The following is a 60,948-nucleotide window of genomic DNA, read 5'->3' as shown; positions in this document are numbered from 1 at the left end:
AGAGAAGAAAGGAGAATCTGAAAGGAAGGAAATAAAGTCAGAACAAATAAAAGTAGCAAAAAATGTTCACACCAATAAAAAAAAAAAAAACAGACCTTATTTACATTTCAGTAGTTTTATTGGCATGTAAAACACTAATCCTGATCAGTATCATTCCAGGTAATTTCTGAGTATTAAAGAACAAGTTCCATTTTGACGAAACATAAATCAGTGTTAAAATGTTGCTAACATATGAAATAGTTCTTCAATCCGTTTATGAATTACTGACAAATTCATATTAGCATCTCATTCTTATAGACATGTTTTCACCATGCTTCTTTACTATAATAATGTCTGCTACATTAAAACAAGCAAATATCTGCAAAAGATTTCAAATAACCTACACACAAAAAGCTACACTTAAATACAATGGCAGAAATAATATATTGCTCAAAATGTAGACATTTTAAATTCCAACATTGTTCAATATCTTATTACATCTTCTAGTTAAAGTGCCTTTGCAGCCTCCCTGTGCTTTATTTTAAAAATTGATAAAGTCTTATATCAACCCCTTAAGAACTAAAAAAAAAACTGTAGAGGGTCATTGCACTCAGAATGCAATATCAGAAATGTATCTTCTTTTTTTCCATTCCAAAAATTGTCTCGTCTTCTCCTGGAAAGCACCTTACTTGAATATGGTTCCATGGGGAATAGGCATCTTCCACTTCTTGTCCAAGTGGTCATATTCAGATATAATCGTTGCCCACGACTATTATTAATTCTGATGTTGTTCTCATTTTTGAGTCAAGTTAGAGAATAGTTAGACCAATAGTCAGACAAATGCATTTCACTCAGAGGCCACTTGATAACTGAATATTTATCTCATGGCTATTGGTATAATGTCTTATGCAAAGGTACATGAAGATTAAAATTACCACAAAATAATTAAAATCAATAGTTTTTCTTCAATAAGAGAATAGCTAAAATGTTGCATATAATTTCAATATGATTTCAAATTGGCACATTTTATATTTTTACAATTAGCTTAGACATATTACATCCACCATAAATTGTATCAGAGCTTGACTTTAATAAATTGACAGATTCCAAACCAAATTAGATCATCCTACAATCAAATCATCCAACAACTCAGATCAAAACTGGAATCTATACCAATTTGTCCCTTCAGCTAAAGTGTCAATGGGGCTTTCATTATAATATGGAGACAAACTAAACAATAAACATACAAGGTAAAGGACAATGTATGTCTAATTTTGTGAACTAGAACATGTCAAGAAATGTTAAATATCAGATATTATATACTTTACATCTTTAGTTTTACATAGTTCAAATTGCAATCTCAAAATAAAAAGTGAGATGAATTTAAGTTGCAGTTTTGACTTTTGCTGTTATTGTTCAGGTTACCTACATTTAAACTATAACTGTGTGTTAGCACACATATGGTAGAAATCCAAGCAATTATTTTAATGTTCTGAATGAAATCAATAGACTTAAAAAAGTAATGGTAGCTGGATCTTCCAACTTTGTAGAAAACCAAATTCAGTTTTGAATCTGAACCATCAAAGCAGACAACTGACTTTTGCCTCCACAATGTCACTTTTTTGTAAAAATTTTGGAGTAAAAATTGAAACATGCTACACTATTACACTTGGAGTATTTGCTAAATTGGCACGAATAAAAAGACATGAAAATGTGAAGGTAGAGTGCATTCTAGTTTTTATACTCATCTCTGTTAGTGTTGAAAATAGCACAGCTGCCAGAATAAAAATATAATATGTGATACGACAAGAAATGTTAGGCTGGCTTACATTTTCATTGGTGCGAGAGTGACATAGAACCCGCTTAGAGTCTTGATGTATCACTAAATCAATTGCATGTATATTGAAATCAGGGGCAAATGTTTTGGTTGCACATTCCTGTACCAAAATGTGCCCGGCATATAACATTCACACTTGCAGTGCTGTCATCTTCAAAGTTTCATGTGAATCACAAGGAGTGCTGCAGGATGTAGCAAATATCATCCAGCTAATCAGAAAGAAATGGTGTCCAATTTCCTCACCTTACAAATCATCATGTTGGGAGGAAAATTCAGGGTAACTAGAATTTGAGGCAGGAATTTGGAAGGCAAGAATTGTAATTATTGTAATCTTGGGTATATAGAGAATAGATCAATAGGAATTGGCTAAAAGTAATTTCTGTAGTTCAGTTCTATACTGTAGTCACTTATATGTCAAAATATATTCATCTAATTTTGGGCAGTTTAGATACATGCCAAAATTTGCGACACGGGATCAGTAATTGCTTCTAGTCCATTTCTTTCTCTGTCCAATCATTTTTGCCTGTGCCTTCATCTGCTGGAATCCTGCTCTATGTTACTTGGAGGTCTGAGACTTGTGGAAAATCCATGCTTTTTACGAACAAACACATTCAATGTGAGCTTGCATGTTGTTTTCAGAATGCACATTATCATTTAGTACAGCAACCAATTCCTCAAAGAAAATGCTTGAAAATATGAAGCAATTTGTTGTGCTTAAGCACCTGCTCTGTTGGTGGCGGCCATTGAATAAACTCTGAAGGTTTGAGACGATCAGAGCGAAAAGTAAAGAATGTAGTACGAGCAAAAAAAGAAAAAAAAAACAAAAAAAAACCTGTGTTCCATTATTGGGGAAAAGTTAGACGTTTCCTTTTGCAGTTTTCTCCTTTTAGATTCAGATTCTACATTTTCATTCAAGAATAGACCCATTTAAAAAAAATTATTAGCAAGTAAATTTGTGGTATAATTTCTAGTTCTTGAGGGAATGGAAAAGAATAAAAAATATTGGGCCAAGCATAAAATCAATTGCCAGTGAATTATTTCCCGAATCAGATTACTGCCCAAGACAAATATCAATACTGTCGGGACTGAGTAACATGGATTTCCAGATGAACAATATAATGGCAATACACTGAATTTCACATGGACAGGTGTTGGATTCATTTGCTGAAAAAATGACAGACATTTTAATCTAATTTTATTCTAGCTGCACCAAAGCTTTTTAACAATGCAGTATACATTTTCAGTCTGATTATCTAAAATTCTATAAATGACCCAACTCGATTTAGTTAAGTTAAATCCGTTACCATCAATGGTTTCGTATTACATTCTACAACAACAGCTAAAGACACCAATTATTTTTAATTCCTCAACTTTGTCCAAGTTTAATTTTGTAAATTGTTTGAGATCTTTCAGTAATGTCAGGGATATCTTCACACTTCAAGTCAAATCAGTTTTACATATTATGTACTGATATCTAAGCGGCAGTACAGTACAAATCATGCTCTGTTATTTATTTAGCAGCAGTAATTTTGCAGTGTGATTTTTTGTGTCATATTTCTGAATTAAACATTTTCATAAAGTTCTTGTCCTATCTCCAGGTTAATTTCTTCTATATCATCAGTAATGTCTAATTGAATAATAAGTAAATTTAGGATGCCATTGGTTAGAAGGTTTATCAGGTAGCACAATGTTTTTTATTGCTATGCAGTGGTTTTCTTCCAGATAGGTTTAACCCTGCAAGCATTTAGTGTAAATTGGTAGATTTTACTGGGACCCCATGCATTTATACATAGTAGCTAGTGGACGTGCATTAGTGATATCACCAAGCATGCAATGGATGACTGATGTTGCCCCAACCATATTCTGACAAATACAGATTTAGGAAATGGACTGGACCACAATCCCAGCAGCAACGCTTGACCAGAGGGTATATCCCTACCTGAGCTGCAGTTACACAGGCTTCCAGTAGTCCCAATGACTCCATCTTAAAGGCAGGTCATCATTCTTTGTGGGGGCCAAACTCTCAAGTACCCGTCCCCAAAAGTTCGATGTTCCTTTAGATGTCGGGTCAAAGGGTGCCTGTTTCCAGCATCCATCCACAACTTTGGGCAAGACTGCTTCAAAGTGGCCCTATTACTTGAAGCAACATTTCCCATTAGGCAGAGATACAAGAAAGACCAATAAATCACAATTCTAATGTACACACTGCACTGTATGCAATACACATTAGATAATCGCTTCCCCAGTGACCTCACATGAATCTGACCCAGGATGTCCAAAGCAATGTAATGCTAGTTTTAAAATTAAAAAAAAAAATCTCAACCGGTTTATTTTTCATGAATATTAACATAAGCATAATGGTAATTTGGTGTCATTGCAAATCCCAAGCATTTTTGGTATTATATGGAATTTTCGTTTTAGTTGCATTGTTATATAATTTCAGGCATTTCCAATCCATTATCTGTTTAGATCAACACTTAATGAAATTAAACCAGATCATAATCAGTCTACCGCTCTGCTTAAACTAAGGCCAATGATAAAGTTATTGAACAGTATTCCATTGGTTGATATATCTCACCGATAATTCTAAGTATTAAGAAAACCGTCCTTTAATTGTGAATTTCAAACAGTTTATGGATTTTCCTTGGAGATACAAGAAACTTCAGATACTGAAATCTTACTTCCTTTCCCAGAGTTGTATTTAGAGTCAAAGCACTACAAAATTTAAATAAGGAAAATAATTTCTTGTTTTCTGTTTTGTCCTGCAGAAGTTTAAAGATTACATGTTCGGAAACATTCCATGGAAACTTGTAATGGAAAGTTCATAGAATTTACTAAACACTGATGTGGGCTGGCTAAATGTTTGAAGCATTCTGATACGTGGCTGATGACTGCATGAAGATTATAGCTTGGTTAGTACGCTATCATAGGAACATTAATACATTCCATGCAAAATTTTTTAATTACTGATGAAGCCGTCTTGAGAATTGAACTCGCACTGATATATCTACAATATAAATATTTCTACCATTGTGTGCTGGTACAATCTTTCTCCCTAACTAAAATAGTAGATGATTTATAACTACTTTTCTCTGTGTTCCGGGAAAAGGTGCATTTGAAAAATCACAATTAGTGTTTAATCACAGCTTTTACATTGTTGACCAAATAACTAGCATTGTTGATATAGGGAAATATGTGTTAGATCCTGAACTAGTATAATAATTAAATATTTCAGTAAGCTTTAGAATCATGCAATTTTACTATTAATTTTACTCTGTTTCCCAAAAAAGCTTTTAAATTACTACTGGAAAATGATAACGCTTTCTGAATCTCTTTTAGGGATGTTGGAGCAACATTATCTCCCTGCGCAATCCTCAAGGAAAAGCAATATATCTTCTCCAGACTCCCAGGGAACGACTTGGGCTTGAATTGCAGATGGTTCTGTCATTTTGAACTCGGAGATCAACCTATCCAATGGATAGTTCTTCCTTGGGAAGATGACATCAGTTGTCGTCAAATCTACAGAAGGGCAGAAGTCATTGGTGCCGTCTCCAACGTAGAAGATTTTATCAAATTCAACTTCCTCTTCAGCACGTCGTACGAGGTGATCATGCAGGATCTGTCTCTTGCACATGTTAATGGGACACTGCTCACACACATGGGAATGGTAAGGACTGATTGTGAAGGTATTTTTGTTATCAAAGCACGAAGGATTTGTGTATATTTTCTGGAAAGCGGTGGATAGGTCATTTGCTTGAAGAATGCTATTGATAAAGAAGGTGTTGGCATCTGAGATAATAACACATTCAAATAAATCTGGGGACTTCCTAAGGAACTGAAATAGGGTTAGCATCTCTTTTGTAAGTGGGGTTTCTGCTAAAACCTTTCTCATGGTTTCTTCTTTGACCCCCGTCTCTCCTAGATACTGGAATACCTTGCCCATATATTCACTCCAACATTCTTCATCCCGAGGCCGCAGTAATTCTTCTGGAAGACTTTGGTCTGGGTTACATTTGAGGATGACATAGTCACTGTTGTGTTGAATGATGGTTTCATCAAAATCAAATACAATCAGAAACTTATTCATTATTATCAAGCAGAGCTACCAGGGCACAAGTAAAATGCTTCTGGAAAACAAAACAAAACAAAAAATATGTATATGTTAAGAGAATATTGAAATGTTATTATCACAAGCTGTCCCAGTGGTGCTGGGTTAAAGTCTCCACTTTTTAGTCCGTAAATTACAACTTTGAGGCTTTGTAATGAAAGAAACCAAGAACTTAGCATCGTTCACCTATGTAGGATGTCCCAAAGTTATTTTGCAGAGAATCATTTACTTTTGGTGCAGTCTATTTTTTTTAATATACATAAGCAAACTTTAAAGCCAGTTTGTACAGTGTCCAGGCAATCTGTTTTAATGTTGTTGGCGGATGGATACATATTGTCCTGAACACCAGGGAAACATCCATGGTCTTCAAATTGTGCCAAGGGCTCTTTTGTGTCCACCTGATCAAGGCGACAAGACCGTACTCCAATGCCTCATCCAAAAGGCCGGTGATTCCAGAGATTTCAAACATATATCTGATGGCTTTTGACAATTTTCAACTGGAACGGCAATTGGGCCTCTCTCCAGACATGCCAACAACCTGTCGAATTATAACATGTCCATAGCAAAGAGATGAGCAGAAGGTATTAGAAAACATGAAAAAAACATTTTGTGACATATCCTATCATATTCTCAAATCCATCTCAGGTTAAAAACAGCTTTACCACAAAATCGATTTTCATTGGATATTTGCTTCAGCTTCAGAGCATTGTTAATATGTATCGTCTGCTAATCAATCTATTAGTAGAACCAACTCAATACAAAGTGAGCTTTCACTTCTTTCAGTAGCCCCGAGGCTGATAATCCAGAAGGTTTTACGTAACCTAAACTTAACATCCTGCTTTTATGAGAATAATTTGTTGTAACCTTTTGTTTTAGCCTTTTCCCATCAATGCTCCTTGCTGCATCTCTAAATAATACCAGATTAAATTGCAAAATGCTCCTTGTCACATAGTTTTCAGAGCTCCCTGCTCAGTTCCAACAGAATTGAGTATCAATCCTTGAAGGGTTTCGGCCCGAAACGTTGCCTATTTCCTTCGCTCCATAGATGCTGCTGCACCCGCTGAGTTTCTCCAGCTTTTTTGTGTAACCTTCCATTCTCCAGCATCTGCACTTCCCTCTTAAACAGAATTGAGTATCAAATTGGAAGAAATCTAACAGTTGAAATTCATCCTTGTTTGCAAGCAAATTGGAATTCAAGTTCAGAAGTAGTTTTCCACTACTGTATTGTATGTTTAACACTTGAATTTAGTATGTATAAGTGCAAGTGTAGCTATATGAACTAAGTGTACAACATGGCAGGGCCTTCACGCAGTGTTATACCAGACATATTTCAGTAAAACATGGCTGCTTTCAATGAAGGTTGTTCTTCTGTTAACCCTTGCAGCAAGATACACCACATTGGTGTTAAGTTTGGAAATGTTGCTGCTGGTGAGAATAGGAGCGTATGTGGTGGGGATGGCAGAAATGGCCATGGAGGAAACATTGTGGAGCTTGGGAGTACAAGAGGACTTTGCCATTCACACTGTATATGTGTTGAGTACAAGTACTCTTCAAGGTCTCACAGAACAGAACAACACATCAACATTAGTTTGGAGACATTGTTGAATCTATTGGCACTGCAAGCAAGCTTTTGAATTGTAATATGGAAGACAGAGTGCAGAGTTTAAAGGGACATTCCAATCCATCAACAACTTCTGAGAGAATTCGAGCAAAGCATGTTAAAATATTGGATCTGATGTTTGAGGTAGTGCTCTGGATTGGTACTTGCAGGGCGAAGAAAAGTGAGAATGTAAGTAATGTTTGTTCAGGATGTGCTTCTAAGCTAATGGGAGGAATCCAGAGTTTGGCAGGAATCCAGAGTTCATCTGAATGCTTAGTGCTCGAGTCACTGGGTGGGATAGATGGGAGATATTGCCATGGGTGCCAAGGGAGACATCTGGCCTCCAAATTCATGTATGAGACAGCCCGGGATTACAGTCTTAAGAGCAGAGAGAACATTCCATTAGGTTTCAAATCCTTCAACAAATCATCAGATATTAGGAAATAATCCCCATATGCTTCAAAAACATGGAGGTTAGGATGTGGAACAGATACACTGTACTGTATGCATGATACAGTCAGTGGATGAAGAGTCAGTAAAAGGAACATTCAATAAAATTGATTATATTTCCGAAAAGAACGATAACGATGAACACATGCAAGATCGTTGAGGGAGTGACTATAAATATGCATTTCAATCATGCTGATTCTTACAATGATGGAACTAGGGGAAGTGTATGGAACTCACCAGTCACCGTCATGGTTGAGATGGGCTGCAAGGGTGTCTGACAAGGACAATTTGTCCATTTGTCTTGCTTAGCTATGGGCTATGCCCATGCTTCCATGATCATGGGAGTGAAATGAACCTACTTGCTTAGACTGTGTTTTTAAAAGGATCATGATCCTGGATAGCGAGGAGATCCCAGAGTCAATTGAACTCGAGCCCCACGTGACCAGCCCAGTGGTTTTGGGAGCCTCTAGCTTCTTGAATCTTGTGGATCGTAATTTCAGGGAATGGTCAAGGCTGCAAATAAACTATATGAGGAAGGAGAGTTTGAGAACTTGGGAACTTTGCGAACTCTCAAGGAATGGGAAGTGTGTTTTAGTAACTGAAGGAGTTTCAGTTTCAAAGTTTAGTTTATTTACACGTGTACCGAGGTATAGTGAAAAGGCTTTTGTTGCGTGCTAACCAGTCAGTGGAAAGACTATACATGATTACCATCGGGCCATTTACAGCGTATAGATACTTGATAAGGGAATGCCGTTTAGTGCAAGGTAAAGCCATATATAGTCAACAACTCAAAGTCTATGGAAGAAGGCAAGATTCACTCTGTGACAAACACAAGCAAATTAAAATGAGTCAGCAGATGAAGCTGGAAGGTTTCACCGAACCAGGAAGTTGAGTATTTTGGGAAACACTAGAGCAGTCACCAGCTGAACAGGTGCTGGATACCTGACGAGGTGATGTTTTGGGAGAAGCAGAGTAGAAAAACGAACTGCTCAAGACGGAGTTTCAAGCCACATTTTAAAGATTTTAAAGTTCGTGGTCGCAAGTTGGCCGAGAATCTTACGTTTATTGAATTTGAGAATGAAACTAATGCAACATCGGCACCAATGTAAACAAGTGCAGGGATGATCCACAGTTGACCACATTGTGGGCTGGTTATTCAAAATTAGTAAGAATGAACTGCAGATGCTGGTTTCAACCGAAGATAGACACAATAAGCTGGAGTAACTCAATGGGACAGGCAGCATCTCTGGAGAGAAGCAATGGGTGACGTTTTGGGTTGAGTCTCGACCCGAAACGTCACCCATTCCTTCTCTCCAGGGATGCTGCATGCCTGTCTTGCAGATTGACTCCAGCTTTGTGTCAATCTTCTATTCAAAATTAGTGATACAAACACGATGCAACATTGATAGAAAAAGAATAGCAGAGCACATATGTAAGAGGAGCACTGTGTGGTTTATTGGAGTCACTGACACTTCAAAATGATTAATATACAGCTTCTGAAGATGAGATCAGGGAGATTGAATGAATTTATAACTGATCAAATTAACTGAGTATCCATCTCCACAAATAATCAGTTCCCTGCATGAGTATACAAGTGTACATAGTTATTTGGTTGTACGATGTTTAGAGGGGTGAGAATGCATTGTACATGGGCATCAGTGTATCTTTATGTTCTGAGTGTACCATATGGATCAGCCTGATATCTTGCTGCACTAGACTCTGCTGTTTTCTCCAATAAAGGATGTTCTGAAGTTAGTTCTGTCTAGTCTGTGATAACACAGCAATACCAACCAAACTCCCATTTTCATAACCGCAGCAAAGGATGAATTTCTGTTTAAGAAGGAACAGCGAAGGAAATAGGCAACGTTTCTGTTGTCTAGTTACTGAAAATTATTTTCCAAGCTCTTTTCCTTTGCTAGTTAGACTAACCCGAGAGGGACTAGACGGACCAACTATCTGAGAAATAATTAAATCTTGGGACAGTTTCAACTGGGTTGCACCAATTTGGTCAAACCAAGTAAATAATTGAGGGATTTTAAGTGCAGGTTTTGTGCAAAGGCAGACTCTTTCCCCTCTATTATTTGCTAATCCTAAAGAGCATTGCACCCAATTTTGCTGGAAGCAGGTTTTGTGCTTGTTAGCCTCCCACAGATGCCTGCAGACATTTCTCTTTTGTGGCATTACGGCACTTTATGTCCTGATTCCCCTGATGCTGTGACTATTTCACAAGGCGAAACATGGGTACCAAGTCCCTGCCCACACACTGCATGACGACCTTCTGAGAGTTCACGCTACGAGATAGTCTTCTCCCCACTTTCTAAACATCCCCGATGATCAATATTAACAACATTCAATTTCTTTTAAAGCTAATTTAAAAAATGAAACATTATAAGATAACAAATGCATTAAACGACCACATTCAACTTATTTTGATTAATTATTAAACTATTTTATTTACAATCATGTAAAATACAAAATTAAGTACTTACCTTCACTTACCTTTTTATTGAGGGTCAGCAATCCCATTGAAATGAGCAGTTTTGGGTGCACTATTGGGTAAAGCTGAGAGGCCAGATGCAAACTGCATCCATTCTCTCAGCTCAGGTCAATCAAGTCCTGCCCCTGGATTCAGTGGATAATCCAGGGGTGGAGCAAGGCGTAGATACTGTTTGAGTTTCATCTCCCCTCACCCCTTCATTACGTTTGCAATGTCATACCCAGGGCGGAAATCTGGGACAAGCTGATATGTGCACTGTAGCGAACCTACACTTCTGCAAGGAACTACTGAATATTCATCAGCATGACCTGAACCAATGTTCTGGAGAAGGTGGTGTTCCAAACAAAGTCAACTGTGCCCCTGCCTTCTGATCAAAGTAATACGTATTACCTATTTTAACCATATTAACCTATTTTAGTATAGTTTAGAGATATGGCGTGTAAACAGGCCCTTCGGCCCAACGAGTCCGCACCGACCAGCGATCCCCGCACACTAATACAAGCCTACACACACACACACGGGACAATTTACACTTATACCAAGTATACAAACACAAGCCAATTAACCTACAAACCTGTACGTCTTTGGAGTGTGGGAGGAAACTGATCTTGGAGAAAACCCACGCAGTCATGGGGAGAACATGCAAACTCCATACAGACAGCACCCGTAGTCAGGATGGAACCCGGGTCTCTGGCGCTGCAAGTGCTGTAAAGCAGCAATTCTACCAGCGCCACCGAGCCCTAGACTCTTTAGGCGGCTTTTCAAGTTAAATTCGTTTTTTAGTTGTCTGGATAATAGTGAACAACTTTGGCACGTTTATAACCTTCAAAAATAGGGTTTATTATTATCCGGATATACCGAGGTACAGTAAAAAGCATTGTTTTATCAAAACAGATCAGATATACTATACAATATACAATCAAGTCAAACTCAAGTACAATAGATAGAGCAAAGGAGAAGATATGAATTGTGGACCCAACCCAGACCATCACACAAACCAACCTCCCTTCCATTTACTCCATTTATACCTCACGCTGCCTTGGCAAGGCCAGCAGTATAATCAGGGACTCTCTCTCTCTCCCCCCTCTCTCACCCCCCCCCCCTCCTCTCTCTCCCCCCCCCCCCCTCTCTCTCCCTCCCCCTCTCTCTCTCTCTCCCCCCCGTCTCCCTTCTCTCTCTCCCCTCCCCTCTCTCCCCCCCCCCCATCCCCCCCCTCCCCCCCCCCACCTCCCCCCCCCCCCCCCCCCCCTCCCCCCCTCTCCCCCCCCTCCCCTCCTCCTCTCTCTCTCTCTCTCTTTTCTCCCCTCCACCACCATCCCTCCCCTAAACCCCCCCTCCTCTCCACCCTCCCTCCCCGCTCCCCACCTCTCCGCACACCTCACCCCCCTCTCAGCACACCATCTCTCTCCCCCTCCCCCCTCCCTCCATCCCCTCCACACCAACCATACCCCACCCCCCCCCCCTCCCCGCTCCCCACCTCACCCCCCTCTCAGCCACCCTCTCAGCACACCCTCACTCTCCCCTCTCACTCTCACCCTCTCTCTCTCCTCCCCTCCTCACCAACCCTCCCTCTTCTCCTCCTCCCCACCCTCCTATCCCTCTTGCCCCTCTCTCTGTGCCTCTGTCTCTCTCTCAGTCTCTGCCCCTTCTCTCTCTACCCCCCCCCCCCCCCCTTCCCCTCTCTCTAGATGTGACTGCAAGTTGGGGGCTATGCGTCAGTAGATAGGGTGGTTATGGGGTAAAAGGAGCAAATTAATAATATTAATATAATATCAAGGGGGGTAATTAGCGCGAATGTGGGGGGAGGGGGGGGGGGGATAGTTAGCGTGTGTGACGCTGCATGCCGCCTCCCCCCCCACAACCACACGTTGGGGGATCAGACCCAACGGGTCTGCACTTGGTCTAGTTACTCATAAATGCTTTGGAGGTTGTTTTAAGTGCAACTTAAAATCGGTGCAGGTGAAAATGCTGCCTGACAATGCATACAAATTTGAACCAAAACAGGAATAAGTTTAGTTAGTAAACATGGCATCACTTCATGCAAGTCCAGTGTTCTTTTATATCTAAAGGAAAACTACTTCCCAATGATTTTAAACAAAGCTGCGAGTGAAAGTCAGTTCTGAATGCCATGCCTTTCAACTTGAAACTGCCTGGATATTAACCACCTGGCATTAACTTCTTCCTATCAACTTAAAATGTTGACATGAGAAACAGCAGCCGCTCAAATCCTGAACAAAATGAAAACTACAGCGGGAAGTAGGGCAGCATCTGTGGAGGGAATGGACAGTCGATGTTTCGGGTTGGGACAGTGACTGAAGATGTGGTCTGATCCAAAACATCATCTGACTATTCCCTCCACAGAAGCTGCCTGACCTGCTGAGTTCTTCCAGCAGTTCATTTGTTAACTTAAAATGCTGTGTTGATCTTACACAATTGGTGCAGCTTTGCCTCTTATCACAGTTTTCTTTCGTTATTTGTGCATTTGTTTAATCCACAATGTGCGGGAAAAGGCTAAGAAATGTATTTTGTTCATGTTAAACAGTAAAGGGCCTGTCCCACTTAGACGATTTGTTTGTCGACTGCCAGCGACTGTCATAGTCGTAGCAGGTCACCAAAAAACCGGTGACTGGACCCCCCTATGACAATGTCTACGACAACCTACCACCTACTCGTCGACGCCAAGCTATGGCAAGCTACCGCCAACCGGCGACCCATTAGGACGTCCACCTACGACCACAACTACAACAACCTACATCCACTCACGACAAGCTACGACAAGCAACGACCCTGTCGGCGACAACTGAAGACAACTTAAGACAATTCAGTCGCTGCTACCTGTCGCTGGTTGATGTAGGTCGTCGCCAATGGAATTCCCCAAAGTCAGCACCGGCGCCAATCTAAGTCACATGGCGACAACCTACGTCATTCTGGCGACAACTTACGACAGCACCTACGTCAGGAGAAGTCAAGTTACGCTCATTGTCGTCAAAAGCCCACTGTCGCCAACATTTTTTGAACATTTCAAAATCCAACGGCGACCAGAGAAACGCTGCGGCTCATTGGGCAACTGAGGAGACGACTCATGACCATACAGGCGGCGACACCCTGGCCACAGCCTAGTCGCCTGTAGTCCACTAAAAAAAAAAAATGCCTAAGTGGGACAGGCCCTTAAAACATAGGCTTAAAAACATCCCATTCTGTTCATCCCTTATTTTTCATTCTTGGTTCGCATTAATTTCCTTGTCCATGTTTCTTGCTCGCTTCTGCATGGTTTTCATATTTTTGGCCAAAGGAAGTGAAGGAAAGTTCCTTGCTCCAGGTGCACTGCTGCTATTTATGTACACGAGTCGCAAAAGGCTTACGTGATAAAAAAAAACCATGCCTGATCTAACGTCACACCGGGGACAGATGGAAAATTAATTCAGCATCTACCTCAGCAGTGGAGGAGAAGATTTGAATCACTCATTGTGATAATTTCACCATAAATATCTGCCAACTTGGTATAAGCATTTTCTATGGATTTTATGTTTAAAACTGCTGGGGGTTGGTTAATAGAATATCATGCTTCACGGAGAGACGCATAACTTCCACTATCATGTGCTAAAATATAATCTTAAATGGTCTACAGTAAAACATACGACCCTCGTGTGATTCAAAAGACAGCATTATTGTTCATGGAAGGTATTATAATGGTTAATTTTCGTCATCAAAAATAAAGGTGTAAGCGATTTATGGTAGAATGATTATCAATGGTCCTGTGATTTTTCAAAATGAGCAATGTTTTAAATGCAGTTTTATTGTCTCTTATTTCAATAGAAAAAAGTTTGATATGTGCGCACTGCATTTTTACAATAATATTGTCAGCAATAGCCTCTAATTTTACATACCCTTATTTAGTTTAATTTGCAGAGACTAAAGTTGTTCAGAATGTTAAAACCTATCTTGGACCATTAAAATTTGAAGTCTACAAAATTTGTCTTTCTAACTCCTAGTGTCTACATGCTGAGAGTACTGAATTTTCTCCATATGACAAATGATGCAGGCACGTAAATTTGAACCACGTTGGGTTGGCCAGTGTTGATAAAAATGTTACTTTGTACAACATTCTTGCCAGACATATGTGGGCATGAACACAATGACATCAATCGATGAGCAAATGCCAACACTATTGTAATGGATTAGACACTGGCCAGTTACTTTGTGAATGATTTTTACTGCGTGTTGCTGCAATTGTCCAAGAGTCTAGAGTTGCTGTCTAGAGTTCTTTAACACTGTCCGTTTGTAGACAGTGATGTGATGTGCATGCAGAAATTCATGTATGCAGAATGAAATTCTTTGCATATGGAAAATCCCCCGAAGTGATCATTGGCAGGCTAGGTCTAGTTATCTATAAGGAGTTGGATAAACTTGTATTATTTTCTCTGGAACATCAGACGTTGAGGGGAGACCCGACAGATGTTTACAACATTATGAGAGGCATAGATAGGGTAGACAGTCAGAACCTTTTTCTCAGGGTGGAAATGTCAAGGACTAGAGGCCATAGCTCGAAGGTGAGAGGGGAAACATTTGGAGGAGATGCGTGGGACAGGTTATTTTTTTTTTTTTTACACAGAAAGTGATGGGTGCCAGGAAGGCATTTAAGATGCCAGGGGAGGCTTTTAGATAGGCACATGGATATGTAAAATTAGAGGGATACATAGATCCCTGGCAGGCAAAGGTGTCTAGTTGAACTGGGCATCATGTTCAACGCAAATATTATGGGCTGAAGGGCCAGTTCCTGTACTGTGCTGTACTGTTCTATTTCTATAACGGCCTTCTGGCTATGTACACAGAAATGATATTCACAGACATCATGTTTAAGAAAGAACTGCAGATGCTGGAAAAATCAAATGTAGACAAAAATGCTGGAGAAACTCAGCGGGTGAGGCAGCATCTATGGAGCGAAGGAATAGGTGACGTTTCAGGTTGAGACCCTTCTTCAGACTGATGTGTAGGGGTGGGGGGGGAGATGGGAAGAAGAAAGGAAGAGGCGGAGACAGTAGGCTGTGGGAGAGCTGGGAAGGGGAGGGGAAGGAGGGAGAAAGCAAGGACTACCTGAAATTGGAGATCAATGTTTACAGACATCATATTCAGACGTGTTTTATATGCTGTTAGTTGCCATTGCCCAATCTCATCTCAACCACAAGATGGACGCAATAAAGCAAATCTTGGACTTATTGGTTCGTTTCAAGGATCATTTTATTCCTGGAAAAATCCTTACACTGCATAAAATAATTTCACAGACTTTGGATTTATGTCGAGCTATTGCACAATCCAGTTGCCTCACAAGGATGATGCACAAAAGATAGTCCCCTTAGAGATAAGGAAGAGGGTGTACAGAGTTGAATAAGCTGTTACAGCAAGGACAAGGAAGATAATCTCCCTTAAGGTTATATCTAACCAGAGTCGATTGGGAGCAATTATCTTACCTGAACCTCAATGAAGAATATGAAGAGTTCTCTCTTCAGCACAGATGTCCTAACTGAAATCTGCTACCTGCTCCAGCCACAATGCTAGTAGTCTCTCGGACAGTTTGCTTCCAGAGTATGATATTCTGCAGGTCATTTTCTCCTCTGACATCCACACCCATAGTAACAGTTTGAGCTGCGTAGCAGCAGTGGATATCTGAGCTGCTCCTATTGCAATGGAAACTGAGACTTCATCTGTTTAATGTAGTCTGTGCACTGATACTGTGACATATAACCTCCATGGTGGCAGGAGTAGGCGACAGGCCAGTGCATATCCTCGTGCAGATTATGTCTAAAGGCACTCCGCTTCACCGATTTTTGCTAATTGTGAAGAACATTGGGCCCCATTCTGCTGGAACCAGGTTTTGCTACATGTTAGCCTCCCACAGGTGCCTGCAGTCACTTCCCTTTTGTAGGCTTACAGCATCTTATGTCCTGATTCTGCTGCTGTTGTGCCTGTTCCACAAGGCAGAATGATGTACTCAGCCCATGCCCACACACTGTCCTGAATACCTCCGAGCGTTATCTTAGACTAAACTAAGATGCATTGAGGGGAGGGGGCGAGGGATGGGGAAGTGGGAGCCGGAGGGTTTAAACCATCTGTAGTCTATAGATTAAAAATTGTGTGGTGGATGGGGGGGGGGGGGACACACTGGGGTGTCATCTCCTATGATTCCACCCAAATGCCTTTCGACTCTGGCCACAATTCCCTTTGCAGTGACTACATTTTCTTCTTCTCAGGGCGAGTGTGATGCAGCCTCAACTATTCCCTGGCCATTAGCTGCTGTGTCGGTCAACTTGTTCTGCAAAGAGGAAGGTTGTGTCCTAGTGCACAGCTACCCACGTGTGTACATGGCTGGAAGCAGTGCAAACCTCGGGAGGGGAGAATGTCAGGTGTGAGTCCTAACTGAGAGTTTTGGTAGGAAAGTGAAGTAGGTACATTAAGCAGCGTCTGAAACAAGTGATGCTGTTGATGGGAATGACATTCAGTGACGCATTCCCTGACCTTGACCGGATGTGTAATGTTAATGAACTTTTATTGTGAGGTCAACAGATCGAAGAACATCAGAAAATAGGAGCAAGAATAGGCATAGAGTCAAGTGTGTTTTATTGTCATATGTACAGAAATGGAACAGTGAAATTCTTACTTGCAAGCAGCACAACAGGTTTGTAAACACAATACTCAATAGATAATATAATAAATAAGCATAAAAAGGAAGTTCAATAGATTAAAAACCCAATATAGTGCATAAACAAAAACAAAGCCTGAAGTCCCTATTGCAACCAAGGCAGTTTAAAGATCGAAGTTTAGGTGGTGCGTAGGGTTCAATGGCCTGATTGTCATTGGGAATTAGCCTGGGAATATGGGTCTGGACACCGAACAAAGTGAGAGGCCATCAATATATAATGATCACAAAAATGAAATTCAGAACAATCCTTTTTACCCAGAGGGTGGGTGAACATTGAACCCAAAACCATAAAGAATCTGAAGTAGGATCCCAACCCAAATGTTGCCTATTCATTGCATCCACTGATACTGCTTATCCGAGTTACTGCAGCAATTTTGTGTTTTTGCTCAGGATTCCAGCATCTGCAGTTCCTTGTTTAGTTTAGTGATTTAGAGTGGAAACAGATGATCACCCATAAACTAGTTCTACCCTAAACCCTGTACCCAGGCTATTTTTACGGGTGTGGCGGAAAGTGATAACAACTGTTCAATTTATTTGGAGAAATGTTACAAATTTGGACTCTAATCTCAGTTTATTTAATTTGGCCAACATGGCAAGACTTTATTACATTTGATAAACTGCAATTAATCTTTCAAGTTAATGCGTTAAGCAACGTTTATCTTTTCTTAGGAATTTCAAGCATACTTAGTTCTAAAAGACTGATGATCTGACAGATCAGAGATGAGTCTTAAGAAGACTGTTGGCACCTTTGGCATATAATCACTTCCTGAGTCTGTTTCACAAGACGTATGAGTCATTGGAAAGTGCGCAATGTTATAATTTGGTGACTTCCATAAAGCTCTTTAATCATGATCACTGGAAGAGATAGTTTCTGCAAATTGTGCATTTCTTTCTATCAGTCTGAACCCAACATTGTGGGAGTAGTAAAAGGGGCAAGGCTTGTTTCACTACAACCTATCCAATGATTTCTTAGTTATATCAGAAATGGTGCAATATCGATATCAGTTCCTTTATTAGAAAACCATATATTTCAAGATAAATTGAATCATGATTGAATAAGGATTACACCTTTGGAGTCTTTTACAAATCTCTTTGTGCTGACATTGTCAATTACATTTTTTTTAGTTAAATTGATTGAGATGGATATTAGCAGAGTAATGCATGCATAACTGCGCACATTTCAGGAAGTAGTGAATAGAAGCCAAGTTAAATTTAGGGGAGAAAAAGTCAATTTTCAAAAACTAACCAAGAGAGAGGAAGTCAATAAAGTTTTATATTTGTAGAAATACAACCGAAAAAATAGATCATTCAGCCCAACTATGGCAATATTTATGTTTAAGAAAGAACTGCAGATGCTGGAACAATCGTAGACAAAAAATGCTGGAGAAACTCAGCGGGTGAAGCATCATCTATGGGGAGAAGGAATTGGCGACATTTCGGGTTGAGACCCTTCTTCAGACTGATCTGCCGATGGCAATATATATTTTTTGTCTAGCTATAGCAATATTTATGCTCTGCATGAGTCGTTACCCATTCTAGTTCACATAAACTTGCATAAAAGCCATTCACATCCATTTTTCCTCGAGTACCTACATTATTTCCTTTAAATATATTAACAAACTCCATTATTGCAATGATTCAGCTATGTTTGTTCAAGGGACAGTTCAATTCACTATGCAATTATAACTTGCACATATATAGTGTCATTAATGCAGCAACATCTACTGTGGAGCTTCACAGGAGTGTTATCACATAGCATTGACATCAAAATAGTAAAAACAATATGCAGACACAAGAAACTGCAGATGCTGGTTTACAAAAATAACACAAAGTGCTGGAGTAACTCACCAGGTCAGGCAGCATCTCAGGATAAGCGGCATTTCAGAAAGGGACCATTTGCAGTATGAGGAAGAGTACCAACCCGAAAAACATCACCTATTCCTGTTCTCTATTGATACTGCCTGACCCACTTAGTTACTCCAGCACTTTTTTTCTGCAAAAACAAAATGAAGGCAGGTAACAAAACAAAAATCCAAAGAGATAGGTTTTGAGAGAAATTTATGGAAATGAAATGAGAGGAAGTTTAGCGAGAACATTCCAGAACAGTTAAAGATGAGAAGATAAAAAAATCAGGATTCATGTGACAAGGATCAACAATTGAAAAAGCACAGAAATATTGGAGCGGTATCTTACTGAAAGAGGGAACACAGATAGTGATTGAAAGAAGGCCATGAAGGGATTTGAACAGAAGGGTGTATATTTTACACAGAGAGTACATCAATAAGGTACCATTTTCTATAATGTGGAAGCTATATAGATGGGACCCATCTGTACATCTTGTGTCTCAGAGCTGAAAGAATCTTTTGTGCTTTTATTCCTATTGTACTTGGAATAAAAATGTGACTGATGATGCAGACGAAACAGCCCTAGCCTTGGAGCATTTCTTTCAGAATACGTACGTATATAGTTTAATTCATCCGTAGTAAATTGATCAAACATAAATATAAAGGCTTGTGTATCCTTATGGAATGGAATCGTTGAGAATGAGCAATGACAGGGGAAGACTGTAAAGGGTGAAAAGGCAAGCAGAATTTTATATGGTATGTGAAGGAATTAAAAGGAGTAGAAAGAAGAGATTACAACAATGGACTCTGTATATTTAGAGAGTATGCACAATCTTACCAGTTTGACAATATGCGAGCTAGTTCTGTAAACAGAATATATTTTCTTCCTTTCTCAAAATCACAAGAGTATAATAGTTTCGGGTTGAGACCCTTCAGGTAGAAGGATCTTGACACAAAATGTCACCTATTCCTTTTTCTCCAGAAATGCTGCCTGACCCAGTTAATAGTAAATGTCTGGAATACAGCAGCCTAATAACAGCAACATTACACTCGAGTTATAGTCACCTTGACATCTTCATTAACTATATCACTAGGCATCGCTATACAAGGCATAATCAGCAATTTTAGTTTTAAGTGTAAAGGTTATTATTCCAGTGAAAATCTTTGGAATTTTGAGTAAAGAGACAAATTATATGTAACTAGGAATGTTAAACTTTTGTTGATCTAAGGAATTATATTTTATGCTTTCCCAGGATTTAATAGTTTTAAAGAGAAATTCAAGTGAACATTAACTTGCGGTGAGAAACTATTCATAGAAATGTATGTACATTATTGGTTTGTGGGCTAAAGACTACTTCATAAGTAGGCCAGTTCGTTGGCTATATTTAAGAGGGAGTTAGATGTGGCCCTTGTGGCTAAGGGGATCAGGGGGTATGGAGAGAAGGCAGGTACGGGATACTGAGTTGGATGATCAGCCATGATCATATTGAATGGCGGTGCAGGCTCGAAGGGCCGAATGGCCTACTCCTGCACCTAATTTCTATGTTTCTATAAAGGGAAAGTGGCAAAAACACAGAATTGTGCTTCCTTCAATTTTCAGATGTTCATATCATTCATGATCAGGAGTGTCTCCGGGCATGCAAGAACACACTTGCATGCCAACAATTTTTAAATATTTGCATTGTACCACTAGACCTCAATTATGGTCTCCTAATTTGAGGAAGGGCATTCTTGCTATTGAGGGAATACAGCGTAGGTTCACCAGGTTAATTCCCAGGATGGTGGGACCAACATATGATGAAAGAATGGATCGACTGGGTTTATATTCACTGGAATTTAGAAAGATTAGAGGGGATCTTATAGAAACATATAAAATTCTTAAGGGATTGGACAGGCTAGATGCAGGAAAAATGTTCCTGATGTTGGGGGTGCCCAGAACCAGGGGTCACAGTTTAAGAATAAGGGGTAGGCGGTGGAGGGGGGGCTGCATCTGCTGATTGGAAGCCTTGCCTCGCGGGGACGTCGGCGGCGACTTTGGGTCTCGGACGACTCGGCTTTTCGGGGCTTTAGGACTGAGATGAGGAAAAACTTTTGTCACCCTATTTGTGTTTTATTTCTCTATTTAAATTGATTCTGATTCTCTCTCTCATTTCACCAACTAAGGACATGGGATTAGCAATTGTTGCCACAAACATGTTTTTCTCAAAATAAGATAGAATTTATTCTACACAGAGCTTTCATTCTCTTCAACAAAAAGAATGTAACTAAATAGTTAATAGAAAATGTGTAAGAATGAACTGCAGATGCTGTTCACATCAAAGACAGACACCAAATGCTGGAGTAACTCAGCGGGTCAGGCAGCATCTCTAGAAAAAAGGAATAGGTGACGTTTCGGGTTGAGACCCTTCAGGAAGAAGGATCTTGACACGAAATGTCACCTATTCCTTTTTCTCCAGAAATGTTGCCTGACCCAGTTAATAGTAAATGTCTGGAATACAGCAACATTACACTCGAGTTATTGTCACCTTGACATCTTCATTAACTATATCACTAGTTTTTAATTATCTTTCCTTGCATCCACCTTGTTTAAATCTGTCTGGCTTGGTGGAGAAACTTGTCAATAAGCACAACCTTCGCTATTCTCCATTTTCCAGAAAATGTCAGGCCAGCCTTGGAGATCTAAACTGACGCAGCTCTCACTTGCAAAGTGATAGTTCTGTTCCCTAGTATTACAGCCAAAATTACGGCATGTCAAAATCGATACTGCTTTGTGCAGCGTAAATAACTGCAAACAACTGAAACAGGCATTCAACAAAGAACAGGCATTCAACAACCTTACAGTTTCCAACCCACTGGAGAACTTCCACAAGAATAACTTATCCCATGTTGTTTCACTGAAGTGAAACATACGAGTCCATGTTCTACCACTGAAACTAGTAGAGATGTGAAGAGGTCCACATGTGCATGACCTGGTTTACCTGAAGAGGCCACTTCTCACAAGACACCCAGCTTCATTCTGCTATTTCAGATCATCTAGCCTCAAATAGAGCAGCCAAAATAGTGGAAAAAGCTTTTGGAAAGGAAATGTTACAAGATATTCAAAGCTGAACATAAAATACCTCTTGGCCATTTTTTCTTCAGTACAGGACAACTCCGCACAGTGCCACAAGATATAAACCTGCAGAACACATGGTGAAGAGAATGTTGTGAAAATGCTTGAACAGAAACAACAATGTCATTCAAATGACTAGAATGCTGTTCCAAGCAAGATGAGCAGTCTGAAGAAGAGTCTCAACCGTCACCTCTCCATGTTTTCCAGAGATGCTGCCTGACCTGCTGAGTTACTCCAGCACTTTGTGTCCTTTTGTGCATTAACCAGCATCTGCAGTGCTTCGTTTATACAAGATGAGTGTATTCGAACTCTTAGCCCCACGAATTGAAAATAGCACAGGGGAGGAACTACAGAAGAGATTTGCTGAGACTAGAGACTGATTAAAACTGAAAGCAGAATCCAAGGATCACATCAATCAAACATTCTCTGCTAGACACTGAACCATTAGTTTATGACATGGTGTCTGAGATGGATCCAGTGAACATGTCAGGAAATGATCTCAATAAGTTAACAGATGGGGGACCCATTTTATGAATATGCCTTTGTGCCTCAACATAACATTTTACACAAATATAATGGGACACTGAAATAATAACCACTCGGGAGAGATTTTGTGGGTAAAGAATGAAGTACATGGTAAATGAACTGACAGCGAGGGTGAGCATGATAAAATCAAGAAAAAATATTTAGGAAGACAGAGAGGCATTAAATCAAGTTATCAAAGAACTTAAACACAGTGGCATATTTTACAGATTCAGATTCATTTTTTGTCACATACACCAAAATGCAATCAAATTCCTTGATCACATGAAGCTCAAAGAGTGAACAGCACGCATGGTGATGATAAATACACGCATGGTGATGATAACCAACTGATGTACAACTGAACTAGTGCAGAAAAATTACTAACGTGCAAGAATGGAATAACCAAATGAAGCAGAGTTAAGAGTAAGAGAGTATGTGGCAACAACTCTTGGAAGCAGGTGACTGATTCAGGAGTCTGATAGCAGTGGGTAAGAAGCTGTTCTTAAGTCCGGACATTCGAGCTTTCAAGCTCCTTATTTACTCTCAGAAGATGGAAGAGTGAAAAGGTGGCAGACATCATTGAAGGTGTTTCCAACCTCCCTGATGCTACGCTCCATGAAGATTGACTTGATAGAAGGAAGTATCCCGGACCGCAATACATACTGTCAGAATACTTTCTCTCTAGTGCACCTGTGGAAGTTTGAGAGAATCCTCGCGGACATGTTGAATCTTCCAACAAAGAAAATACATACACTGATGTGCTTTCTTAATCACTGTGTCAGCACAAAGGTTGTTGATGATACGGATGCCAAGGAACTTGAAGCTGTCGACCATCTCTACAGCAGCTCCATTGATGAGGACAGGGTTGTGTTCTTCCTCCTACTTCCTTTTGCCAACAATCAAGTATTTCACCTTGCTGACGTAACGGGCAGGATTGTTCCGACACCATATTTCAAACTTCCCAATCAGTGCTCTGTCTGATCATTGTTGGTCAAGAAACATCACAGCTTTGTTGTCAAAAAATTGGAAATGATGGCACAGCCTGGATAAAAGCTAAGGCCACAATACTATAAGTAACTCAAATATATAACACGGCTTAATCAGGTCAGAATAAGAACAAACCAAGTGCCAAGATTTAGGAAGACAGAAGAGAAAAGTAGATAAATTCCAATAAGCTTTCAACTTTGATCACACGGCACCAACCTATTTCTCTGTGGAGGGAGTGGGAGGGACACAAAAAAAGGACTTCAAGGTTGATACTAGAAAAATAGACTTCATCCACAAAATTAATGGGCAGGATGAGTTCTCTGTCTGAAGTACAGTATGGCCACAGTGTGACTGTTTGCGTTTCCGGGGAAGATCAAAACTCTGAGCTGTCAATATAAGCTACATTAAATGAAATCCAACCAAGAATTAGTCAGAGGGTGGAGCGAATGTGTCAGTGAGTAAAGGCACCCACCCTATCATTAATTCAGTGAATATAAACCTGTAGTTTATGTGGCACAGAGTGAATATTTAGTAGTTTATTGTTGTCACGTGTACCGAGATACAGTGAAAGGTTTCTCGTTGCGTGCTATCCGGACAGTGAAAAGATTATACATGATTACAATCAAGCCGTCCAGTGTACAGATACAGGATAAAGGGAATAATGTTTAGTGCAAGACAAGGTCCATTAGAGTCCGATTAAAGATAATCCGAGGGTCTCCAATGAGATAAATGGTAGGTCAGGAGTGCTATCTAGTTGGTGAAAGGATAGTTCAGTTGCCTGATAAAAGCTGGGAAGAAACTGTCCTGAGAAGAACTAGAGGCTTATCCTGATTACAACGAGGAAAGATAGGAGGAAAAGATGAAATAGAAACTCTGTCATGGACATGGTAGGCTGAATGGCCTTTCCTGTGCTTGGATGGCACAGAGGTGCAGTTAGTAGAACTGTTGCCTCACAGCTCCAGCCATCAGGGGTCAAACCTGACCGCTGCTGCTGTCTGTGCGGAGTTTGCACGGTCTCCCCCTGGCCATGCGGGATCTCCAGCTTCCACATCCCATTGATGTACTGTGGGTAGATTAATCGACTACATTGAGGTGTAGGTGACGTATTGAATCTGGGAGTTAGGAGATTGGTGGAAATGTGGGGAGAATAAAAATAAGATACGTGTAAATGAATGTTTGTTGGTTAGCGCAAGCTCAATGGCCCGTTTCTGTGTCGACTCTATTTTCATTTTGTTTTCAATTATAAATAAAATGACATGATGATTAGCAAACAAAACTTCTGGATTTATAACAGCTCTTCAAATTTAATTTTGATTGAATTGAAAGATACAGTGTGGAAACAGGTCCTTTGGTCCACCATACTAATGTGTAGGAAAGAACTGCAGATGCTGGTCTAAATCGAAGGTAGACACAAAATGCTGAAGTAACAGCAGGACAGGCAGCATCTCTGAAGAAGGGTCTCGACACGAAATGTCACCCATTCCTTCTCTCCAGAGATGCTGCCTGTCCCGCTGAGTTACTCCAGCATTTTGCGTCTACCTTTGTGTCCATACCGATCATTGGTCATCAATTCGCACTGGTTCTATGTTATCCCACTTTCTCATTCACTCTCTTACACACTAGGGGTGATTTACAGAGGCAAATCAACTTACAAATTTTGTTTTGTGCTGAAGAAAAATAGCATTGTTCCACCTCTCTAACTGACCAGATGCTTTCTTTTAAAACATAGAACACGAACAAGTTCTTCGGCCCACAATGTCTGTTCCGAACATGATGTCAAGACCAACTCTTATCTGCCTGCAAATGGTCCATATCCCTCCATTCCATGCATATAAGAGTTGGTCTTGCATATCCATGTGCCTATCCATAAGTCTCTTAAATGCCTCTATCGTGCCTGCCTCAACTACCATCACCAGGAGCGTGTTCGAGGCACTCACTAACCTCTGTGTAAAAAAACTTGCCCCATGCATTTCCTTTAAGATTCATGCTTTGATTCTGTGCGAACAGGGATTGTAATGGCATGGATGCCCATGTTCACCTTTGAGACTTCCACTAAAGCAATGATCACTGTGCCAACTAGAAGGTACACTGTATATACTGAATGCACTGGGACATCAGAACAGCTGACAATTGTTGCTGGTGGAACATGGCAGCAGTATGTTTGAGAAAAACACTCTCTAGAACTTAAATGGTGAATGCGTACTTCTGGAAGGTTGACAATGTTTCCAGGGCGTGCTATTCTTGAATTGGGAACGCCCAACTTTGAACTTCGATATAAAGTACACAGAAAGACTATTCTCGAAGGACACGGTAATTGAACCTGTTTAATTGATGGTGACTTCAATATAATAGCTAATGTAATCAGAAAGCTGATAGTGCCTGTTGTTTATGCTGCTTTTTACAGGGCATCATTCATTTTGGGAAGGGTTTATATTTATTCTTGTGTAATGCATTATTATTAGGTTTGCACTCTGAACGGATACAAAGTCCATTCTTATTTGTCACATGTCACCACATTGGCAGAATCAGATGCAATGTAATGTGTACCTTCACAGTACAGTGTGTGTATATGCTTTATCAGGACATCTAGATTTTAACTTCTAGGAACGTACTATGCATGTTGGAGTGAGGAAGTTGGGAAATGATAGAAGATGGAAGCAGTACCATTATAAGCTTATGAAATTCGGAAAATTGGATGTTCTGATTATTTTGCTGTATTTATGTTAATGAGGTGGGGTCCCTCCTACAAGCAGTCCAAATGACAACTTAAACTTATTCGGAGATCTACTTCACAAGAACAAAGAGTGTAAAGGCAGAGAGGTGATCAAAGAGTGAGAGAAATTGTTTTTGGATCCCGTTCAGAAGGGAAGAGGTTTAATTGTGGCAGGGGATGGGTTCGATTATGGTTAGTTGGGTGTTTATTCTGATCAGGAATGCAAACTGATCACAGGATGATGTTGGAGAGCATTGTTCTCGTGGGAGTTAGTAGGGTCTGCAGTAAACACTCCATGTCTTCCTAAACTGTAACCAATGCCGGGAAGACACAACTCTTATCAGGCAACGGTCCACTCACCAGCTGGAGACCGGTCCTGACCTCCCAGCTATTTCATTGGAAACCTTCAAACTATCTATAATTGGACTTTATCTTGCACTAAACATTATTACGCCCATTATCCTGTATCTGTCACCTGTTGACGGCGTGATTGTAATCGCTGACTGGATAGCACGCAACAAAAAGCTTTTCACTGCATCTCAATGATACACTAAACTGAACTCTCAGCATGTTCACTCTATAACTTTCCCTTTACTTAAGTTTGAAATGATTGTATTTACTGTATCTGTAGTGTTACCTAATCTGACCGGATAGCATGCAAAACAAAAATTCTCACCGTACCTTGGTACACAGGACAATAATAAACCTAAACGGAACTGTTCAATGAATTTGCCTCTTTCCCTGCATTTATTAAATGGAACATAGGCAGGTTTGATTTCTGTTCCAGATTTTCTTTTCATTTAAAACTTCAATGCTATTACATACAATGCTTTTTTGAAGTCAAAGTAAGTTTCAATTCATCTATCCTAATGTGAATGAGGTTATCTTTAGTGACTCAAGTGTGACATTTAAGGCAATGTAATCATGAAAATCAGTCCATCGGGGGGTGATGTCAAAGACTATAATGGTGCTCAGTTTGATGCTTCTTTTGAGAAGGGCGTGTTTCCACACTGTATCTCTCAACTATAAATCTGAACTAAACTAGAGATTTTTTTAGAAAAGCTAATCAAGAACTGATGTTATTTATCAAAAATTATACTTTAGCAGGACATTTGAACATTAAATCCACAAATCTCTGATACTTAACGAGCAAGAACACAGAGGTTAATGTAACATCCTTAACAGTTTGCGGTTTAAAGAGTTTTATTAAATTGTGCTACTGCCTCGTTGAAAGCAAAGATACTAGAGGAGCGTATCTTTGTTTAAAAGGATCAGCTAGAGTTAAATCGACGATGTATTTTCAGAAATGCAGCCAGCTGTAGATTGTAGTTTGTAAACAATAAACATCGTTTTTTTATCAGAACAGCGGTACTCACAAAGCACCAAAAAACCTTTGTTGGAGAATCAAAAGACACATGACTTGATCAAGTGTGACATAATCAACTGAGCAGAGCTTGAAAATGCAACATGACAACGTTTCTAAATCCTTTTTGTAAAGAAAAAATATCTGTCACAGGAGTTTTAACAAGGCTTTGATCTGCCATACATCAAATGACTTTCCTTTCCACATCTCAGTAACACCATTTTATTCTTTATGATTGGACATATTGTGGTAATCAGATAATCAGCATCAGATTAAAATAAAGGTTAATGTCACAACTCGTGAATGAAGAACGTGACTATTTATATTCCTTTATCTTCCGACTTTATCTTTACATTTCCCCGTCAATTTTAATGTCATTTTTACAAAAGCAGCTCTATTGTGAAAATGTCTTACGGGTACCATTGACAGTGCTTTTAGACAACCACTTTTGTATCAATCCTTATCTACAATGAAATGTATGCAGTTTAGTTTAGTTTGTCACATGTACCAAGGTACAGTGAAAACATTTTGTTGGTGAATTTTATTACTTACTTTTGATTTGTTACTTACTTAGAGATACAGCGTGGAAACAGGCCCTTCAGCCCACGCCAACCATTGATCACCCATTCACACTGGTCCTATGTTATCCAACTTTTAAAACCGCTCTCTACACCTTTCAGGCAAATTACAGAGGCCGGTTAACCTACAAACCCGCATGTCTTCGTGAAGTGGGAGGAAACTTAAACACCCCGAGAAAACCCATGCAGTGACAGGGAGGACGTGCAAACTCCGCACAGATAGCACAGGATGAACCGGATCTCTGGCGCTGTGAGGCAGCCGCTCTACCAGCTGCGCCACTGTGCCGTCCGTGAGTTGTGTCAGTACAAATTGCTTTGACAGAGCTCAGAGGGTGATTCTCTAATGATTTGTTGTAGGTTCTTTCCAGATACAATACATACCACACTCAAAATCTTTGGGGTCCGTGTACTGTGTAAAAGAATTGTACTGTGCTGCAAAATGTTTTGTTGGTTCAGTGGCTATATCTGGAAACATACTTCTGTTTTACAATGCATTTCTTTAAAAAATATTTAGCAACAAAATTATTGCTACGTACATTTTCCATATACAAAATATTTTGGTCAAAAGTCATAAAAAGGGAAGATAATCGGAGATAGCCTGAAAACATGACCAATGTGATCACATTTCCTGATAGAGCCTAGAGGGTAATAAAAATTTTCAATAGGATGTTTTTATTTGAAATTTGATGGCTACCCGCCAAAGTCTTTTGCCAAAAAGCTTAATCTTTGAACAAACTCAGAATGAATGATTGAAACGTTCCTTTTCTCTACAATTCTTACAGAATCAAAATATAATTATTTCAAATATAGTTCAGCAAAATCTGCTGGGGTAAAATGTTATGTCGTTGTGGTGTTGTGATGTTTACAATGTAGAGAAATAGTGCGTTTTTGAGGAGTTAGTAGTGAATCACAAGCTTTTCATAACCATTCTGCTTTTTAAATGGTTGTGGTAGGAGGGCTCAGGAATCAGGAATTAAGGGCATCAGGAATAAGAATATACAGTAAATGCTGGACATTCTCAGTGTGAAAGGATGGAGAGCAATTGTAAATGTCAGCCAGGTGTCAAAAGCACCAGATGTTAGTGCTGACCATTCTAAGTTTTGTCACTTCTCGCATCCAAGACTAATTTTATTTTCCCCGTCAAGGAAGACGGATTAGAGGAACTATATTCCATGGAAGAGCAGTGTTTTTTTAATGTGGAAACCCACTATAAGAAGAAGGGTCCCGACCTGAAACATCATCTATCCATGTTCTACCTTCGATATTGCCTGACTCGTTGAGTTATTCCGGCACTTTGTGTTTTTTATTGTAAACCAGCCTTGTTTCTACATTTCACCATTGTTTAGTTTATCGAGGTCGATGTAACTGGAATGGCGACATTCTTTAACTTTTAGATAAGCTCACTGCTTGGTCCTAACTACGTATTTCCTATTTCTATGGATACCAAAAGTACCCTAGTCTGGAAGGTGAAAGGATTGTCATTATATTTTTAACAGAGAAACGAGAAGTGAATATTTTTGGAAAAGGAAATACTATTATTCTAAGGGTAAGATAACAAAAACTTTACAAACGATAAAGAAAGAGGAATAACATTGTTGACAGAGATGTCAGAAGATAGGACACCAAGCCTAACATTCACAAGCAATACTTCCATTTCCATCCTAAAAGACAATTGTGGTTGTGTATACATGGATCAGTCTGAAAATCCATGTTCTCCTGAGATGGTGCCTGACCCACTGAGTTAATCCAGCACTTTGTGTCCTTTTCTTTTGGCAGTGGTTATATTATACTCAGGAACTTTGTTCAAATGCATCTGGCCCATTTTTAGATTGAACGCTGTCTCGGAAGTAATGCTAATGTTCCAAGTTGGAATAGTGATCACAAACCTGCAACAAGCAAAATAAAATACTCCGCAACTATTGCCCCAGTGATTGTGAAAGAGTTGCTTTGCCTGCGGGAGGATGCAGCAGTGAGATATTTTCCAAAATTACATTGCAACTTCAAAGTCACATGAAACAGTAATTGCATTGAATACATGCTTCAAAAAGTCAACTTCCCATAAATGACAAAACCAGAAAAAACAGCAAGAAGAAATTACATGCTGAAAATAATTTGAATGAAATGATGAAACATATTTGAGTATCATACTTCCCCACCCACTATGGTTTGGAGGGTTGCATGCCTAGAAATTGGATTAATTTATCTCAAAAAAGGTGAAATCCAATTTCTAGGCATGCAGCCCTTAAAGCCAAAATGCATGGGGAATTATGATACTGAAATATGTTTCATCATTTCATTCAAATTATTTCCAGCATGTATTTTCAGTTTTCAATGCATTATCCATTGGATAAATTACTATTTCATGAGACTTTGAAGTTGCAACTTAATTTTGGAAACTAACTTTGAAATTTGGAAAACCGCTGCATCTTCCCGCAGGCAAAGAATCTCTTTCACATGACTGGGGTAATAGTTGCGGAGTATTTTATTTTGCTTGTTGCAGGTCAGTGATCACTATTCCAACTTTAATGGAGCAAATCAAATCAGCTTTTAGGTTTAGCATTACTTCCGAGACAGCGATCAATCTAAAAACGGGCCAGATGCATTTGAATAAAGTATCTGAATATAATACAATCACAACCACTCTCTCAATTGTTGTGATAGTGCCTGCCTCATCTACCTCCTCCAGCAGCTTGTTATATAAAGACCCACCACCCATTGTGTAAAACTGTTGCCTCGAGTCAGGTTCCTATTAAATAGATAGGTACTTATCATGTATTAATGTATTATAACCAGTGTGGGTTGCATTATATTTGAGGGTGGGGAGTGGGAACGGAGAACTTGTACAATAGTGAGAGTATTTGTAAACTCCATCTACCGAACACCACAAGCTTCACATCGTAAGCGAGTACTTCATTCCTCTCAAGGTGCCTACAATTGAACATAATAACAACCTTATGTTCTGTAACCACACCAGTTATTTATGTATAAAGACGCAGAGCTGGATTAAGTCAGCGGCTCAGGCAGCATCTCTAGAGGACATTAATAGGTGATGTTTCTGGTCGGGACTCTTCCAGCCAAACATATCCTCCAGAGATGCTGCCTGACCCACTGAGTCACGCCAGCACTGTGCCTTGTTTTGTAAACCAGCATCTACAGTCCCTTGTGTCCACTTATTTATATATTATGCACAAGTTCAAACAGGTGATCTTACAAAACAGGACGCGAGGGATTATTACATGTCATCTGGAATCTTTCATCTGATTTTTGATGAACTACAATATATTGGGTTAAGGATTAGGCTGTACAAAGGATCATTAAGTATGGACAGCAGCAGGCTTTTATTAGAAGCTGCCCCCTATCGGGGAGGCTTTAACTGTCTGTGCATTTCACGCCTCCTGCCTCTGCTCTGCTGGGACATGGCTGGTGCATTTGCCTGGGCAACCTTGCTCGGCCTCTTGCTCCTGTTGTTCATGGGTCTCCAGCTCGTACCCTTCTAGCTCCATGCATATGGTGCTATTGCTTGCCACTGGCAGCCACCTTCAGATTGCTTAGTTGGGCGGCAAGCAACACTCAACGCCCAGTGTTCTGCCCCTGCTACGCATGTGGTGCAGTGTGTCGTTGGCTGCTGCAGACACCAGAGGCTCAGTATCAAGAGGACCATGGCATTTGTCTCATTTCCGCTGGTGTTTGCATGACTCTTGGCAACTGCAGAATGGCGTCACAACCCACGAAAGCAGAGGCTCCCATGACTCAATCGACTGGGCACGACCCAGCGCTGACCGAAGAGCGGCACAGTGGTGCACCTGGTAGAGTTGCTGCCTCACAGCACCAGAGATCCGGGTTTGATCCCGACTGTCTGCGTGGAGTTTGCATGCTCACCCTGTGACCACATGAGTTTCCTTTGGCTGCTCCAGGTTCCTCCCATGTCCCAAAGACCCGCTGATTTGTAAATTAATTGGCCCTGGTATGTAGGGAATGGACGCAAAAGTGGGATAACATAGAACTAGTGTGAAAGGGTGATCGATGGTTGGTGTAGACTCAGTGGCCTGAAGGGCCTGTTCCCATGCTATTTCCATCAATCAATCCAACAAACATGTCTGGCAGCTTGGTCTGGACACACATGCGCTTCAAGCTCAGTTTTTTTCAAGAATGGGATCGGTTTTATTGAGGAGCTACAGCTGTTTATAATCTTAAATACAATTAAAATGTACAGATACTGTGTTTGAAAGTGGTGTTTGCAAACATTTCTGTAGTGTCTGTTGAATATTCAGTTCAATAGATTCTTAATAATTAGTTTCCTTTTAAAAAAAGTTTTCCCCCAGAATTGGGTAGCACAGTGGCGCAGCGGTAGAGTTGCTGCCTTACAGTGCTAGAGACCCGGGTGGATCATGACCACAGGTGATGTCTGTGTGGAGTTTGTACGTTCTCCCCGTGACCTCATGGGTTTTCCCCGGGTGCTCCGGTTTCCTCCCACACTTCAAAGACGTGCAGGTTTATAGGTTACTTGTCTTCTGTAAATTGTCCCTGGTGTGTAGGATAGAACTAGTGTACGGGGAGATTGTTAGTTGGAATCGGTGGGTCGAAGGCCTGTTTCCACGGTGTATCACTAAACTATATTAAACTAAACTAAAATCTCCTGGGCAGCAATTAAAGGGCAACACACATTGCTGACTTTGAAGAGGCTTCCTGGCAATAATAGATTGGGTTCTCTGCTTTCTCCTTCCCAACACGGGTTTGTGTCATGTTCAATTCTATGGGTATCTGATGCAACCAGCAACAGTGGTACAACCAAGCAGGCTGACTGAAAGATTCCATCACACAGTAAGCCAGGAGTAAGAAGCTTTAAACATATATAACTGTCTAAGTACAACAAGATAAAGATTAGGTGTGGACGAGGATTAAGATAGAAAATGAAACGCAAGTACGCTTCAATAATTTATTTACCAAATTAAAATCTATGGAATTGCGATATTATTCTGGGGGATGGAGTTATAATATAATGATATTAATTAAAACTAGCATTAAAAAAACCCAATATACAAAAACTTACTTTACCAAGTTCAGAAAGATTGCTCCACAAAAATAGTAGAAGCAAAGAACTGCAGATGCCAGTTAATATACCAAAGGACACAAAGTGCTGGAGTAACTCAGCAGGTCAGGCTGAGAATATGGATAGGTGACTTTTCGGGTCAAGACTCTTTTTCAGATTTATTGTGGGGTTGGGGGTGGGGGGGGGGGGAGAGGGGGCAGGACAGGTTGAGGCCCTTCTTCAGATTGATTGTAGGGGAGAAGATGAAAGCTGGAAAAGGGGAGAGGCGGGACAGGAGATAGGTCGACACAGACGAGGGGAATTATTTGACAGATTGGTTCATTCGGCATTAAAAACAGTTCATTCAATGAGGTGCTACATTTTCAATGGTTGGAAGAGCAAAGAAAGTCCATATAAAGTTGGTTCACATCAAATGAGTGATTCTGTCCCGATGGTTTCATAAAGGTTTATAACAGCACATTCTGTGGAGAAGCAAGATGCCACTAAAAACAACCTCTGGGGCCCTATATTTAACTGCATATATTTGGGCAACAGAAATCTCTGCCAAGTTCAAAGAGTAAGGACAGTGAATATTAATAGCTTTGTCATCATTCCAACTGCATATTACGGGCTGACGTAAGTATCTTCAGAAGTGCTTTAAAAGTAATTCAATCACACTGTCTCAACAGTTAATTATTTAGTAACTGGGAAGATCTTGCAACAAAATAGCTCTTCGCTGTTCTCTGTCATTATATTCATCTAAGGAAAAGAGGTGGACTAAAAACGAATGGAAAAATGATCACAATTATTAAAAATGCAGACATCAAAATGGGCGCTAGACAGAATATTATGAAACACGCCAAATAAAAAGTGGACATTTTTTCATTTTTAAACTGTACAAACTTTACCCTTACTCTGATGCCCTTCAACCAGAAAGTCTGCAGAGTTGTCACTGATAATTACACAATGTTCAATTCCATTCATAACACTTCAGCTAATGAAGCAGTCTCTGCATGCCTGCTGCAAGACTTGGATAACATTCAGGAATGAGCTGATAAGGAATAAGTAACAGCCTTGCCAGAGAAAAGTGCCAGATAATAATCATCTCCAAAAAAGGAGAACCTAGCCACCTACCCTTGACATTCAATGGCATTGCCATCATTGAGTAGGTCACCATCACCTTCCTGGGGGTCACCATTGACCACGGAATCAACTGGACTGGCTTTGTAAATGGTGTAGGCACCAGGGCAGGTCATAGGCTGGGTATCCTATAACTCACCTCCCGACACCTTTTGCCCCACAATGAGGCATAAATCAGCAACTGGACGGAATACTCTTCACTTGACTTGTTGAATGCAGTACCAAATACTCTCAAGCACAGTGGTAGCACCTTCATCTGAATGACCACAGTGATCCAGGATGGTTGGTCAGGGCAATAAATACTAGCCGTTCACATAGTCGTAAATGAATAATTAAAAAAGGTAACGTACAACTCATTTTTGGGTCTGATTATATTTCCTCCATATTGGCAACTCCTCGCAGTTTGCTAAATTCCATACTCTTATCATTGGTAACCTTTAAACCTTTCCTCCGTTTTCCAATATCTGCTATTCACATTGACTCAACCAATGACCTTCAGAAACATTGCATCTAATGTCCTTTGCAGAAAAGACAAGCATTAACCAATTTTCATTATTTTCTGTCTTTAGGTAATTTAATTTTTTTAGTCCCGAGTGGGATATTTGCTTGCTAATAAAATACTTATGTTTTCAAACCGTTTAGTGTCAATTGTTGTTCTTGTGTTGCCTGTCTTATTTTCCTCACTCTTCCTCTCCCCACTTATGACTTGTAGCCTTCAGAAGATCAGTCTTCCATTGCACAAAGTGGAACTGGTCAAAACTTGCATCAAGTACGAAAACTGAACACAAGTTGTAAATGGTGTGAATAGTTTGACAAGAGAAAGGGCTGGCAACTCTGCAGTGAGTTCCTTGCCTTTTCTCTCTCTCTCTCTCTCTACGAATCGTCCACAAGGTGAAGTAGGGGTGGGATAGATTACCTTCCATTTATGTGTCTGACTGGAGCTCCAGTGACATTGAAGGAGGTCAGTATAGAATGTGTGCAAAGCAGCACCCATGGCTGCAGTGTGATTTATCAATAACAAGGTACTCAGCAACAATTGTCAAGTGTGTAGGAAGAAACTGCAGATGCTGGTTTAAACCGAAGATAGAAACAAAAAGCTGGAGTAACTCAGCGGGCCAGGCAGCATCTCTGGAGAGAAGAAATGGGTGGAGTTTCAGGTTGAGAAGGATCTCGACCCGAAATGTGAGCCATTCCTTCTCTACAAAGATGCTGCCTGGCCCGCTGAGTTACTCCAGCTCTTTGCGTCCAACAACTATTAAGTAGTCTTTCAAAGCATCTTCTAAATCTATCAACTTTGTGGCTGGAATGAAAAGGGCAGCAGGCACACAGGAACACCACCCCTTAGAACACAGGACCAGTACAGTGCAGGGATCTGGACACAAGGAACTGCAGATGCTGGAACCATGCATAGAACACAAAAGTGCTGGAGTAACTCAGCGGATCAGGCAGCATCTGTTTCAGCACAGGGACAGGCCCATCTGCTCACTGTCTGCACCGACCACGATGCCAAATTAAACTGACCGCATCTGCCTGCACATCATCCTATCCCTGGATTTTCTAACGTTTGATTACATGTCTCTAAAATATCACTATCATGACTGCCTCCTCCACCTACCTCCCCCATCCACCCCCCAACAACGGCATGTTCCAGGCACCTATCAACGTGGTTGTTTTCCCCGTGTCAGAGCCTGCGGGGATACATCAGTGAAGTCGATAAAATTATGAGAATAGTGGTAGACTCTGATAGAGTCTTTTGTTCCAGGGTGGAACTGTCAAATACTAGAGGGCATGTGTTTAAAAAAAAAAACTTGCCTTGCAAATCTCCTTTAAACATTCTCCTCTCATCTTAAAGCTATACCCTCTAGTATTTGACATTTCTACTGTGGAAAAAAGTTTTGTTTAGAGTCTACTATTGCACTCATAATTTTATAAGCATCACTGATGTATCCCCTCAGTCTCTGACACGCTAGAGAAAACAATCAAAGTCTGTCCAACCTCTCCTTGGAGATAATGTTCTATAATCCAGGCAACATCCTGACCAGGCTCGTCTGTATCCTCTCCAAAGCCTCCACATCCTCGCTATAGTGTGGTGACTAAAATTGCACACATTACTCCATTTGTAGCCGAACTAAAGATTTATAAAACTGCAACCTGACCCCCTGAATCAATATCCTGTTCAATGAAGGCAAGCGTGCCATTTGCCCCACTTGTGTTGCCGCTTTTTGCACCCCAAGATACCTCTGTCTGGAGAAGGGTCTCGACACGAAATGTCACCATTTCCTTTGCTCCAGAGATGCTGCCTGTCCCGCTGGGTTACTCCAGCTTTTTGTGCCCACCTCTGTACATCAATGATCCTGCAGTAAGTCTCCTACTATTTACTGCACTACTATTACTTTCCCTACATTTGACCTCCAAAATGCGACCTTGCACTTGCTCAGATTAAACTCTGCCAATTCTCCACCATATCTGACCTATGTAATGCTGTATCCTGTACCAACAACCTTCTTCACCACCCACAGCTACCACTATCCACAGCTACCATCTACCTCATTGGAGACCCTCTCATTATCTTTAATCGGACTTTACTGGACTTTATCTTGCACTAAACATTGTTCGGTATCTGTACACTATAGATGGTCCGATTGTAATCATGTACAGTTTTTCTGCTGACTGGATAGCACGCAACAAATATTGTTTTTCACTGTCCCATGGTACACATGACAATCAACTATACTTGACTGATTTCTGAAAATGACAGTAACTCAGCGGGTCAGGCAGCGACTCTGGAAAACATGGATAGGTTACCTTTCGGATGTGACCCTTAAGGTAGTGGAGAGCTACCTTCCTGGATCACCATGGTCATTCTAGTGAAGGTACCCTTAAGGTTCCCGACCCGACACACCTAGAAGGTCTCGACCCGAAACGTCACCCATTCCTTCTCTCCAGAGATGCTGCCTGTCCCACTGAGTTACTCCAGCATTTTGTGTCTAACATCACTTTGACATGTTCTCCAAAGACGTTGCCTGATCCACTGAGTTACTCCAGCACTTTGTTGCGTTTACTTTTGGCAAATCAGCTTCTGCTGTTCCTTGTGTCTACATCGCCGATTTTTGGGTCGTCTACAAACTCAATAATCAGCCCGCCAACATTTTGGAAATCATTATGTTACACACTCTCCTCACCTGGGCATAGGTTGCCTCTCAGCCAGTATGAGTGAGTGTAGAGGTTGTGTGAACTCTATAGCGAGCCGCACTGCGGGAGGACCACAGTGATTCATGAGGATATCTCACCATCGCTCTCTCAAGGGCAAGTTGGAGCAGACGGCAAGGACTTGGCCGCGCCAGCAACACTCATATCCCACGCATGAAATATGGAAAACAACTCTAATTGTAGGCGCGTGGGTGACGGGATGACTCGAAAGAAAGAAATAGGATTGACGCTTTCTGAAAACGGCATTGGGTGTCAAGAGCCGGTGCCTGAGAGGCGCTGAGTCCACGATTCCGCTCACTGTTGACATCCCATTGACATTAGAAACATCGGCAGTGCAGATCCATCCTTCCCCTGCCCCGGTTACAAGGCGGTTGGGTTGGGGAGGGGAGCGACCGGAATCTGCCCAGTTACCCCGGTTAACGGCGCCACCCGTGTGTGTGTGTCGAGAGGTTAGGCGGCTACCGGTTGAAGATGAAGTTGCGTTGAGAAGATGCGCCGCGTTTGCAATGTGGGCTCTCAGTGCGGCGCTGGCATCGGCGCAGTTGTCGCGTTTGCGTGCAGTTCTGATATTGCCCTAATTAGATATACGGGGCTTTTGTATTTATTCGGGGGAAGTATGATCAGAAGCCAAGATGTTAAAAAACACAAACAAAAGGACGGGGGGGGGGGGGGGGTTGTTGATGCATTGCCGCAGCGCCAACAGTGAAGAGGGGAAATGTTTTTTTTTAATTAAACAGGGGATAAAAGGATTTAACGAATGAATGGGCAAAGGGAGCGCTAAATATCAGAGCTGTTATCTTGAAGACAAAAAAAACAAAACAAAAGCAGTTATCTTCAAGACAAAAAAAAAAGGCAAACCGGGCATTATTTGCAGAAGGACCGACAACTTTCATCAGCAAGTCCTTGAGATGACCCAAAGCTAAACAGATAAAGACGGAGGACGTCTTAAATCATCTTAAATGGAGTTTTAATTGAACAGTAATCGCCGCTTGGTTCCGCGATGCCCCCGAGCTGCTATCGCTTACTTACCCGTATTCAGGGCTCGGGTGAGATTGTAACGTTGTTGCAGAGAAGATGCAAGGCAGGAACATAGGAGAGCTGTCGGTGGGCTGTGACCTCGGCAGCGACTGGTGCAAGTGCTTGTGGCGGCTGAGAGTAACCCCGGGCAGCTTCTGTTGAAATGTTGCACTCAATGTTGCAGTTTCCAGGAAATGGGAGGGTTCAATTGTGACGGCAGCAGGAGCGCAGCCAATGGAGACCCCGGCGGCGGCGTGTGGAGAGAGGGGCAGGTGGAGAAGGAGCTCCGGCCATTCGATGTCGCCGCTCCCCGGCTCGGTGACAACCGCCGGGCGGGCCAGCTCTCATTTGTTGCCGGCAGCCCTATGAGAAACAAGCTCCGGCTTGACGCATCACCCTTCAAAGGCTGGCGAAACGTTTAGATGGAAACCTTCCCTCCCTCCCACCGATTGACAAACACAGGAACCATTGAGCAGGGAGGGGGAAAACAAACCAAACTGCTGCATGAGCTTAACATCTGTGGAGGTAAAGGGATGTGCCATACAACGTCTGCAATCTTCACTGACTTTTACATCGTAATTTATCTCACCCCAACAATCCAAATAGAAGCCTGTGATAGAGGTAGACAAAAGTGCTGGAGAAACTCAGCATCTATGGAGCGAAGGAAATAGGAAACGTATCGGGCCGAAACCCATAGATGCTGCCGCACCCGCTGAGTTTCTCCAGCACTTTTATCTACCTTCTATTTTCCATCATCTGCAGTTCCTTCTTAAACATAGAAGCCTGCCATAATGTTTTACCCCTTCCATCAAATTCTTCAAAGAAACAATCGCGTTTGCTTTATTTAATTCTTCTCGCCAGAAGAACGAGTGCACTGGATATGAAGGCTATATTTTTAATATCTTCAGAACTCGCCCTTCTGATGACGGTTACAAATTGGTAACCTCTCTTTTCAGACGCCGTAAATCAGGAAATAATGTTTCATCCCATCTGCAACTTAAATCAGGCTTCCCCCACGTTCCCAATTCTAACCGAGGGCCATTAATCTAAAACCTTAAGTCTGTTTCTCTTTCCGAACTATATCCACACTTTTCGCTTTTATTTCAGGTTTCTAGCCGACGCGATTGTTTGCTTTGCAATGGTGTTTCTGTATTTAGAACGTCAAAACACCCTTCAATATTTTCAACGCCTCTAGTAAATCCTTTAATAATTGTCATTTTACAGTGAGATTAGAATACGTGATGTGATATAAACTGGCAAAATTACGGTAGGGTGAAAATTGGTTAAATCTTAACGCTCGGAAATGGGTGAGGGAGGACGCCACTCAGTTGTACCAAACTGCTGGCAGAACTATCACCATGAAACCAGTTTAACACCCAGCACTTAAGCCAACAAAGACAGACAGCCCAATCAAGCTATCAACACCACAACACTCTTCATGAGTATCTGCAGATAGGACCCACTTGTTCAACATAACCAACCAAGAAATAGTATGGCATTTCTCAAGAGTGGCCTGTCCATAAAAAGCAGGAAGAAGGTTATGAAAAAGGGTCTCGACCTGAAACGTCACCTATTCCATTTCTCCAGAGATGCTGCCTGACCCGCTGAATTACCCCAGCATCTGCAATTCCTTTCTACACTAGAATCCAATATTGTGTGGTAGTGTGCCTGTTTCAGGAGTTTTTCTATTGGGCACATGATAGATGTGGCTTGCCCATTGGAATGGGCCTGTGTCCTTAAACCCTCAAAGGTGAAGGTATTGTTTAGCTTAATTTATAGATACAACATGGAAATAGGCCCTTCGGCCCACTGAATCCGCACCGACCAATGAACACCCGAACACTAGTTCTATTGTAGAAACTAGGGGCAATTTTACAGAGGGCAATTAACGGACAATCATATACGTGGGAGGAAACCAGAGAATTTCATATTCTCCCGGAGAAGACCCATGCGGTCACCGGGAGAATATGAAAACTCCATACAGATAGTACCCTTAGTCAGGATCGAACTCGGGTTTCTGGAGCTGTAAGGCAGCAACGTTGCTACTGTGCCGGCCCAGATTCCTGTGGAGAGAGAGCGAGAGAGAGCATTCAAAGTGGTTTACTTCTGCCAGTGGATTTAGCAGGATTGTGAGGAGATGGCATTGGTGCTACTTCTTTGAGCTATTGTTGTAGGTGGTCTGTGTCTCAGAAGGCCTGGGATCACTGCTGCCCAGTAAACCATGAACTTTGTGCTGAGTTTGAGGCCGTCATGGCCACATAGATACATGGACCATTCTCTTGTTTAAGAAGATAAATCAGCACCAACTTTTCATCAGGAATTGGGGATAAGCAATGAAGGAAATCCTTGCCAACACTAATTGCCTTACATAGAGGAATTCCTTTATCAATTTACTGTCAGATGCTCAGTTTGATGAATTACATCTATATCAGGCCAATAACATCTCGGCTCTTATAGTTTAGTTCAGAGATATAGCATGGAAACAGGCGCTTTGACCCACTGAGTCCATACCGATCATCGATCACCAATTCATACTAGTTCTATGTAATCCCACTTTATCATCCACTGCCTACACACTAGAGTCACTTTACAGAGGCCAAGTATCTGACAAATCTGCATGTCTTTAGGCTGTGGGAGGAAACCAGAGCACCTGGAGGAAATGCATATGGTCACAGGGAGAATGTGCAAACACCCGATAGTCAGGCTTGAACCCGGGTGTCTGGCGCTGTGAGGCAGCAGCTCTACCAACTGCGTCACTCTGCCTCCCAATTCATGTTCTTATGAACTGTTGAGGAGAACCAATCCCTTTGGGTGGCTTTGGAGATATTAGTGAGAATCCCCATCAGTTAGAGTGCTATCCTGTCATTCCTAGATCCTCTACTTCTGATTATTTAATGTTGGTGTCGATATTTACATCATCGAGCTGTGAGGAAGTTGATAGGAATCTACAGGTGAGAAGAGACAAGGTACTGCAATGTGCAGATGCATTGTTGATGACATTTAATACAGGGAACTGTGAGGTTGGTTGTTTGGTAGGAAAAAGTAAAGAGGGATTACAAGTTAAATGGAACAATTTCATAGGGGCCACAGTGGGAGGTAATAACCAGGGTATATTGATCAAAGCTTTCAGGTAGCAGGGCAAATTGTGAAGGCTGTTGAAATGGTCTTTGGAAACATTCGTGACATAGAGTGACAAAGCCAGGCACTTATGCGTTAAATCTTTATAAAACGTTGGTTAGACCCCGTTGGAGTCATCTGACCAGTTCTGATAGGTATATTTTAAAAACATTGCGAAGGACTTTAAGAACATTTCACGGACAATTAACCTGGTACCATTCTGGTAATGAACTTCATGTTTGTGATTATAATTAATATGCTAAAAAGATTAATGGAGGATCTTCATAAATTATAGGCCATTTGGCCTATCACGTCTACTCCACCATTCAATCATAACTGATCTATCTTTTCCTCTCAACCCCATTCTCCCGCCTTCTCCCATAACCCCCAACATCTTTACTAATCACCCCTACTATATTTAATGTAGATCTACTTTCTTAATATATTTTATTAATAGTCCTATAGTCTAATCCCAGGAATTATCCCGGAGATACCAGAGACCACAGATGCTGGAATCTTGAGCGGAAAATCTTATTGTGGTTTCTATTTTGAAAGAAAAATTACATTGTAAGTATTGTTGGCACTATAAGCAGATTCTAATCCTCAGACCAGTGTTAGCTTTACTGCACCAGCATTTGTAATCTCGGAATTTTAATCTATTTCCCTTTATCCGTGGCCTTAAAAGCAACTCTTGATCTCAGTTTTCATTTATCACCAAAATGATCCCAGCATGGGATGGAGAAAGAGTGAATCCTCGGGGTTTTAGTGTGTAAATACCTTTCCTACTAAGGCATTGTGATACTGACCACACAACGTTGAGAGTATCAACCAGGTTCATTTTTAAAACACGAAAATAATTGTAAGCAAATAGTCCGCAAACAGAAATTCTTAACTGATTTGGCAAAGAAAAAAAACAAATTTCTCCAGAAATGCAGCCTGACCTGCTGAGTAACTCTAGTATTTTGTGGTTATCTTCGGTGAAACCAGCATCTACAGTTCCTTCCCATACACAAAAAAAAAGCTGTGTTTATTACTTTTCATTGTGAAGTGTGGCAATGGTCTAACACAGTAAACATGATCTGGAGTTCTGATGAAAGATTAACTATCTGAAAAGTTAATTCTATTTTACTCTCTCTCTCTCTCTCTCTCTCTCTCTCTCTCTCTCTCTCTCTCTCCTCTATCCCTCTCTCCCCCTCTCTTCCCTCTCTCTCCCTCCTCTCCCTCTCTCTCCCTCCTCTCTCTCTCTCTCTCTCTCGCTCTCTCTCTCTCTCTCTCTCTCTCTCTCTCTCTCTCTCTCTCCCCCCCCTCTCTCTCTCTCATCTCTCTCTCTCTCTCTCTCTCTCTCTCTCTCTCTCTCTCTCTCTCTCTCTCTCTCTCTCTCTCTCTCTCTCTCTCTCTCTCTCTCTCTCTCTCTCTCTCTCTCTCTCTCTTTTCATTTTTTTTATTTTAGCATTCCAGCAACAGCATTATTTGGTTTTTGGATGAATTATTTTATAGTTTATTGTTAAAACTTTCAGGAGTGTTATCCAGTCAGCGGAAGGACTATACAATTACAATCGAGCTATCCACAGTTTGTATTAACTCGTTAAAATATACATTTATAATACCTTTTTGAGGCTTTTAATATTTGGGCAAATCAGTGGCTTGCTTTGTTGAGCTTTCTGCTAGTGATCAGGTAGATACTGCATCCAAACTATCTGGAATACATTCGCATTCGCAGAAACGGCATTTCGTTTGGACCTCAAGGGGTCCAAATGACAATTAAATTGAATCTTGAATCTTGAATCTTGCATTCATACTCAGAACCAGTTAAAGATGAAATACTCCTCTTTCGAACAATCATTTTAACACAGCGAGGGCAGAGAAGCAGAGGGACTGAGCAATCCTGATAAATGATTTTGAACATGTTCGATAAAAATGATGCAAACTAACTTGGAAGCAGCTAATTCATTTCTAACATCTGAGGAGATAAAGGGTTGAATTTTAATAACATTCCATAGTGCTTTGTATCTTTTTGTTTTTTTGTTTCTTTAGTTATGTCGAAGTGTGTTTTTTATGATTTTTTTAATGTCTTTATGTGGGGGAAGAGGGCACGGTGCGGGGGATACCGTCCTTCAGCCGCTTCCTGGTGAGGACGCGACTATTATTCGAGTCGCGTCCTCGCCCCCCCCCCCCCACCCCAGCGGCCTACCTACCTGGATTGGCGCGGCCTTTCCTGCCGGGATCGACCGGAGCTCCAGCAGCGGCGGGACAGCGCTGAAACATCGCGGGGCTGGCGATGCCTTACCGGGGGTCGCCGTCTGGAGCCCGGAGTGCTGGACCTGCTGCACCGACATCATGGAGCTGCGGTTTGCGGAGCTCCCAACGCGGGCGGCGCTGATCAACAACGCGGGGTCCTGTGACTCTGCCCGGCTCGACCTGCAGACTCGGGAGCTGCAGACTCCGGCTGCGGGAAGCGGCTGATCAGGAGGTCCGGGCCGCTGAGGAGGAGGATGCTCACCGTCGGGGATCGGTGTCGGCGTTCCACCAGCCCGGCGTGAGGGCCTGAACATCGGGCCACCCGGGGCAGCGACTGCGGGTGCTCGGAAGGCCCCGACCACGGATGAACATCTGGGAAGATCGGAGGGGAGGTTGGCTGGACTATGGTGCCTTCCTCACCTTGGTGCCACTGTGTTATGTTGTGTCGTGGACTTTCTGTGTTTGTGCTTTTTTAAAAATTTCTATTTTATTTTTTTAATATGTTTTAATATTTATTATTTATTTATTTTTATGATACTGACTGTAAAGGGAAATTCATTTCGTTGTCTCTAATTGAGACAATGACAATAAATTTGAATACAATACAAAGAATACAATACAATGCCTGAGTGTGTAGGAAGGAACTGCAGATGCTGGTTTAAACCGAAGATAGACACAAAAAGCTGGAGCAACTCAGCGGGACAGGCAGCATCTCTGGAGAGAAGGAATGGGTGACGTTTTGGGTCAAGACCCTTCTACAGTCTGAAGTTACTCCAGCTTTTCATATCTATCGGTAACTGCCTGAGTCAATCAAGAACTATATTCACTCAGCTGCAGTTGATGCAAAATGGTGGGGTGTCAGGTAGAGGCTGATAATGCTGGCTGAAATGTAAGCAAAATGCTAAATGCCCAAATTACTTTAATCGACGGCTTTGTGGCATGTAAATTGAGCCTTGTTCATTAGCCTTTGAAGAAAGCAATAGAACTTGATTATGTGTAAATATACATGCTGACATTCCGTTCAAAGTATTGTAGGTGAAAAGGGAAGCAATATGTTTTTTGCAATTAACAGAAACTAGAAAATGTAAAGTAAAGCAAGAATATACTCAACTTATTTTTACGTACAAAATATATTCAATTGTACAGTGAACAATTTGTCTGTGGTCAATTCCATTCTAAATGTATATATATATGGATGAATGAATGAATGAATAACAACTTTATTGGCCAAGTATGTACACATACAAAGAATTTGCCTTGGTGCTCCAAGGCAACTAGTGTTGTATGTTTTCCAACATGAAGCGACTGACCACTAAAAAAGCAAACACTTTGTTGCTGACTTGCTAAACAAATTTGAATTGAAGTACTGTTGATGTTTGAACACCCAGTCCATCTACTGATGGGAACATGACAAGTAGACCCATAATTGTGGACTAGAATTATTTCCACTTGGCATCAGACTTTATCATGATGCTACAATGAATGTAGTCATTCTATCAGTGGAAATCTCATTGTTACTCTGTGTTGCTATAGCTATTTAACTAGTATAGGAGTTATTAATGTGATATTGAGTATGCAACTTTCCAGGGTGCTGTCTGTACGGAGTTTGTACATTTTACCTATGACCGCGTAGGTTTTCTTCGGGTGCTCCTACACACACTAGGATAGCGTTAATGTGCGGGGTCACACGCTGGTCAGCACCAGACAGCACCAGTAGTCAGGATCAAACTCAGGTCTCTGGTGCTGTAAGGCAGCAACTCTACCCCTGCACAACTGTGCCACTTGTGGTGGAAAGTAGAACGAGAGACATTTAATGATCCAGGTCTGGATCCCTTTGTCGGGCTGGGTGAGAGAGAAAACACGTTATTCTCGGTACCAGAATGGGTGAGGGAGGGCCAATGATACAACACCAGGAATATTCCTTGATAGGGTGAGACTGCTGCATGACCTTTGGTGTAAATTAAGGGATAGCTAAAATCAGATTAAGCTTCTTTGTCTGTGCAGTGTGGTGCTCACAGTAAAGCTGTGGCACATTTCGAGAACTAAACCAGAGTGGCTGACAGGCCAAAATATCCAGTTCTGATAGAGACAGAAAGAAAAAAGTTATCCAGAGTTGGAGAATTTGTTAGTGTGCAGCATACTGCAGTTGGAGAGTCCTGCAGTGTGCAGCATACTACTGAGGTATTGCTCCTCAAGGGTGGGAGGGAGCTTGCAGTAAAGGGCCTGTCCCACTTGGCAATTTTTTTGGCGACTGCCGGCGTCATATCAGGGTGGCCAAAAGATTTTGAACATTTCAAAATCCAGCGGCGACACAAAAAATGTTTTCCGACACTTGAGGAAACACCGTGCGCCAATACGTCATCACGCCGCGTCACCTGCCGTGACTTTATCGGTGACCTGATACGTCAGCGAATGATGCTGGCAGTCGCCAAAAAAATCGGCAAGTGCGACAGGCCCTTAACAGTGCAGGAAGTCAGGGACAAAGTGGGAGTGGGCTAGTGAAGGAAAGTGCAAGTAGGTGCAAGGTCCTTCCATCCCACTGAGTACAAGGTGTCACGCTGGTAGTGCAATAAAAGAGAAAAGAAACAGAGTGCAGAATGTAGTGTTACAGTGTAATTACAGATTACAAAAATGTGTAGGGTGGGAGATTGCAACCTTTACGTGGTCTGCCCTGTTTCGACAAATTCAATCAACCTAGTGTGCACAATCAAATAGACCAAGTTGTCCTACAACTTTAGGCAGTGCACGCCTTACGCAAGAAGAAGAAGAAATGTGCCAGCCGCAGTGAGGTAGATTGGGAGATTGGGAATTCATCCTTAGCTCGTGAGAGGTCCGTTCAAGAGTGAAGGATGTTGAAGGTGAGGAATTTGGCCATGACAATGTCTTTGAGAATCAAAGACTGTCAAGGGTAGTTGTCAAGGGTAGATGTCATAGAAACATAGAAACATAGAATTTAGGTGCAGGAGTAGGCCATTTGGCCCTTCGAGCCTGCACCGCCATTCAATATGATCATGGCTGATCATCCAACTCAGTATCCCGTACCTGCCTTCTCTCCATACCCCCTGATTCCCTTAGCCACAAGGGCCACATCTAACTCCCTCTTAAATATAGCCAATGAACTGGCCTCAACTACCCTCTGTGGCAGAGAGTTCCAGAGATTCACCACTCTCTGTGTGAAAAAAGTTCTTCTCATCTCGGTTTTAAAGGATTTCCCCCTTATCCTTAAGCTGTGACCCCCTTGTCCTGGACTTCCCCAACATCGGGAACAATCTTCCTGCATCTAGCCTGTCCAACCCCTTAAGATTTTGTAAGTTTCTATAAGATCCCCTCTCAATCTTCTAAATTCTAGAGAGTATAAGCCAAGTCTATCCAGTCTTTCTTCATATGTCAAGGATAGATGGTTGCATTTTCTTTTGTTGAAGACAGTAGTTTAGTTTTAGTTTAGAGATACACCGCAGAAACAGGCCCTTCGGCCCACTGAGTCCGCGCCGACCAGCAATCCCCGCACATTAATACTATCCTACACGCACTATGGACAATTTACACTTATACCAAGCTAATTAACCTACAACCCTGTAGGTCTGCAATGTGAGAGGAAACCAAAGAACACAGAGAAAACCTACGTAGGTCTTGGGGAGAATGTACAAACTCCGTACAGACAGCACCCGTAGTCGGGATCGAACATGGGTCTTTGATGCTGAAAGGCAGCCACTCAACCCTTGTGCAGGCATGCGCCAGTTGATAGTAATGGTCGTATGAGAGGCATACTGACACAAGAGGATATAGATTGTAGACGTCTACATTTATGGTTGCTCAGAATATTCTGGGGCACTGACCCATTGGTCATTGAAGGGGGTCCATGAGTGCAGTGCCATAAATTGTGCCTGATGTGTTTGCCTCTCCTGAGACCAAGGCCCACACTGGAATGAAAGGCATGGGCCAAAGTCAATGTTGGGGATAATGAAAGATCTGCCTCTTTGTTTAGGTCGATCACACGTCATCAGAAATAATACAATGCCAGAAATGTTGGATAACAAGTTGCATTAATAATGTTTCTTTTATTTTATATACTTAGCAGACATTTGTTCATTAGAACATGTTAAAAAGCCATAATATTTGAGCTGTCTCAGCCTATTTGCTCACGATAGTATTATTCCTTCCATGACTTATGCGAGCGACACTCGAACAAATTTGTAGGATATCTCAATGGTGTCATTGTCTTTTCAAAGTATTTGTAGTTACAGTTTTCAAGTAGTAACTTGGCTCAGATCCAGTTCAACTCAATGAGGATCAAAGGGATATTTTGTTCCAGCAACTGTTAATCATTTTAAGCTCTGGAAGTTTGAACAACTTTCAGCTATTGATTTCAAGCCTGCAGCACCAAACTGCTCATTGCTGGGACCAATGGTCATTTACTGATGCATAGCCAGTTAATTTACTCTTGCAATACTGACGCATTACTATACAAATGAGAGTATTATCACATGTGACATATCACAGTGAGATTCTTTGTTTTGCATACACAGGTATGCAAAGAGTCGCCACTGACAAAGTTGCAAAGTATTCTATTTAGTCCCCAATGGTCCTCCTTTGTTCTCGGTAGTGGGTCCAGCACTCACGCGGGTCTATCCGATCTCCATCTGTTCCATCCTATTGAAATGGGGTTCCAACACTGGGACAAAATTGGGTCGTATGGTTGATCATTTCCTGTACATATTTAGGCTAATTTCACAGAACAGAAAGGTGTTTTAACAATGGCGGGTCTGCTTAAAGATATTGAGGGGGCATCATTCACAACCACTCCTGTTGTACATAGCTCAGCTGCTAAAGCTGCTGCCTCACAGCACCAGAGACCCGGGTTCGATCCTGACCTTGGGTGCTGTCTGTCGAATTTGCACGTTCTTTCTGTGACCACATGGGGTTCCTCAGGCTGCTCCGGTTTCTTCCCACATCCCAAAGACGTGGGTGTTCGTAGGCTAGTTGGCCTCTGTAAATTGTCCCTTGGTGTGAGAAACTAGCTGGCATTGACTCGGTGGCCTGTAGGACCTGTTTCCATGCTGTATTACTAAACTAAATAAATACAGGTCCTACGGATAGTTCATACTATACAGGTTGACGCATGTAATAGCCCACTGATTTAGACAATTTGCTTCTCTTCATTACTCATCAGGCCTGCTGGATATTTCAGTCCCTGGCCATTTTATCTACCTTCTCGTTCCCATACCGAACTTTCTGTCCTGGGTCAGAATGAGGTCACATGCAAACTGGAGGAGCAGCACCTCATATTCCACTTTAGCTTACAACCCAATGGCATGAATATTGAAATCTCCAATTTTAGTTAAAACTCCCTGTTCCCCCCTCTTATCCACCCTGTTTTGTCACCCACCTCCCCTCCATTGCCCCCCATCACCCAGTTCTTTTCCCCCCCCCTTCTTCCCTGCATTTCCCAGCCCTCCCTACACTGTCCCCATTTTCCTTTAATCATACCAGGACACCTCTGCCACCCCCCCCCCCCCCCCCCCTTCCAGCTACACATCACCTCTCCTTTATCTGACTCTATTTGTCTCGATTTCACCTCTTGCCTTTGTGACTATCTCCACCCATCTGCCAAATGCCCCCTCTCCAACTATCCAATCATTACTCCAATGTTTTCTTCCCCACCTCCTCACCTCACTTTACCAGCCTTCTCTCCTCCACATCATCAGGCTGAATAAGGTCCAGTGATCAGACCCAAAATGTAGACACAAGGAACTGCAGATGCTGGTTTACAAAAAAAAGGCATAGTGTGCTGGAGTAACTCAGGAGAACATGAATAGACAGCATTTCAGATCAGGACTGTATCTCGACTCGAAACTGATGACTGTAGGCAGATCAACTTCCCTCCTGGGATAATTGAAGTTGTACCGTATCGTATCATATTGTAACGTCACCTATCCATGTACTCCAAAAATATTGCCTGACCTGTGAGTTACTCCAGCACTTTGCATCTTCTTTTCCTGACCCAAAATGTCGATTGTCCATTTCCCTCCACAGATGCTACCTGGCCTGCTGAATTCCTCCAGCACTTTGTTTTTTATTCATGATTCCAGCACCTTCACACAGTTGGAATCAAAACCACATTCTACACTTACAACATCTTAAATAGCTACATGCAATACATCAATAAATTAAGCTGTTATAATATCAGTAAACATCATCATTGGATTGCAGGGTAGTACCTCAATTAAATAGATCAACGAGGATGTTGCTGGGACTCGAGGGCATGAACTATGGGGACTGGTTGAACAAGCTAGGACGTTTCTGCCGTGGAGCGGAGGAGGATAAGGGGTGATCTTATAGGGGTGTATAAAACCATGAGGCAAATTAATAGGATGAATGCACAGATGCTTCTGCCTAGGGCAGGGGGGATCATGAAACCAACAAACATTGGTGAGAAGGGAATGATTTAATAGGAACCTGAAAGGCAACTTTTTCACTGAGAGGATGGTCGGAATACGGAATGAACTGCCAGAGTAGGTAGTAGAGGTAGGTGCTATAATGAGATTTAAAAGACATTGGACAGGAATATAGATAGGAAAGGTTTGGAGGGATATGGGCCAAATGTATGGAAATGGGACTTGCTTGGAACCAAGTGGAAGCATCAGTTACACACAGTACTCTTCCGTGCTTCCCTTTCATTGTTGACTAAAGATCTGAAACATAGAAAATAGGTGCAGGATGAGGCCATTTGGCCCTTCGAGCTAGCCCAGAATTAATTGTGGTCATGGCTGATCGTCCCCAATCAATAACCCGTGCCGGCCTTCTCCTCATATCCCTTGATTCCACTAGCCCCGAGAGCTCTATCCAACTCTTACTTAAATCCATCCAGTGATTTGGCCTCGACTGCCCTCTGTGGCAGGGAATTCCACAAATTCACAACTCTCTGGGTGAAAAAGTTTTTTCTCACCTCAGTCTTAAATGGCCTTCCCTTTATTCTAAGACTGTGGCCCCTGATTCTGGACTCGCCCAATATTGGGAACATTTTCCTGCATCTAGCTTGTCCAGTCCTTATATAATTTTATATGTTTCTATAAGATCCCCCCTGTGACTGGACCCCTGCTTTATGTAGCCACCTCAAAGCATGTGCCCCTGTACCATCCTCGACTTCCAGCTCTTACACAAAACTTTTACACATGTAGAAAGTTGATCAAATATGCGATTGGACTCCATTCTCGCATTTCCTTCGGGATATATTAAAATATTTGTTAATTTTTCTTCTGAACTCGATGTAATTACTGCCAACTTGAATAGAAACCCACCAAACTCTCTTTGCCTTTCAGTGTGGAGCTGAGGTGATCCCACTTGAGGATCTATGAGCTTTGAGGTTCTTAATCATTAATTTTTTTTTTCATCCAGTCTCATTTATGTTTGGCTCTGCATTGCTGACCATATCTTTGTGTTCAGTCTGAAGAAGGGTCTCGACCCGAAACATCGCCAATTCCTTCGCTCCATAGATGCTGCCTCACCCGCTCTGTTTCTCCAGCACTTTTGTCTACCTTATATCTTTGTGTTATACTTTTCTTAAATTTCACTTTTTTTTTCCCCCAAGAAACTGCAATAGATTTTGTCCAAATGATCATTTGCTGGCAAAGTGAAGAACTATCAAAGTGCCATGCATGAAGTCTGATCAAATTACAGATCTTTACTCAACCATGCACAAGGGAAGGACATGGTACAACCCTCCCACATGCTGTATGCATTAGATTTGCTTTAAGATACACAAAAGCACAGCACCTACTGTTCATATATACTTCTTACTCCATTTCTATCAGCAGAGAAGGCAAAAGAACAACTCTCAATATCTGCATATCAACTAAACTGGTAAATTGTCTGCAAACTAACTATACTTTTGAGACTACATGTATATTTTTCTGCTCAGTTGGAAATTGATACTTTGATTGTTCGTCTGAATATCTTTATCAATGACCTCCCTGTTGAAATCTGCCAATTTATGAAACAACTTATTTTCTGCATTGTACACAGGCACTCAATTCACTGGGTCTTATGACATCGTATCTACAGTGCCCTCCATAATGTTCGGGAGAAAGATCCATCAATTATTTCTTGTCATTAAACTAAACTTGGACCTCCAGCGACACCTGATCAACTTGGAAGAGAATAATGAGGAAAGATGCACAATAGGCTACTTTAATGATACAATGGTACTTTATTGTCACATGTATAGTACCTCTCAACAAGTGATTTTCATCCTTTCCAGAGTCAAATGATGCCCCTCAGATATAGAGGTTGTCATGATAATTTTGCAAAGTTTCACAGCTTTGCATAAAGCTTCATACAGATTATTTTCATGGACTGATTTTAACAGGGGCCGTGCTGTGTAGCCCAGCGTGGTGATACGGTGGTGAAAGATCTGTTGGCATGGCTACTAATTGGCAACTGTTTAATTTTTTCTGCTGGATGCTTGTTCGCAAAAAAGAAACAATCGACTAACTTTGCTGCATCTAAATGATCACTTTGATTGAATCTGACTTTACGGTTATTTTTGTCACAAGCCATTCTCATTGTGACGTTCATGTTTGTCTTCATTTTGAAGCTGCCTCTTTTGCTATCAGTAAACTACCTCTTTCTGTTCACATTTAGTTTGAAGTTGATTTGTTCAGCTACATCAATGCCACATATACTTGATATTAACTTTGGGCAAGATCTTAGAAAACATATTACGCATAATGCAGAATATCAGAATCACATAAATGCTTGTATGCTTCACTGATTGAAGTTCAAGCCATTAAACACATCAGGCTAGTAAACACTAAAACCAACTAAGCTCAGAACTACATAGACGGGGGCATTGTTTTTGCTTAGTTTAGTTTAGCTTAGAGATATAGCGTAGAAACAGGCCCTTTGGCCCACCGATGAGCGATTACCCATACCTTAGTTTTTATCCTACACATGGGACAATTTACTGAAGCCAATTAATCTACAAACCCACACGTCTTTAGAGTGTGGGATGAAAACCAGAGCACCCGGAGAAAACCCACGTGGTCACAGAGAGATCTTGCAAACTCTGTACAGACAGAACCCATAGTTAGAATCAAACCCGGGCACTGCAAGGCTGCAACTCTACCGCTGCACCACTGTGCCACCCACTTTGTTGTCTTCATTGTCTTTGCACTATTATCGTTTGTCTTTTATATACTGAACCTTTTTGTTGTTTACAATGGTGTTTACAGAACACCATGTAAGCATAGGCACAAAATGCTGGAGTAATTCCCTCCTACAAACCATGTTAGCATATCTGTTGTGCTGCAGCAAGTAAGAATTTCATTGTTCAGTTTCGAGACATATGACAATAAAACACTTACTCTCTCTTAGACTTTTGAAATGTTTTCCTTGCATTTGCTTGGAACATGCACATTCTGTCTTTAAAATTGCAATAAGCAATAGGTCTTGGAATTTGAAGATACAAGGAACTCCAGATGCTGGAGTCTTGAATAAAACACAAAGTGTAGGCATAACTCAATGGGTCAGGCAGCATCTGCGACAGTCTGAAGAAGGGCCCCGACCTGAAACATTGCCTATTGCCTTCACAGATGTTGCCTGACCCACTGAGTTACTCCAGAACTAGGCCTTGGGATTCATTTGTTATAGGTTCTTTAAGGCATACAGAAAAGGATGAGGCAAAAACTGAAAAATCTACATAGAAGCTTCACACTTATTTGTTCCTGATTAAGCTATCTTGTTGCAACACTTTTCAGATGACGGGCATAGCAGTGATTAAAACATATGGCACCAACTTTCTCTATTTGAACAAACAGTATATTTTAACTTACTCGAAGACCTATTGTGAGTTTGTCATTCACTCCCTGAAATGTATAAATCATTTTTTATTGATCGTTTTATTAGAATGTAAGTAAATCTTTTAGTGAGTGCACCATGTGATCATACTTAGAATGTGTAGTATCAGATATCATCAGTCTATTGCCTTGCCACTGATATTTTTCTTTGTTCAACAGCAAAAGTCAATTATATTTAGTAACTGGCTGGTAACACTATGTTAACATCGTCTGTCGTTTGCACGAAAGTTCAGCTTTTCCACCCGCAGGGCATAAAACTAGTCCAAAACAAAGCTTCCTAACAATTTTATCCTGTACTCTTGAAAGATGCAGTCTGAGGTTTTGATCTGGGTTTGTTGTAAACTCCGTAAAAGACAATTTAACTTTCATAGCAATGCCTTAACTGTGAATCATTACGGCTCTTTTACGTATATGAAAATGGTAAATGATGGCATTATAACCACTCAAAATAACCTTGCAATTTCCATGCAACTTCATACAAGCTATTATTTTTTAAATATTACTTGGTGTCCTCTAGATTTAGGTTTCGGTTAGGTACATTGAAAAGCTTAGTTTGGCATGCTATCCAATTAAATCAGATAATACTATACATAACTGCAATCAAATCAAACTCAAGGACAACAGGTAGAGCAAAAGGGAATATAGTTCTCTGTATTGTAGCACATTAGTTTGATAAACAAAGTCCAATGTCCTCAATGGGGTAGAAGTGAATTGGACAGTACCCTAGCCTTTGGAAGCTGATAACAGAGGGGAAGAAACTGTTTCTGCAAAGCTTTCATTGCTCTGTATCGTTCACTGACAGGGGCGAGGAGAAGACGGAATGACTGGGATAGGACGTCACTGATTATTTTGGCTGAAGTATAGATGGAATCTGTGGTGGGGAGTCTGATCTGTGTGATGGACTGGGCTACATCCACAACTCAGCAATTTTTGTGCAGAGATGTTCCCAAACTAATTATTTGTTGTGGAGTTTTGCAGCACATTTCGAATGGAATTTTTAATGTTGCCTGGAAATTAAAATTTGATGGTGTTCGTAATGTGCACCAGAATTTACTGTTATGCTATAATATAGTAAGATGTTTACCCTCACATTTACCACAATGGCTCCACAAAACTAAAGAAACAGAAACTAAAGAAGTGGCCTATTTAAATAATGCACAAAGCCATTTTTTCTTCACAAACCGCCTGCTGCTTTGGGGTTTATTTATTTTACAAAAACCTAAGGAATCACAAGATTAAAGGACAAAATGGATCCAAAATTAGCTATCAAGTTCTTCTGAAATATCAAAGCAGAAAAGTCGACACCAGCAACATCTTCCGTGTTTGTTTTTTGGTTTATGAAAACCATTTGTGACAATATCTAAGTGTTGCTAACAAGAACTTACTGTAGGTGACAAGACACTAAGCTTTGCTACATATGGTGCAAGACTCATTGCTACATCTTTATTTGTTTCATCATAAGAAATATCACATCTACATTTTATGAGCAATACAACATGTTGATACAACTATACGATGAAGCTCACACACTAATGTAAGGAAAAGAGCTGAAAGCAACCCATCATTCAAAGCCATTCTAATTCTGGAACACATTTCCATGCTGTAATTTTCTTAGCCTTGCCCTCAGTATGGTTTGCTTCCATTCTATTTCTGTGCTAAAAGATGTTGTGCATGTGACAATTGCTGACCCTTCTACAGATGGGAAAGAGGTGTTTGATGGAGCAGGTTGATGGGTAGTTTGCGAGGAGATGCATGTTTAGGTGACTTTTTGGGTCGAGAAGAAGGGTCTTGACCATAAACATCACCTATTCCTTTTCTCCAGAGATGCTGCCTGACCCGCTGAGTTACTCCAGCATTTTGTGTCTATTTTTGGTGTAAACCAGCATCTGCTGTAAACCAGTTCCTTCCTACGCATGCGTGCCTTTTATCATTTTGCTGCTTCTGATGCATAAGCCTCAATGGCGGAACGGGTGGGGGACGATGGCTGACCTTAGTGGAGCATCACAACGGCTGGCAAGGTGGAAGAAGGCTGCAGCATAAAGGGTCCGTGGGGGTCTTGAACTCCATGCCACTGGATCCTGACCCAGATCCGTCAAGAACCGTGAGGTGGCAGTCTGTGCACGTCTCCCCATGTTAAACAAAGTCACGCACAGGCGTCCTCCATATAGGAAATAGCACCCTGGCTGAAGAAGGGTTTTGGCCCGAAACATTGCCTATATCCTACGCTCCATAGATGCTGTTGCACCCGCTGAGTTTCTCCAGAACTTTTGTCTACCCTGGAGATACCCATGGTCAGCCATGACCGAAGGGGGTCTAAGAAGATGCATAAACATGAGATTCTTAACACCAACATAATGTTCCTTCTGCAATTTGAGCAAAAACTTCCTGGAAACTGATGTCAGGCTTACAGATGACGTGAACTACTCAACTAAGCTGATATATAATGTGAACCTCAATCCTGGGGTTGTTGGTCAAGGAGAGGATTAGATTAGATTCAACTTTATTGTCATTGCACATTTACAGTACAAGAAAATGGTTTAACCTAGCAGTCATAACATAGAATAAAATAACAAAACACACACTCAACACAGTTTAACATCCACCACAGTGAGTCCACCAGTCACCTCCTCACTGTGATGGAAGGCAAAAGTCCCAAAGTCCTTGTCTCTTCCCTCCTTGCTCACCCTCATGCCGAGGCGATCCAGGCCTCCGATGTTATGACCCCGCCGATAATGGTAAGCAAGTCCCGTGGCTGAATCCGAGCTCTGCGAATGGGCCTGTTCAAATTCCGCGGAGCGGTGTGGCCGAAGCTGCCGCCCTCCAGTCCAGCGGACGAAGCTGTTGCGGGAGCCCCGGGAAAACCGGTCACCAACCCATGACCTGCAAGCTCCCAACGCTAGGATTACTGCTAGTGAGCCTATCTTGTTCACAGCTTTGGTGGATTTTGGAGAGATGTATCTATCCTGCGCTTTGCAATGACTACTCTGGGTAATTTTCTTAGCCTTGCCCTCAGTATGCCAATAGCAAGAACCAATTCTTGTAATACGACGGGTTTTGTATCAGGTTTCAGGTCCTGATCTCCAACTAGCAGCAAGGGTGATGATCATGTGAACAGCAGAACAAACAACAGAACCTAAAGTTCATGCATCTTTGCCTAATCATCATTCAGTAGGAAATGGAAGTCACTGCACTGTCAGGTCCTAGATTGTGGCCACTGGTTTGCGTCATCCCCAGCTCCCCATCATGTGCTTCTGCTGCACTCGCCTTGAACTTCTCCTTTGTCAGTGTACTCAATGCGTTTAAATGGACAACAGTGACAACCAAGTGCTGAGTCATTTTTGGAAGACAGATACGTGGTTTCCCATCCAAGTGAAGTACTTATCATTGTGAGAAATGAAAGCACGCAATTCCAAACCAATTGTTGTTGCTGTGTTAAATGGGTCAGCAAAAAAATTATTTTCTGGTGAGGCTGCACTTTAGCGTGCCTGAGTGACCTGGCCATCCCCAGGGCCGGCATTAAGCCAATTGGACCGATTGGGCCCCGCGAGTAAGGGGGCTCGGTGCTGGAGTCCTGGAGTAATCTACTCTCGGCTCGGGTAGATCTACCCCGGGTGGAGGGGGGGGGGGGGGAGATAGGGGCGGAGAGCGAGTAGAGGAGTGGAGGGGGGTAGAAAGGGGTAGACGTGGGGGGGGGGGGGGGGGGGGGTGAGGGGGAATGGAGAAGAGGGAGAGGGGGAGGTGGGTCATTCGCTCACAGCAGCACTCCCGCCCCTCCAGTCACCGTGTTTCACGCACACAGCCCCAGCTCCACACCTCTCTCTCCCCGGGGAGACGTGGTGAACAAAACACGGAGGGCCGGGCCGGAGGTTGGAGCAACGTTTACAAACATCGGCCTCAGCTCACACCCGTCCCCCCGCATCCGCTCCAGCCGCCGTCCCTCTCCCTACAGACCTTGGCTGGGAACCTGGGGCTCACCAAAATTGTCCCCAATTGGGCCCCGCAACTCCTAAGGCCGGCCCTGGCCCTCCCAATGATACTTTATTGCCACCTGTACCTAGATAAAGTGAAATGCTTTGTTTGACAGTACATACAACCAGGTAAAATCATACGGCAGACCTCACCTAGGCAGTACACGATTCACCACGTGTCTGGCACAAAGTTACAAAGGTTCACTGAACAATTCTATCTTATGCCTGCCACCGCATGTGGCAGCAGGCACCTCCCCCCCACCACCCCGGCAGTCCCCCCTACTTTCTCGACGGACCCCCCCCCCTGTCGGGTCCCCCCTTTGTTCTCCACAGCTCCCCCCCCACCGGGTACCCCCTTCGTTCTCAGGGGGATCTGTCAGGTAGTTCTCGGCAATGCGGGTCCTCCAACACTCTTGGGCGACACTTAATAATTGCAGAGCAGCAATCATGATTATCAAAAAAAAGTTGAGCCCTTCTCAGGAAGAGTAGAATAGAAATGTAATCTGATGCTAGTGGTGGTGGAAGCAGATATGACAATGGCATTTAGGAGACTTTTTGATAGGTACATGGATATGCAGGGATATGGATTGGTCATGAGTTGGTCATGGCATCATTTTTGGCACATTGTCTAGCTGTTCATTGTAAGGAATTATGATCAGACTCTCTACTCAAACTATACATGTCCAGTTCTGTTCACTAAATCACTGTGAGGGGTCAAGCTTGTACGATAAGTTTCTGGGTAAACGTCTGACTTGAAAGAGCAAATTCTGAATCTTCAGCTAATCTTAAATGAAGGTACACCAGGGATTACTATACAGTGGCATGCTACAATAAAAATTATACTCTAGATAATTAAGTTGGCATGCCCCAACACATTTTACAACCAATTAATTAATTTTGAAATGTATTAAGAAGCAAACTAATTTTCATACAGAAAAGTTTCATACAGAGATGAATAATGGTCTATTAATCTAATTTTTGTGGTTTTGGCTGAGTCATATAAATTATCAAGAAAACCTCCATGTTCTCATTCAAATAGTGCGGTGGGATTTTTCCATGTCCCCCTGACAGGGAGACCTCCATTTGGATCTTTCTAAAAGACGATACCTGCCTTAATACAGTAACCTTTAACGTACTTGACTATGACCTCAAAGAGTGCAATGGGTTTTGAGGCCCTGAGCTTCTAATTCAAAGGTTATTGCTACATTGAAGGAATGGCTGGAACACTTAACAAAAAGGACACTAGAATGGTATGAGGGGCGAGGCAGAATCTTGTGACTATAAGATTGACTGTGCTCAAATTGCTGCTAAAATTGGCAATAGGAAAAGTAAATTGGCTGCAGAAAGGTATAAATAAAAACTAACTAAATTAAACAAAATTAAAAAATATAGGGGATGTGTGGGGGAGGGGTGTGTGGGGGAGGGGGTGTGTGGGGGAGGGGGTGTGTGGGGGAGGGGGTGTGTGAGGGAGGGGATGTGTGGGGGAGAGGGGGGGTGTGTGGCAGAGGGGTGTGGGGATGTGTGGCGGAGGGGGTGTGTGGGGAGGGGATGTGTGGCGGAGGGGGTGTGTGAGGGAGGGGATGTGTTTGGGGAGGGGGGGTGTGGGGGGGGGGGGGGGGTGTGGTGTAGGGGTGCCGGGGATGGGTGTGTGGGCAGGAGGCATTTAGGGTTAGGGGAGGGGGTGTATGTGGGTGGGGGGAGGAGTGTGTGCTGGGTGGGGGGGGGGGGGGGGGGGGGGGGGGTGTGGGAAGGGGGGGGGGGGGGTGTGTGGGAAGGGGGTGTGTGGGCTCAGCGGCTCCCGGCCCTGCTCACTGACTTCAGACTCACTCGGTTGCTCCCGTCCCCGGCTCCTGTTGCACTCAGCGGCTCCCAGCTTGTCATGGTGGTCGCTGCTGCCCACGGACACAGCCCCACCCACACTCTGCTGCTTCAGCTTAATTCTCGCGGCCGGTGATTGACAGCCGCAAGGGTTGTCGCCTTCCCGGTGAATGACAGGAGAGACCAATAACTATTGTAATATTGCACTTGCAGCACAGGAGAATGGCGAGTAAGGTGACGAAAAATCGTCACCTATTCACTTTCTCCAGTGATGCTGTCTGACATCATAAGCCAATCATTGAGTCATGTAGTCCATTCTGACCTGGATGCACTATCTACTCTAGTCTCACCTGCCCGTGTATGACCCATGATTTGGAAGGAATTGCAGATGCTGGTTTAGACCGAAGGAGAGAAGGAATGGGTGACGTTTCAGGTCAAGACCCTTCTTCAGAGTCTCAACCCAAAACGTCACCAATTCCTTCTCTTCAGAGATGCTGCCTGTCCTGCTGAGTTACTCCAGCTTTTTGTGTCTATCTTCGTGTATGACCCATATCCCTTTAAACCATTCCTATCCTTGTACCTGTCCAAATGTCTTTTACATGTTGTCATAGTACCTGCCTCAACTACATCCTTTAGCAAGTCATATCATATACCCACCACCCTGTGTGAAAAAGTTGCCCCTCAAATTCCTATTACATCTTTCCTCTCTCATGTTAAACCTGTCCTCTGCTTCTTATTCCCCTATTCTGGGTAAGTGCATTCACCCTATCTATTCCTCTGATTATCTTATACATCTCAATAAGATCACCCCCCAGTCTCCTGCAATCCAAGGAATAAAGTCCAAGTCTGCCCACCCTCTTCCTTTATCTTAGACCCTTAAATCTTGGAACACCCTTGAAAATCTTCTCTGCACTCTTTCCAGTTTAACAACATCCTCCCTCGAGCAGGATGAATACTATATTCCAAATGTAGTCTCACCAACATCTTGGACAAATGTAACATCCCAGGTTCTATACTCAATACCCTGACTAATGAAGGTGAATGTGCCAAAATAGTTTTTGACCAACCTGTCAAACTGGGATGCCACCTACAGGGAACTGTGCATCTGCACATCTACACTCCTCCATAAGTCTACACTACTCTGCTCTACAACACTCCCCAGGGCCATGCCATTCACTGTGAAACCTGCTCTGGTTTGACTTCTCAAAACATATCTGCATTAAACTCAATTAACCATTCCTCTGCCCACTTGTCCTGAGGAAATATT

At 41.9% G+C, this 60,948-nt stretch overlaps 1 protein-coding gene and 1 long non-coding RNA gene across 3 annotated transcripts; one reads left to right on the top strand and one right to left on the bottom strand.

Moving 5' to 3' along the window:
- Nucleotides 1–1,617: 1,617 nt before the first annotated feature.
- Nucleotides 1,618–38,895, bottom strand: LOC129710375 (phosphoethanolamine/phosphocholine phosphatase-like). 2 transcript variants are annotated; one of them, XM_055657332.1, is made up of 2 exons: nucleotides 38,699–38,895; nucleotides 1,618–5,943 (listed from the first exon to the last, which is right to left on the bottom strand). In XM_055657332.1, the coding sequence occupies exon 2, from the start codon at nucleotides 5,901–5,903 to the stop codon at nucleotides 5,172–5,174; it is 732 nt and encodes a 243-aa protein (XP_055513307.1). In that variant the 5' UTR covers nucleotides 5,904–5,943; nucleotides 38,699–38,895; the 3' UTR covers nucleotides 1,618–5,171. The 2 variants fall into 2 exon arrangements, with proteins under 2 accessions (XP_055513307.1, XP_055513308.1); XM_055657333.1 differs by lacking the exon at nucleotides 38,699–38,895 and adding an exon at nucleotides 15,940–16,190.
- Nucleotides 38,896–38,936: 41 nt separating this feature from the next.
- LOC129710376 (uncharacterized) lies at nucleotides 38,937–52,671 on the top strand. Its single transcript, XR_008725669.1, has 3 exons — nucleotides 38,937–39,211; nucleotides 42,269–42,370; nucleotides 52,064–52,671. It is a non-coding gene; the product is annotated as an uncharacterized LOC129710376 (long non-coding RNA).
- The last annotated feature ends 8,277 nt before the right edge of the window (nucleotides 52,672–60,948 follow it).

This window comes from Leucoraja erinacea, chromosome 27 (assembly GCF_028641065.1).
Source record: "Leucoraja erinacea ecotype New England chromosome 27, Leri_hhj_1, whole genome shotgun sequence".
Classification (NCBI taxonomy): Eukaryota; Metazoa; Chordata; class Chondrichthyes; order Rajiformes; family Rajidae; genus Leucoraja; species Leucoraja erinaceus.
The sequence above is the reverse complement of the archived record's forward strand: the minus strand, read 5'-3'. Positions and strand labels throughout refer to the sequence as shown.

What these genes read in the sequence shown, in the direction of transcription:
- LOC129710375 (XM_055657332.1), bottom strand. Translation starts at nt 5,903, where the DNA reads ATGAATAAGTTTCTGATTGTATTTGATTTTGATGAAACCATCATTCAA.